Genomic DNA, 72,089 nt, shown 5'->3' on the forward strand with positions numbered 1-72,089 from the left:
TGCACAAACCATTTTGTGACTATTGCTGAACCTTAAAATATAGGGGAGGTTCTCAGATCTAGGTGCACCCAATGCCCTAAAAATTCTAGCCGTTGAAATGCAAATTCTACTGCCAGCCCTTTCTTCCTCTAGGTGATGTGGGAGGGAGAAACACAGTAAAGCAAATTTAGAAATGATAATCCAAAGGATGTGTTAACTAAAAAAAAAACATACAGAGCACATTTGCCTTTGGCCAACTTGTTTGCAATCAGGTCTTTCTCAAGAGCATGCTGTGACAGTGGGCAGAGAAGAGCACCATACAAAGGGCACATGTTGAGTGTCACTGGCCAGAGTCTGCTTAATTACAGTGCATGTAACATGCTCACTAATCATCAAGAGCTTCCACCTCATGCTAAAGGACTGACAACAATGACTGAGTGCTGGCACTTACTGTAAACTTACTCTGTTAACTTATTGGAAAAAGCCTCCAGCACTCAGCACATTTTCATATCTGAGGGTGGCTGGAAACCAGTGTAACTGGTTCACATAGGAGAAACAAAGAATTTTAATATCTTGAATTCCTTGGTGTGAGCTATGTTTGTCCTTCTCAAAGCCAAACAGAAAAATCCTGAGAATTAAAATTTGCTTCTTAGGTCTGATATCAAAAGCCATTGCCTGTAGTCTTCATCATTTCAAAACTCTTGCATGAAACAAATAGCGTAGAACTATTTCACATGAACGTAGTCCAAATACCATTGCAGAGGAACATGGCCCATTTTTTAAAAAAGATTTTCACTGTATTTTTATTTCATAACTTTGTGGACTGGTATGCATGTCACAACAGTTTCTTACAAAAGATCCAATGCAGCTTTATACATCCTGCTAATGAGATACAGCAATGACCATGCCCAGTGCTGACTTGCAAACTTTTTTTTATTAATTACTTTTGGCCTTGACCTAAGAAAGTACTTCAAACCTGTAATTGCTGTGAAGACTAGATGTTTGTTTTCCCAACTCTAAGACAATAATATTTAGGGAATTATTCTAGATATAGATATGTACATAAGGAATACTTTCTCTGGCAGAATATTTCCCAAGAGTTGTGGTGCATTTGAATCTTGTCTTGTGCACAGTGACCCATTATCCAGGAAATGTACATGATTATTTCATACAGACCTCTTTACAGAGGTTCTCATTCTGCAGAGAAATAGCTGGTCCTTCATTCAGCACTCCTGAGAGGTAAAGTTCATGAGAAAAATATGAAACTTATATTTGTAATAAAATGAAATGATTGTTTGTGTAAACAGAGACCAGTAAGCCACTTAGCATGCATTAGCACCTTCTTAACATCAGAAAATGCGTTAAGAAATTCTAGAGAGGAGATTATGGAGCTGAACATAGACAAAGATATTGTCAACAGAGTGTGTGGGTGGGATGTAAACATACAGGCTGTGCATAAATGTAGGCCTCTGTTCCTGGTTCTCTTAATTCTTTAAATACCAGGGATTTGAAATTCCTGTGTTTTTTCCCTTCCAGTTGGAAAAGGGAAGGAAGTTGTATGAAGCCCATCGCACCTTGCAGATGGCTAAGCCAAACCATAGGCTGGTTGACAGAACCGCAGGTCAGCACAAAAGGGACAGTGACTTTACTTTTCCTTTGCCACAGAAAGTTGCCCAAAGGACTTCATGCAGTTTGGCTTGGATAGCAAAAAATTCTAGTGAGTTTTTGGGCAATGATACCAACCTAGGCAGTCAGTGACAGCCCTCTGCCACCCTTGGCTGTGCTTGTATGAGCATCAGTGTGCAGTGGACTGGGTGGGAGAACTGCAGTGCCAGGAAATAGCTTTTTCCCCCTCTGTTTCCCTCTGTGTTTGTCTACTTAAAACTTTCTGCTGCTGAACAGCAAACCACCTGTGGCCTCAGCATGGAAAAGCTTCCTTGGGGCTTATGTAAGCCAGGTGACCTGGGGAAAGTCATTCCCTGGCACGTAGCAGAGGGGACGTGAGGTAGGAGGGGAGGCAGCCTCAGCAGGGGTGATGTCCCTGTGTGCTGCACAGCTCACTCACTCACTGCTCACTCAGCTGTGCTGCAGGATTGAGGGACTTAGTTCAAGGTAACCTTGTGTTGTGAAGGTGTTGGACAACTGCCTACTGCCCATTGTGGCCCACTATACTAAATTCATTCTGTAGCCACCAAGCTTCCAAAAATTTATGAGAAAAGAAAGAAGAGACAATTTAGGAAGCCTGCCTTTTCCCTGAAAGTCTCCAAAGCTCTTGTTTGTGGAGATGGAAGTTTGGAGAAGCTATTCCAGAATACAGCTTGAGGAGAGTGGCTAAAGTCATTAGAGCTGGCTACAGTTTCACCACTGTGTTCCAGGAGTTGTCCTAAGTGACCTTTCTCAGCCTGGACCTGTTTTAATAATTAAATTATAGCTCAAGAAGGAGGATTTGAGGAAGGCTCTTTGTCCTGTAGCTCTGCTCTAAGAGGAATAGAGATCTTTTTCTCTTTCTTTGTAGAGGAAGGATGTTGTACAAGTCCAATGAGGAAGACATGTAAGCTATGCATCTCTCACTGGGTCAAAGTAAACATCTGTTCTCCTCATCCTCCTGTGGCTGCAGGTAAGCAGCCACCTGTGCAAGGCCCTGGCTGCTGTAAATTTTGAAGAATTCACCATTGTACCCAAATGTTGCATAGGAAATTTAGACACAACCTTAAAAATAGGTAAACTTTATGCCAAGGGATCAAGCATTTCAAGAGAGCTGATGAAATGGTGAAGGCAACAATACTCAACTTCTTTGGTTGGTCTAATTTTCACCTGGATTGATTGGTTTCATTTTCATGTAAATATGATCCAATTTTTTACTAGGCAAACAATCAGTACAGCAGAAACCAATAACCTGTTCAACTCCCCACTTAACCAGGAATCCTAAGAAGTTTAAGGAGAATATGAGGACTCTGCAGAGAGATCTGGACAGGCTGGATCCATGGGCCCAGGCCAGTGGTATGAGGGTCAACAAGGCCAGGTCCTGGGTGCTGCCCTTGGCTCACACCAACCCCTGCAGCTCCAGGCTGGGGCAGAGGGGCTGGAAAGCTGGGAAAGGCCCTGGGGGTGCTGGGGACAGCGGCTGGACAGGAGCCCAGGGGGGCAAGAGGCCAAAGGCACCTGGGCTGTGCCAGCTGTGGTGTGGCAGCAGGGCCAGGGCAGTGACTGTCCCTGTGCTGGGCACTGCTGGGGCCACACCTCAGATCCTGGGGCAGCTTGGGAACCTCAGGACAAGATGGACATTGAGGGGCTGGAGCGTGTCCAGAGAAAGGAATGGAGCTGGGGAAGTGTTTGGAGCACCAGGAGGGGCTGAGGGAGCTGGGGAGGCTCAGCCTGGAGAAGAGGAGGCTCAGGGGGAACCTTCTGGCTCTGCACAACTCCCTGACAGGAGGGGACAGCTGGGGCTCTGCTCCCAGAGAACAAGGGACAAGACAAGATGAAATGTCCTCAAGCTGTGCCAGGGGAGGTTCAGGTTGGACATCAGGAGGAATTTCTTCATGGCAAGGGTGGTCAGGCATTGGAAGGAGATGCTCAGGGAGGTGGTTGAGTCCCCATCCAAGAAAAGACTGGACATGCCAGTCAGTGGTCTGGGCTGGGTCACAAAGTGGGAATTGGTTACAGGTTGGACTCAATGACCTTGGAGGTCTTTTCCAACCTCAATGATTCAGTCATTTACAATCAGCAAGAAAGCTCCTGGGGACTCCCAGTATCACCAGTTGTTGAAATGCCAACAACTCCCTATCTACTGGTATTAGGATTTAAAAATAATTTCCAGGTCCAGATTTTCAACTGCTGTGAATCATTGCATTCACTTTTCAAATGTCCTGGTGAATTGGTTTACAACACTGTTCTGCTTGAATAATACTTTTATTTGGAGGGGTTCCCTTTTACTTCAGCGATGTTTTCCAGTAAGAAAAACAGTATAAAATTTGTACAAGAGTCCTGACATCCTTCCCAGCTCTGCTCTGCTCTGCTGGAAGACCAAGGACTTTTCACTTCCTATTACTTTATATTTCATCTCTTTTGTCCTTTGTCCTGCTCTCAATTGCTCTGCTCCTTCCTCCTCTGCTTCCATGTTTGTATGATCCCTGTCTTCCTTTCCTTCTCCTTCCACTTCTCTGATTTTAGGCTTATCCAACACTATTAGCTAACTTCAGAAAGATAAAAGTGAACAGGTAGCTGGGTTAGAAAGCTGAATTGGAGAGGGTAAGCAGGTACCAGAGGGAGGGTCTGCCTCCTTGGCATGAGCCAGCATAGTGGCTTGGTTCTGTCTGTAGCCTTACAGCGGGGTAAGCACAGGCTGTGGGTGCTGAAGCACATTTTCAAACATTTTGTGACTTGCGGGCAGCCCCTGCTTCCCTCTCCTGGGTGTGCAAGAGAGAGAGCACAACAGCGTGCCAGCTAAAGCTGCTTAGTGGGTCAGGGAGCTGGTTCTGACGTGGAGAGGGACTGACCTCCACCTCTGTCCTCTGCCACTCCCCAGAAATGGCCATGGGAACCAGGCTGCTGCTGCGCCTGTTCTTTCAGAAGTCCAGAGCCTTTTGCAGTTTCTGGCTGTGCTGTGACAAGAGTGACCAAGGGACAGGGGCTTTTTGCCCTGGCCATTCTTACCCACCCAGTCTGTTCTCTGTATATCCCAGAGAGATGCCCCTGATGTCTGTACATCTGCCTTCTGAGAAATGCTGTTGAAGGCCATGCTGGTTATACTTTTAACCATCTTAAATTATGTACAAAACAGTAATTGTCATCTCCTCAGGCCTTAAGTTCTTGTTCATGCACTGGAAAGGCACAAAATAACTTTCCTTCCCTAGCCCCTTCTAATTTAGGAATCTAGGCCACCATTCCCCCCACTTCTTTCCCAGCTGCTGAATGTTGGCTTGCTGTTGGGAATTTGGTTGTGGCATGATGTCAGTTATGTTGTGAAACAGCCAGACTCTGATCTTAATTCCTAGCTGGTAAAGGCAGAGAAACTCTTAACTTCACATTTACCCATAGTGATATGTCTGTCCTGACTTGACCCCTGTGGAATGAATAATACTCCAAAAATAGGAGTAAATACCATTTTAGAATTGATATACTTTCCCTAACTAAATACTGGCTTTGGTCAGCTGAAGAAACAAGGTTATTTGCTTCAGTCCATTTCAAAAGCAAAGCATGAAGTTTGATCTCACTGAACAAGTTCTGAAAAAGAAAACTTCCTAATTTGATTCACTCCTTTTCCAGAGAACACTGTCACTGCCTGCCTGCTGCCCAGTGATTTCCACTGAGACCTCCTAAATGTGCACACACCCAAAGAGCAGTCCCTGTTACATTTAACTGAACTGTGCTCCTGCTTTCAGCAAAAGATGATGTTCTGACTGCCAGCAGATCAACCCCTTCTTTGCCATCTCAGAAAGGGGATAATATATATCCTGCTGCACAATAGACAAGGCTAACACTGATTATTTCCAAGATTCACAGCAACGTGACAGGAAGCTCATGAAGACTGCAGTATGTGCAGGCAGAGGATTCATTCCCCTTCGCAAGTTCTTAGCTTTTATTCTCCAGTCTCAAGAAAAAGGCATTTTCCTAGCACAGCTAAAGTGTTCTGTCATCTCTGGATGCTCTGTGGAAGGGAGGAGATAATGTACACTAGTTCAGAAGAAACACGACTGCTTTACTGCCCTCCCCCCTCAATGCTAGGCATCCAGAGTATAAGTGAAGATTAACTGGGAGACTAGAAGGAAGAAAGAATATAGGTAGTTGAGATAAGCAATCTTATCTTTAGATGACCTCTTTTAATCTTATCTGTTGCCAAGAGCAGCATAAGCCCAAGTTCTGCAAATTCAGAAAACAAAAAAGCAACACACTTAGTAGTGTTAATCTTTATTTTGCATTAAATTTGCCAAGCAGAACTAGAAGCTTGGCATGATTTCCTAGGGGCATTTCAAAATTCAGCTAAATAATCATGCCTTATAGACAGAACTTTCAGTGTATCATCAGGATAAACTGTTTCTCTAGCATAATTAAAATCACATATTTTGTTATTTCTTACAGACTCACAGACTCACAGATGTTCAAGGGGCTTTGGCTACATCTACTATACCACAAAAAATGATACACAGATATCTACACACACACACACACACACACACACACACACACACACACATATATATATATATACATTGGTACTCAGAGAAAGGCCGAAAAATATAAGCAGACACCAAGGTTAGAAAAGTGTAATGCATAATGTAAAGCATAAATGTGCCTATGTGGGTAAACCGTTGATGCTAAGTTTGTGATAAAATAAAGCCTCAATTTATAAACACCTATGATGAAGTGACAAACCTAAAACTGTATTTTGGTGCTTAGGTTAGTTTTTCTGTATATATATGTTCATGTTTGCATTTCATGTCTCATAGTTACAGAGGTTGAAGCATGTTTAGTAACATAATTGAGATTACAATAGGGAGCAAATGAACTAAAGTTTCCCGTTTCTATTTGCTAACCAGACATGAGGAGAGGTTACTTCTTCAGGAGGTCCTTGACAGCTGTGTGCTGTGATGTCCTTGAATACCCCCCTTTTCCTTGCCTTTCCTTGAAAGCTTTGGCCTTTTCCTTTGCTCTTAGCAGACTCCTTGTCCTGTTGTTTGAACACCAGGCAGCCCTCCAGCCTTCCTCCAGCACATATTGCAACCCTGATCAGGTTAATCTGGCCAAAAGAGCTTTCAAAGTGGAAACACTGATAATCATGGGGCTTTCTCCTGTTGTCAGGGGCAAGAATCTATTATCTTCATGGAAAACATCTGTTAGCAATGGCTAAGTTGTGAAAGCAACAATAGCCAAAGGCTGTCTGACCCATGGAAAATTAAAAATCCAGAAAAATACTTTACGTAGATGTCTTCTTAAAGAGGCATTAAGAGATTTGTCGAGTTTACAGCTAAAAGTATTTTCATGTAGGTAACCATTGATGGGTCAAAAAGATTAATTCTATAATTCTTTTAAGGAGTATGTAAAGGCAAATCACTGCTCCTGGATCAGTTTCTAACTTGGTGGGGGTAGCAGTGTAATTAGTTTTAAAGCATCTTTCGATAAGTCTGAAGTTATCAGTAACTTTGTAAAACACAATTTCATATAATCTACATTTAAATCCAATGCCCCACAGAAAGAGCATGTAGTTTTATGGAAAAATCCAGCTGTTAATCACTCATTGATGAATCCTAGAAGTATAAGAGGTCTTGTGTCAGATGGTGGCCTATTGTATAAACCCTTCACACCACACATTCACAAACACTTTATTCATCCTGAGTTTTAGATCCTTTATCCTCAATTTCCTCTCACAACCCAATTTCCTCTCAAAAAGCCTTTCAAAAATGCAACTAAATCTGATAAAACATTCCTTCAACTCCCTGTCCTATGAATTGGCTGTGATGTCCCCTGCTGAGAGAATGAATCCATTCCCTTTCTTGTTATCTATTGTATTCATGGCTTTAGTGAATTCAAAGCTTCAGCCTCTTCTGCTTAAATATACAATATAATTCCTTTTCCCTTCCTGAGAAATCACATCAGATCAAAGCTGTCCTTAAAATTTACCAGATCTCTTGACTGAATCCACAGCATGCCACTCCCTAATGAATCTAGGGGATTTGTTCAGTATTCTCATCCTGGTCACCATGTACTACTAATTAAGTATTAGATTATAAAATCCTTTTACTTTCCCCAAATAGAATGGACATGAAATTATCTCCAAGAAAACCAGATTTCTGTGTGTTTCCCTGTTCTATGGCCTATCAGTAGTGCACAGAGCCTAGGTCAAAGAAACAGTGCCCTGTAGTTCCAACAGGGACCACCAGTTCTATGAGAGGATGTTCCTAATACAGATATTTTTCTGCTTTTCTTAAACCTTGGTCTGTATAAATTCTGTATTTTATCCACTGATATTCTGCCTATCAGAGCCCTTGCTGTCAACACCTTTTGTTTCCTCCTCCCAGTAAAACCTCTGATCTGACAGGAGACTGCAGCTTTTCCTCTGTCATTGTGGTCTGTTTTGTGACATGGATGAGGAGCCACAGAAGCAGCCAAAACAACACAACTGAGAAGCTGGTACAGAAGCAAATTAGCAAGAATGAACAACTGAGTTTGGGGAAAAGGAGGAGATGGGGAGATAACTGACCAAGAGAAAGTATGGTGGAACAGCCATCTGAGACTACTCTTCAGCTTTTTTGGGGGATCTGGGATATATGCTGTCACTGCTTCAGAACAGAAATGGTTAAAACTTAATGTACACAAAATATCTGTTTTAATTCAGATGGAGACAGTCCTAATTCTGTTGAATTTTTTTTTCAAAAAGGATTCCTGATGTCAAGTAAGTTTGATTAATTTGTAGTTTCCTGAAATGATAACGTAAGCTACATCTTCAAAGGAATGCTGCAAAGCAGCAACCAATGCAACCAAGCTTGTCAAATGTACATTTCACAATTAGAAAAGGGTACAATATAGAGAAAGACTGTATAAAATTACCTTTAAATCTTGAAACAACTCTTAAAAATACCAGAATACAGGCTATAGGGCAGAACATTGCATTCAATAATGTAATTTTCATGAGTTCTTTGAGCCATGTATCTCAAGCATATTTGAACCTGCAAGTACAATCTACGTACTAATTAAAAAATCCTTGCTGCAGCTCATAAGATCCAGTTAAAATCTCAGAACATTGTTTGACTCATAGTCCATTTTCTGCACTTCAGTAGTTTGATTTTTCTATGTAACAGCAGATACAGAGGACCACAGAATGTTGCCTCTCTATTCATTATTATTAGTGTATCAAAATATGGCTTCTATTTTCCTCATTCTCTTTTGCCTTCCTCTACAGAGAAGGAACAAAAATCAGACTAAGACCTAACTGCTCCCTCAGTTTGTGCAAACCACAAGAAATTAAACAAATTAATCTTTTTTGCTTGAGGCTTTGCACTTAAAACTAAGTTTTCTCATGATCTAATGGGCAATAACTCACTAGACATTTACAGGAGGAAAAACATAATGCTCAAATATTTAGCTGACATAAATTGTCATAGAGCAAGAAGTGGATGGTGTTATAGTATTTACAATTAAAATGTGACAAGTAGTCCAGTAAATATTGTTTTCCTTTTCCCTATCTTTTTTTTCTTTGTGAAGCCAACAGCAGCATCAATCTGGAAAGCAGATTTAGAACAGATTAACACAGTCCTATTCCCAACAGAGAATTTACATTCAGAGTAGCTGGAAGGCACATGCACAGGCAGTGTGGGTGCTGGTTTCTCAATTCCAAAGCCAGAACTATTAAGCTAAATTGTCCTAGCTTATGAATATTTTTCCAGCTTCATTTACATGTAGCAGCATGGAATGTAATGCTGCTATAAACCAAGTGAAATCAAAGCCAAATGTAAGAGAACTAGAAACGGACTTATTTTGTTGGGCAAGAAGAAACACTCCCTTTCAAGTCAAATTTTCAAAATCTGGCAGGCTGAATTTCTTGCTAAATTCCTATAACCCCATTTGACACGTGCCTGGCTTTTGTAAATGCAACAGTCTAACTAAAGGATAGTTTAAGCAAGAGTTATGAAAGTTGGACCATGCAGCGCCTGGAAGACTGGCTTCTGGCTTACTTCATGTTGATTTCTCAAAAGCATCCAAAGAAATCTCCTTTGCTAGCCATCTCAAAGTATTGGCAAAGATTCAGTAAGAGCTGAATCTTTCATGATTTCTGTATGTTATTTTTCTTAATAGAACATCTTCAGTTATTTTTACCAGACCTTCAGTTGTAGCCTGAGCTGTATTTGTTATGACTACTCAGGGCAATTCAAGACAGTTTGAGAAACTCTCTACAGTGTTTATTTTAAGAACAAATAGGAAAATGAAAACCACAAATTTAATAAAAAAGCATTACCTGCAGGGCCCTAGAGCTGGATGCTAAACCCCAGGCTGATCACAACCATAACACTAAGCCAGCCAATGACCCCAGAACTCTGTGTAGCACCAGGGGGAAGAAGCCTAAGACTCCTGAGCTGCACCTCTGAATTTTCCCTACTGCAGGCGCCAAAATTTTCTAACACATAGCTTCCACAGGAAGCATGGGTGGGCTTCATTCTCACCCAAGACCACCACTAAACCACATCCATAAGCACATCTACATGTTTTTTTAAAAAGACTCCGAGACACTAAGATATTCACTACATTTTATAAGTACAGAAAGAGAAGGTCTAAGAACTTGAATGGAAACATCAAGTAAATTAGAGCAAAACTGGGATTAGAAACTAAGACATCTACTTCCCATTGCCATGCTTAAACTTCAGAACAATTCTCTCCCTGCTGGAATACCTCTGATTTGTGCTGGTCCTCCTTTTAGGGACTAACCTTCCATCCCTCATTCCCACGATCAGTCCCATGGAAATGAATGAGAAAAGACTCAGGACTGAACATTTAAATTGCAGTCTTAATGTTTTGTAACCTTTTTTTTTTGTTAACCCAGCACCTGTGCTCTCTTAATACTCAGTACTTAAACTGTGATTATAAAAGTAATTAGAAATAATCACAGGTACCTATATTCCAAAGGCTCCAAATTATATTTGACAAACTGAAGTTACAATGTATGGTGTAAGAAAAACACACATAATTTGCCAGCCTAATTAATGAGTCTGAGTAAGATAAGTCATGTTACACCTGAACATATTACATATCCTTGAAAGACTGTGACCTCTCTTCTCAGTATGGGTCCACTCACAGGAGGTGACTGCAGCCTTTAGCAGAAGGCATGCTACATCTGAACCATTTCTGAGCACTTTCAGCTGATAATGTATCCAGAAAAGTCATGATACTACCACATGCCAGCAGGTACTGTACCAGAGTCCTCGTGACTGATTGTCTGAAGAACTATATTCTTAGCTGTAAGTATCAGGATTAGAGTAGAGCTGGAGGTGGTCTGGAACCAAGAATGGTCTTAACTTAGTAATAGTCAACTTGTAGATTTGGCAGCTGAAGGATGAACTGCCTAATTCCCAAACACAGCAAGGGCAAGTTGCAAAAAGGTAAGAAGGCAAAAAGCCTTCTTTTCCACTTATGCATCACTTCAGAACTTGCAGGGCAGAGTAGTCTTGAAGCCTGGCATGCAGAAATGTGCAGTAGAATGTGGTTGTTAACCTCTTACAGATTCCTGGGCACAGTGAAGACACAGTGAAGTAACACTGCTGCTCTTACGGAACCAGTTGTGGTGCTTTACACACAGGGAAGGTTCAGTGAGGTTTTTTTAGTAGCCACTCCTGGGCTACTGTTGTTCCTCCCATGCCTTATGCAATCCTTATGCAGGTGATGCTGTAGGCATTACTCACATCTCTTCCTGCTCCTTACTGAACAGACTTTTTGTGGTAATGTCATGGTTCAACCCCAGCTAGACCCAAGGCCCTGGCAGCTGCTCGCTCGCTCCCCCACCAGTGGGATTGTGGAGCAAATCAGAAGGGTAAAAGCTGAAAAATGTGGGTTGAGGTAAAGACATCTTAATAGGAAAAGCTAGGGCTTCACACACAAGCAAAGCAAAAAAAGGAATTAATTCCCTGCTTCTCATGGGCAGGCAGGTGTTCAGCACCTCCAGGAGAGCAGGACCCAGTCCTTGCTCTGTGGAATAGTGACTTGGGAAGACAAACACCATCACACCGAATGTCCCCACTCCTTCCTCCTGCCCCTTTACACACTGAGCATGATGTCACAGGGTCTGGAGCACCCCTTGGGTCAGTCAGGATCACCTGTCCTAGCTGTGTCCCCTCCCAACCTCCCAGGCAGCCCCAGCCCCTCCCCAGTGCAGGCTCTGAGGGCCAGGAAAGGCCTTGGCTCTGTGCAATCCCTGATCAGCAATGACAACATCTCTGTGTTACCAGCTCTGTGTGCAGCACAGCTCCAAACCACAGCCCCATTCCAGCCCCTGGGAAGCAAACTCCACTCCAGCCCAAAGCAGCACAGGCAAGAGGAGAGGACAAGCCTGCCTTCTCCCTTCCTATGCCACACAAGACTCCAGGGAGTGCACTTTGCACAAGGAACAACAGGCATGGTCAAAAAGAAGACACGTCCTGAAAATGCTACAGTGGCTGCCACCAAAAAGCCGCAGCAAAACATGGGAAAAATCTAGGCTGCTATTTCTCAAGTGCTAACAGCTATCCTGTATGCAATCCACCTACATAATCAGAAATGTTACTCAAACTCATGACAACATTAGGTATTTGTGTTACTTCTAAACCAGCTTGCTTTGAGGTAGGTAAATTCAGAACGAAAAATAACTCTCAGCCCACAAGGCTAAAGCAGCCACATCCAGTTCAGCTCCTATCTGTTCCTGTGGTGCTGCAATCATAACAACCACAAAACTCCCATAGAACTGGTTTGGTTTTGGTTTTTTGTGTGGTACTGAATCATTACTGCTCACATCAGGTACCTCAAAAATAAATTAGCTCCACATGAGATAGCTCCACAACCTTTATTATGCAGCAAGAAAGAAATTAGCATGTCCAAAAGCCACTCAATCATCTGCCTTTCCTAGTGCACTAAATACTTACAGTTATGCACATTATGAATATTTCCAATCAGAACTAGAGAAGATTGAGTTGGAAGTTTTCTTTCCTTATGGCTTAGTCCCTGCCATAAACAGTTATGCAACAAAAAATATCCCAAATTAAAAATGTGCCTGTTTTCTGAAAAAATTAATTACAATATTAAAAATAGCCAAAAGTTCAACACCACAGGAGTATGGAATGGAGACAGAAATGTGCAGCTAGCTAAAGCCCAGTGGAGAAAATAATTTCAGCTATGCAATATTAAGGTATGCAAGGTATCCCATATCATCTTGTCTAGTGGAATTACCATTGCACAGTTTGTGCTGGGGGTCTACAAAAACTGCAATTTTGAACTTTCAGAAAATCAAAGCAGTGCTGACTTATTCACTGCTCATCTTCCTCTCACGTGATCCTTGCTTTGAGGCACTGAAAATATCAATACCTCCCATTCTTCAAGTGTTTTTCCCTTGAAGAAATCAACTTGCTGTATATTTTCATTGCTGATATATTTGTCTTCCTGCCCTCATTTCTTGCACAATGTACATGATGCAAAGGGATTACGTGGTTTTTAAACTCTGTTGAAGCTGGTCGTACAGCAAGCTCATCCTGTCTGGGAGTCTCTGCCTGGACTGTTGGGAAAGGTAGTGTTATGATGTTTACATTTAGTCATGATCTGAGTCTGCTGAACCTGAAATGATCTAGGGTATAATTTTAGGAACTTTGTAAATTTGTGAAAGATATTCTCTGATAAGGATCTGCCTCAGAGCTCCACAGCGAATCATTTGCATTGCTCCTGAATGTCACACTGAGTAACACTGAGTGTAACACTCGCACAGCCTGGGGCACTCAGCAACTGGTTCTGTCAAGTACCAGACAAGAACATTTCAGAGAGAAATATAACCCCTAGAATCCTGATCACATTGATCAGAATCACATCAAAGAAATCATGATTGGCATTGATCTCGTCTCCTAGAAAGGCCATGTGTCTTGTGATTAGGTAATGGGAGGCAAGAGATTTGTCTTCAGACAGCTTCCTGAGGTGGATTACAATCCTTGCACCATTTTGACAGGTGGAAGTAAAAGCCAAGGAAGACTGAGTTATTTAAGGTTACACAGAAATCAGAAAGACAGCAGGAAAGGGATCATATTCCTTAACATCCTTGCTATATGGCCAGAGCACTCATTCCTGGTTACAGGTACAAGAAACAGAAAAAAAAGATGGTGAGTGCTGATTAACAGCTTGATTCTCAGCCTCACTGACAGCAGAATTAAATGCTGTGCTAAGATCATGTGCCCAAACCTCCCATGATTGTGGCTCATATTTGGTGTGAGTCACTGAGAAACATTCCTGAAAGTTCATGTGTCCTCACTGAACAAATGACAGCGGCCAGCAGGCAGCAGCATTTTGCAAACACCAACCTGGTGCATTAATAGAACATCACGTGCTGTTACTAGGGCAACACTACATTAGCTTCATGTAATACCTACAGAAGCCTTCAAGAGATGTCATGTCTAAAGATGAACTGCAGTTAGCTTTTACCTTCCTGTGCAGTTTATCTTTCTGTGAACATACCCATCCAGCCTTGATGCAAATTTCTATTACTGTGCTTTAATACAAAGGTAAGACAAAATATTGCCAGGTTTAGCTTTGTTCATCAGATGTATTTCAAAAGCTGAAACTCTGTGTGAGCATGTGTGCACACACCTCAAGACAGGGACATTCTTTACAGTATCTTCAGCTTTAGGCACATCTGGCAGCAGCAGCAGGGAGACGCTCCTGACTTTTCAGGAGTACAAAGGTGTAGGAACGCTCTGTGTAGTGACAGACCACAGAAACACAGACATAGAAAAGCTGCAGAGGAACAGACAGGATTTTTTTTCCAGGGTTAAATTCTACTTTTGCAGGTCTGAAAATGACAGTATTTTCCCAAGGCTGATGTCTCATTCTTCCTCTAAGATTTACTCCGTAGTTTCCTCTTAGCCAAGTTTCATATGAAGATGGGTCTACTGAGGTTGGTCCCAGTTTACATCACTGTGAATCTGAAGTATTTTCACCTCCATCACTTTGCAAGCTACATATTCTGATTCACTCTATGAGTCCTGCCTTGTCTGAGGGTAAGTGAACATTCCAGGATGGTTATCTGCTACAGCACATTTGATTTTTATTTTGCTTTAACACTGGGTCATCCTCAGGTTGTTTGCATAAACTCTTGGGTACCTGAATGAGGGTCTGCCAGCTTCACCCTGTTTGTGAATGATGAATCTATTGACAACAGTCTGTTTCAACAGGGAGCTCCTGAACAGCTTCCATGCACTTTGTGCATGCATGGTTCAGTTGTCTTAGAATACCCAGCAGATCTGATGTGTCTCAGGTATGTCAGATCTGAGTAAGCACCAGGTCAGTGATCTGCACACACAGGCATTAAGCCCTTATGTTTAATATCCACATGCATACATCAGCTCTGCAATTTGTGCACTACAGCTCCAACATCCTCACTTACTGCAAATGCAACACAGAGACAGTCATCCCAAGTGCAGTTAATCCAGGGGACTTGGATTCTTAGCCACATTCCAATTGCTCTTTCATTTAAAACATTTTATTGTTGGGTTTTGGGGGTGTTTTGTTGTTGTTGTTACTTTTTCTCCTGACACATCCCTGCAAAGCATTTCCAGTCAATGGAATAATATTTTTGAGGTTAGATTTGGACGTACTTTTCCTACCTGCCCTAACTGCAGCTTTAATATCTGCAGTTTATTTTTAGTATGAACAGATATAAGTAAACTACAGTAAAAACACTTATTTATGCATGCTGGTGGGTAGGTCTACAAAGCCTGAAAGCAGTTTCTGCTCAGCCATTTGAGCTGCTACTTTTCCCGAGGTTGCTTCTGTAGCAGACAAAATTTGACAGGACACACAAATTCCACAATTTAGAAAACTCAATTGAAGTTAGCTGTTGTAATTTACTCTCTAGTACTTAGACATGTATTTTCCAAGCAACTGAACCTTCTTCCCTTACTTTGCTGCTCCTTTATATGCTTATTTTATTTCTTTCAAATGAAAGAGATCTGCTACAGATGGTTTGAAGCTTTTAAAGAAATTCTGTTAGTTATGGTAGTGCCATCACAGAAATTAAAAAATAAAGCAGCTGTTATAAGTAAGAGTAAACAAAATGAAAGATCTTCACTGATGCTTCCAGAATTAAGGGAAATCTTAATTCTGTTGAAATACTGCTGGCTTTTCATTCATGCGAGATCAGGCAGCCACACCAGCCTTTCTTTTGGTAGCACAAACACATTTTAAGGGAGGTTATATGTGTTGGGTACCACTGAGTGCTGGGGCTTGAGCCCCACCTGAAAGATGCCCCAGGCTGTAATGAAAGCTGTTACCCCACTGGATACACAGAGGTGGCATCCAAGAGATCGGGATAAAGAGCATCCTGTATGGAAAGTAGGTGCAGGCTTAAACAGGAGTAGTGCAAGGAACAAATAATCTGTATTGTTGATAAAGCAGATGTGCTCCCCTTTCTCTCTGTCTTACATGCCCCTGTCATAGATCGTGCCTAGTCTCGGTGCAAGGTTGGGGAGGAGCCCCTAGTGCACTTGGCGGCTCATCCCTCTTCCCTGCACTCCGCAGCCTCCCACCTGCCCTCTCCAAGGCCTTGGCACTGCCACAGCACCTGCACTGCCGTAGGCTGGTTGGAAATGGGGATGGCGGCAATCCTCTCTCCACCCCCGCTGCCTCTGCCGTGACTGGAGGAGAGTGGGGAGGTGCGGCCAGCAGGGCACCATCCATCCATCCCTGCATCCATCCCTGCATCCATCCCTGCATCCATCCCTGCATCCATCCCTGCATCCCTGCATCCATCCATCCATCCATCCATCCATCCATCCATCCATCCATCCATCCATCCATCCATCCATCCATCCATCCATCCATCCATCCATCCATCCATCCATCCATCCATCCCTCCCTCCCTCCCCTCCCCTGCCAGCCCGGCCGCGGCTGCGGCTGCCCCGCAATGACATCACCGTGCGCGGAGCCCCCGCCCGCCGTGCGCGGGGCTGGGCCGGGGGCCGAGGCTGCCGCGCCCTCCGCTCGCCCGCCCCTTCCCTCCCCTCCCCTTCCCTTCCTCCCTCCCCACCTCCATCCATCCATCCATCCAACCCTCCCTCCCTCCTCCCTCCCTCCCTGCCGCCGGAGCGCCCGCGGCCCGCGCACCTCGGCCTCCCCCGCGGCCCACAGGGAAGAGGATGGCGGAGAGCGAGGCCGAGACCCCCAGCACTCCCTGCGAGTTCGAGAGCAAGTACTTCGAGTACAATGGGGTGCGGCTGCCGCCCTTCTGCCGCGGGAAGATGGAGGAGATCGCCAATTTCCCGGTGAGGGACAGCGACGTCTGGATTGTCACCTATCCCAAATCAGGTAGGCGGGCGGGCCGGGGCTGCCGCGGCTGGTGGGGCGGCTCCTCCTCCTCGTCGTCGTCGTCCTCCTCCTCTCCCCCGCTCGCAGGGCAGCCGGGGCAGGGAGCGGGGGCTGGAGGTGCCCCGGCCGCCCCTCGGGATGTGGGGGCAAGGCCTGAGCCCGTTCTCCGCCACGGGTGTGCCCAGGCATGGTGCCTGTATCAAAGAATGGTACCCTGTGTCCAGGGATGGAGCGCCGGGGCCGGGGATGGTGCAGTGCCCTGTGTCCAAGGATAGTACCCTGTATCCGGGGATGGAGCCCTGGGGCCGGGTGTGGTGCTCTGCGCCCGGCAGCTCCCGCAGCTCTGCAGAGTTGAGAGCCTGTCCCGGGCACGAAGGGGTTCGGGGGTGCTGTGGGGGACCCACGGAAGGTGGGTACACGCCGGCGCCCAGCGCTGCCCCGGTGACTCCGACTGGGTGATCCCGAACCGCTGGAGTACGACGATGCTGCTCCGGGCAGGGGAAATCTCGCTCAGCAGAGATGTCGAACAGGGAAGGTCTCTGGCATCAATGCGAATGTCTGCTGTGGTGCACAGGTTTGGTGTTTGCTCCACAGCCTTCTCTCCGTGCTGCACTCCCGAGGCGGCTGCCCAGATCGCTCTGGCAGAACATGTGCTCCTAGTACGTTCTCTCTGCACTGTCTGAATCACCAGAAAGGCCTCCTGTTTGCAGTACAAGTGAATGTTTTGTCCAGTAAATGCATCCTTTGGCTGTTGCACACCGTTTGTGTGTCTGCTTGCAATGCCGTATATATTGATTTCTTATCCTCTCTGTTTCCAAGCAAAAATATTTAAAGAGAATTATCATGGATATAGTGCTGCCTGCAAAGAGAAGAGATAGACAATATGGGAGCGTTATAGCCCACCTGATAAAATCAGATAAACTCTTTTGTAAGTTCATTCTTGAGTGACTTTTTTCTTCACAATGAGATGATCTCTTTCTAGGAAATCCAAAGTCCACTGGAGATAACAGATGTCAGCTCTGTACCTGTCCTTGTAAAACGATGTTTTGGTATTGTAGGCTTCTGACTTACTTCATTGTTTGTTGTGTGAATGGCTAATGCTTTTCAGTTTCCTGGTGTGCTGTTTCAAGCTTGCATATTTCTACCATGTAGCATCTATTATGCTTTTATCATTTCTCAAGCAGTTTCAAGCATTTGTCTTTATATTTTTTGATATTTTGTTACTAACTATGCTCTTAAAGTTTGGCAAGAGCTTGACAGATAACACATTAGATAAGGGAAAATATGTAGATGGATGGCTCTCAAAATACTAGGATTAGGAGTAGACAGCTACATTTAAATTGGTCTTTTTAACTATCTTCTTCAAGATTTATAGCATGCAACACCAGCACCATTAAATTCTTTATGGTTTAGGATTTCAGTTTTGAGAATCTGAGGCTACAATGTTTCTGTGTTAGAATTGCACCCCAGTTTTGTAGGGCATCCTGTTAAGCCAATCTCAGCCAGCTAGCCACAGTATCATTAATAGCTGGCTATAGCTTAATTTTGATGGCTAGACAGTTGGCTGTGGAAAGCCAGCTTGCATAATCATATTTAATTTGCTGTTTTGTGCAAATAGCAACATAATATTAGATCTTTGGGGGCCCCAGTGGCAGGGAACTGCCCTCTCCAAAAATGGAGATGATACAAGAGGATTTACTGGCAGTCACTGGGAGAAGGATAAGATGGGTGAGAAATGAGGCACTGAAACTGAAGGTGCAGTATTGTGTGGATTAACTGGAGGAGCAGCCTTGAGATCAAAATAGGATTTTATTGGCCAGGAAAGAGAGTGCTTGGGTGGTGAGTAATCTGATGTCCTTGTTTAAGGAACAGGCTCTGGACAATAATAGCATCTTCAAGCTCCACCTTCTTGTAGCCCAAACTCTACCAAAACCCTTGGAAGCTTGTTTTTTCAGCTGCTCCTCTGTGACTTATGGCTTATTTAGGACTTCAGAGGGGCTGCTGGCTAGGGACAGGCATGGCAGCAGAAACTGGGCTTCCCTAGGACGGTTCCCTCTGATATAGCCAAGGTCATGCAGAAAGTCTACAGCAGAGCCAGGGATTAAATCCAGAAGCCCGTTACCCTAACTAGAACTTCATCTTTCTGCCTCTCTATAGTGTTGACAAAGATTTTGCTGTTTACTGGACCCAAACAGAATTTTCATTATGAAAATGAAATATAATGTAAAAACACAGGCTCACAAAACAGATTTCATGCACAAAATGGAATTATTTGGGGTGAAAAGGTTCAGCTTGTTCTGGTAATATTTAGAGGTAGAACACAGCTGGGACCACTTACCTAGTGAATATCGTGTTTGAACAATACTTCAAGAAAGAAAAATGCACCAATATCAAAGAGGTCCCACAGAAAACTTTTTTCTTGTTCCTAAGAAAATCAGCTTTGTTCAGTGTAGCAGCAGCTCTCCACCTGCTCAAACTGCGGAAATACCCAAACAAGTCTGTGTGCTGGATGTGTGAGAGGCCAGAGCCTATGGCTACAAGCAGAAAGCTCCAGCAGTAGCTGTTGACCATGTGGTGGCTTACCTGGCAAGGAAAATCCACAAGTGGCTCATAGGGCCAGGACTGCTTCAGCTGTCCCAGGGACTGGTGAAGTGGTCTGGAAGCCATTTGGAAGACACTGTACACTGCAGGAATAGACAATGCAGCTCCAAACGTGAAATGGAGGTGGTGCTTTACAGTTATTGGTAAATTGGGAGTGACCCAGGAAGAAACTGTTCCAATAATGGTAGAAAATGAAATGTACCAGTGGGCTTACTGGCAGTAATGTAATAAGCCTAATGGAAAGTGACTCTGCTTTAATGTGATTTCCACTGACGGATGGCTGAATAATGGTATCCCTTATATCTTTAATTATTCTTAACACCTGTGCCCAATCAATGGTAACAGCTTTCAGGAGCTTTTGGACTATGAGAAACTTTATGCCTAAAACCCAGAGACTCAGATATATGAATGTGTGTCTATGTTTGCAGATATGGGAATACTGTAATTATAGAAAACCTTTCTTGTTGTGACACATAATTTAAAATCAGGTGTGCTACTGAAGAAATGAAGTCAAAAGTTTCATCTCCCATGTAACTTTGTAGTGTAGAGTGAGCAGGCTGAGTGGGACACATATTAGCAGGAGAAAACGTGATCCAGAATGCCATTGATACAGATGCACTATTTATAGGGAGCACTGTGCGTCTGTCACAACTTGCATTGAACCCTCTCATCCTGTGGATTTCCTGTACCCTACCTGAAAATTGAAATTTTCATCTTTGAACTTAAGCTACAGAATTAATGGAGAAGCAAATTTTTTTCATGGTATTCCCTCGGTCACCGTGCTAAGAACCACGTTAGCTGTTTGTTAATATCAATGATTTCAGTGGAATTAGATCAGTCCCTGAAGTGTAGTGTTTAGTTCAGGTTCACCCAGTGTTTTATTGTGTCTTACAGTGTCATCCTGACTGGGCATGATCTGTCCATGTGTTTACTCAGAAGTGGTGCACAGCCGCTCCCTTAATATCATCTTGTGTGTGTTCTACATGAATGTGTACTTTGCATTCTTCAGTCAAAACCCACAAATTCCTGCATTTTGCAAAACTGGTAATTTGAGAAAGCGAGCTGTTTACATTAAAATGAAGCTCTCTCTCCCATGGTGATTATTTTGCCAAATAATTTTTTTGGGGTTCTGTGTGGAAAGGTGTCAATTGTTGAGGAAATACTGGCTTCAAGTCCAGGCAGTTCATGAGAACTTGCATTTGGTGCCAGACAATGGGTCAAAAGAGCAAGTGCTGTTGGCCTTACTGTATGGCCATACCTGTCTGGGCGTGTCCTTTTATAGATTCTCAATTTCCCTTGTAGCACTGGATTTTTGTAACTATGCTTTGGCTGTTAAGAAGTATGATGGCTCTAGACCTTTGCCTTAATGAAGTGCCAGTAGTGAGCTTGTGGGTCATTCCAAGAACAGCTTTCATGTGTGTATATTTACTGAGTTCTCCTCTTTGGAATTCTTTCACACTCACATCTGGTGTTAGGTGAATCGAACCAGGGAAAGTCAGTCTGAGTTGTCTATTTCATCATTTGTTTGAGAGGTTCTGTGTGTACAGGTCATGCCTCTGGCTGTGTTCTCCATTCTCCTTCTGTTCTGAGTGCCTCTCCCACTGTGTGCACGCCTCTTTTATCCTCTTATTTCTAGCACTCCTGAATCCAACACTTCCTCTTGCTGGGTCACCAGGTTGTGCCAGTCCCTTCCCTGGCTCATGGAAGAGCTCTGTCCTTGCTCTTTCTTACAGTCTCTCTGCATTCTTCCATGGCTCATTTCCCTCATCCCATAATCCCTGTGGGGAGGGACTCTGTGTGCTTTGGGGTTTCCTTCTGTTATGGTGAAAGAGTTGTTTGATTTATTGACCATTCTGTAATGGTCAATGCATTGAACAACTGTCAAACAACTATGACAGGGACAACTGTTAAACTGTGGGATACAGAGGGTACAATATAAACAGTAGTTTTCCTGTTTGTCTGATTCCCCAGTAAAAGTAATAGACTTCAGCTCATCAACATCTAAAAGATTCTTTGATTAGACTCAGCACTCAAAAGTTGCTACACTTAAGGCAAAGAGAGGCTCGAGCCATTGGAGGTGTAGACATACACGCTATTTGTTTGGCTATGAAGTTGGTTTAAAAATTTCTTGTCTTTGGCATCTTGCTTCTTTCCCTTCCAATGAACCTAAGCTGTTTGTGGGACCATGTTCTAAAACAGATTGGCAAAACCTTGAGTAAAGAAATACATTACAAAGAAAATGTATCAAGTAAGCATATCAAAATCTTGCTTTGTTTATCTTGTTCAATCCCATTTTTCATGTATTCCACAGACTGTAAAAATCTCCTTGCAATGAGGTTATATTTACAGGTGAGATTGGTATTACTGTACTTCACAGTAACAGTCTTATTATTCAATATACAGAGTATTATTGCTTGACTAAGTTCACCTGGCTGCAGATACCCAGATGTGCACAGGTCAAACACTGCTGACAGTCAGTCCTGATTTGCACAGTCGTAACTGAGAGGAAAATCAGGTTGAAAAGTTGCCCAAAGATGTTCCTGAGCCGTGGAAGATTTGTTTGGGAGCTGGCAGAGGGACGTGTGGCAGCTGTGGTGAATTGCAGAGGTTTCCCTCCTAGTGGAAGGTCTGAGTGGCCTTTGTAGCAAAGACTCCTCAGGGGACAAAAGCATCCATGTGTGTTAAATTAGTTGACTTGCCTTAATTTCCAGTGTTCTCATATGGAACTCCTCCCAGCAGTTTTGTTGACATTATTTTATAACAACAGCTTTGCAGTGGCAAAAGAGCCAGATTCTGCCGTGCTGGATTTATAGTGCTATAACCTCTGCAGAATTTTGTTGCCTTGGGCTTTAACCACTTTCATTTAAAGAATTAATGCAAATGTAACTGGCCCAGAAGCACGCCTCGAGAAATCATGAAGTTGGCTTAAAAATCAAATTTTTACACAAAATACATTTGGGATTCTTTTCCTTTCACCTCTGTTTTTTGAAGCAATATTATGCTCTGTGACATGGAATGATGAGAAACCTCTGTTAGCTTCATGAATCTGGATGAATGAGTTGATATCTTTAAAATCAGAATAGAGCATGTAACCTTTTCTCTCGACAGTAACATCACAGTTACTTGGTTTCTTTAAGTAATGTATAAAGCACAGATATTTTTTTGTTTCAATGACAGAGGAATGTGCATCAATTCCCATACCAGCTGGCCAGAATGAATGGAATTCTTTTTCAAGCAGGAAGGGAACAGCAAAATGCATTGTGTGATAGAGATATGCTTTGTGAGCTGTCTCTTTAGGGACTGGTGGACAGGATCTATATTTGAATCTGATTACATGCTCTTGATGACTGAAATCATGTTCCTTCCACTACTGAGAAGAGTAAATACTCCGCAGCGTAAACTCACTCCATTGAGGACCATTCAGGTGCAGAAAGTGACTCCTGTAGATTAATATTTCTGGGGGTTAGAGCCACTGGGTTCCTGTGCTTTGTGAGTCCTGAAATGGGTCTATCTTTTTATTTATATATACCTCAAAATACCTTCAGATATTGACTCACTCTTAAATGCTGCTAGGCAAAGAAATTATAAATAAAACTATAAAAAAAAAAAGTAATTGAAAACAATGTTAAGTTTGCCACTGATGCATTTGACTTGATTTCAATGTGAATAGAATTGAATAGGACCTTGTATGCCTCAAACTTGAAATAAAAGATCTGTGGTTAAGGGAAACTCCTTTTATTAGCTAGGTATCAGTGCTTCTGTCATGACCCTTTTATCAAACCAGTGAAGGGATGTTACTAGAGGCAGAACAAATGGTTCAGAAGAGAAAGAATTCTCCAGTTATCTAATAGGTTTTGCTGGGTCTTTTGCAAATGTAGCATAATTGCTTCCCCGCCGTTAAGTAGCACAAAAATCAACTTGTTTTTTCCTCTGTAAACAGGCATAGGAAAAAAAACCAAAACCAAAACGGTTTTACCCTGGGTAAAAAGTGTATTCTGAGCATATGAGATCATTATTGACTGTATTAAATTACAATGACCTCAAGGACTAAAGAATTAGAATATTATGTTTATCAGCCAAACCCACCAGCCAGTCATTCTCATTTCATGTTAATGTTCATTTGTCACAGTGAAGATATTAATGAAAGGAAGGAGAACGCTTCATTTTTTATTCTTATTATGCCGTCTTATTAAATGAGGGCTTTTCTCTTGTTGTGTACATTAGGGACTCATACACCCCATGCTGAGGGGAAGGAACTAGACCCTGTTTTGTCCCAGAAATACTGCTTTAGAAGTGATGCAAGCTTCAGGACACTGGGCATGAAATGTGACTTTGGTGTTGCAGATTCTGTGACCTGGGATAAATCATACGATCTTTTTGTCTATATTTTCCACTGGATGTGTTTCTTCTCTACCAGAATTTTTCATATATGAGCATAAACAGTTTTTATGGGCAAACACCTACCATATATATTTTTGCAGAGAAACTAGTAAATTGCAGGTCTGAAATTGAATGAAGCATTTCCTCTCATTCTTTTGCTTGAACCATGGCAGAAGAGCCTAACCTCCCTGGCTGTCGCCTCCTGTCAGGGAGTTGTGCAGAGCCAGAAGGTTCCCCCTGAGCCTCCTTTGCTCCCAGCTGAGCCTCCCCACCTCCCTCAGCCCCTCCTGGTGCTCCAAACACTTCCCCAGCTCTGGACACGCTCCAGCCCCTCAAAGTCCATCTTGTCCTGAGGTTCCCAAGCTGTCCCAGGATCTAAGGTGTGGCCCCACTCACTGCCCTGGCCCTGCTGCCACACCACGGCTGGCACAGCCCAGGGTGCCTTTGGCCTCTTGCCCACCTGCTGATGCAAGGCAATGAGAAACACAGATTAACCATTCAGTTAAAAGCCTGTTTACTGCTGATCAGGGTTGCCAAAGTAGCACAGAACAGCTGTAGGCACTGCTGAAGCTGGATTGTTCCCTACATGCAGAGCTGAAATGCACATTAGTAACGATCAGTGTCAGTGCTTCTATGGGATTACCAGTGCTTTCTGTCAGAAAAAGTGTCTTCTCTTCAACCATTTTGCTGCAATACTGTAAACCTTTTGCCTGATATCAAAAGGAAAAACCTTGTTGCACTATTAAAATGGTAAGATAAAAAAGCAGGTCTTTATATGGTTCCCCCGTGTTTACGGGCACACCCAGTATCAGATTTCTACAATTTTTCTAAGTTTCAAAAATGATCATATTGAACAAATATTGTCCAATTAGAAGAGCAGTTGGCTAGGAGAAGTTGATTAAGTTGTTTAAAAGAGAGTTAGTTAGAAGAGTAGTTGGTTAATTTCCCCCCAGGTTGTTCCACATTAGAGCTGGTCCAGGGGCTTCTGTGCCCCATTTCTTGTTGCGTCTTCTCAGATTCTGGTTGGAAAACAAAATGTCCTTGCACTGTGTCTTCTTGAAAACCAGTCTTTCACGAATGTGTTAGAAGATTAGGTTATTACTCTAAAATCTAAAAGAAAGGATAGGAAAAATACCAGGAGCTATATAACCATGTATTATTGGTCCACAAAGCTACAAATATACGAAAAATGTATAAAAAGATAAAATCTTTAGGCATCAAACCCATGGTGATATTGATTGACTGATCCCCTTTTATACTCCCAAACAGATCTCTTTCCATTTTTGACTCTGAAAAGCAGCAATGGAAAGGCCTGTAGCTGGCTTAAAACTGCAGTCCAGTTAAATGAGTGGGGACATAGGTACCTTGAGAAGAATGGTTTTACTTAGTGAGTGGGATTCTGTGTGGGACAAAATGCTTTACTCCCTGACCTTAGACAAGCAATAGCTGACTGGACAAGTTGTGTTGGGGTTTTTTTTATTGTATAACCTGTACCTGTAGCTGTTTCACATTTTATTATTGGTTTGCTTGAAACTTGACCACCTGATATGTGCAAATGCTAATGTGCAGGCAGGTTTTGCCTAACAATTTCCCTGGAAGGGCTTGAAACTGAGGCAGAGAATTGCATTTTGTGTAGTGACAGGCATCTTCTGACATTATTATTTGGGGAGAGGAGTATGCTCACAGCCAAGGCTATGAGATGTACCTCAACAAAAGTGCCTAATAGAGGTGCCCTGTTGTTTCCTGATTTCTGATCCTACCTCAGTCAGCAGAGCTTGCTGTGAAGCTCTGCGTTTACTCACAGACCATATTATGACTGTAGACCAGAACAGAGAGTGATAGAGTTGTCCTAGAAATCAATGGAGCTGAGGGTAACTGTGCAGTTCTTTTCGATGTAATGAAGTCCTTGAGCATGATTTTAAAACCCAATGACTTGTCATTGCAGCAAAGTTCTTTCCTGAATTGTTGTCCTTGGTACACTGTGTGAAAACTAAGGGAAATTAGGCACAGTGGGAAGACTTTCAGCTGGAGTTTGTGAGCTCCTGCTGGGGTAATGTATTATGCAATTTTGGCATGTTTTTTGATATGGGCTCTAAAACGATGGGAGAATGGAACTGCCAGAGGATGCAGGAGGGCAGGCTCCAACTGAGGTAACAATTTAATGTGCTGGGTTGGCTTTAGACCTGCTCAGCCTTGACTAGGTATGGGAAGGGTGAAAAGAAATGTCATTCTGTCATAGTAAGCAGGTTTATCTGTTATTTCTATGTTCCTGCATGTTCTATGTTACGGTTTTTTGTTTTAGTCTAATGGATGTCATGCTCACTTTTACCATGGTGTTTGGTTGGTGAGTAGAAACTGGAAGAAAAATGAACCTAAGGATATGGGCAGATGTCTGCTTTTACAGGTATCTGTGCTAGTGCAGGAATATTAGTGCCCTTAGCCTGCTGTTCATCATTCCTGCTAGAAAAGCAACCCGCAGAGTAGTATTTTGGGTGGATGATTCTGGTTTGTCCTATGCAAAATTTGCTACATAAGTTGATGACAAAAGTAGAAACTCCTTCAGCTCATTTGGCCAATCTAATTTTAAGTGGATTGGAGCAGTTTGTGTGAAGTTACTCCATTAGGGATGATACCTGGTGCAAGACAGGATGAGCATCCACAGATATGGACAGCCCAGCTAAAGCTTCAAGAGAACAGTAAAACAATTTCCCTTTGAATATCTTGTACCAAGAGATGTCTGTAACCAACCAGTAGAAGCTGTCTGTGAAGGACCTGTGACAAAATCCAGGACACCTGGATATAATGAAGTCATGGATGTCAGGACAAGCTTGAAGACAGATCATGACTCTTCAACCAGAAGGCAAATGAAAGCAAACTTGTGGCCTGATGATGTTTTTAACAGTAGATCTGAGGACCTGACTCAAAGTTCTTAGAGCTGTTACCCAGCCCTTGCTGCAGAGCACTTGAGGATGTTGTGGATTATTGACAAGGACAGAAAAGAGAGGCTATTTGCCAGCTCTCCTCAGCAAGAGACCTCTGCTAGCAAGTGACAGATGAATCTCTCTTGTTCCCCTGAATCAATCTCTCTGGGTGTGGGTTTGGCTGTGCCAGAAATCTCCCAGAGAACAGGCCCTGGTGTGTTTTATTTACTAGTGTTGCTCCAGTTTTAGGACCCAGCATGCTCCAAAGGAAGTGTTTTTCTCCAAGCTGGTGTTTGGTGTGGTCAATAGTGGCTGCCTGCCTCACTGTGTGGGAGTGGGGCTGCCCCAGCTGTCAGGGCCAAGTCCCAGACTCTTTCTGGTCGATGTGCACTTCTCCTCCTGTCCTCTATTGAGTACTTAGCGTGCTAATGTAAGGGAGAATCACGACTCAGGCAGCTTTTTAAAAAAATAGCACTAATGCATTAGCCAAAAATAACCCTGCTTTGTAACCAGTTCATTAAAGCAGGGCTTTAGGATACTGTATTGGACATAACAGCAATAATTCTGTGGATAATACGTGTGTGTAAACAGTTCAGTGACAGCATTTTTACCATACAGAAAGTAGGTTTTCCTCCTAAATAGAATAAGGTTTTCATAGTGTGCTGTTTATAGCCTCTGGCAAAACATACTCAAAACACAACTCAGAATTCATGGACCCATATCTGCAGAATTTAGCCTGTTGGTTTTGGTTTAAAAGCTGGTAGCTGCAAGCAGAAAAATAAATGGATTAGGAAGTCTAAAAATCGAATTGATCTAAAATCATTCTGTGCTTACTCAATGTTGCTGGAAATTGTGTATTTAACACTTCTTTTAAATGCAGTCTTACTTAAGTTGTCCCCTTTACTTTCAGAAAATCTGAATTCAGGCTCCTTGTGTCCCACAGATTCCCTTGACCGATCAGTATTGACTGTGTGGCATTTAGGCCACAGAAGAGGGGCATTAGTCTTAGAGGACGAGTATTCAGACCTTTCTGAACCTTGGGCCCTCTAATAAATATTTAATTGGTCAGTCCAAAAAAAAATAAAAATAGTGTGGCAATATAACATCACAATTTCAGTCTTTTTTCTGAATCCCCAGTCTCATTTAGGAAGATAGAAGAATTAGAAACTATCAAGGTATATACGTTATTTTTATATTTAAAACCCTAGTTGTTAATAAAAACCTCTATTCTTAAGCCAGGTGGAATTTGAATGTGTAGGAGAACTTCAGTATTAGAAGCCTCAAGAGGAGATAATTTAATGTTTTGGAAATTTGTGGTTTTTTCTTCTAATGGAAAAATCTAATTTTCCCTCCAGTATTTTAGGGTGGGGAAGAATCTGTCATACTGACCTGCAGATTTGCATTGAAATTAGCCAAGGGGGAACGAGCTAGCAGGCAATTAGAACAACGGTGTGAGGCTCAGCTGTACAGCACTTACAGACCAGTCTGGCAGTTTTAGCAGCCCTCACTTTTAATGAGCACTTGCATCTACCAATGCTATAAAAAAGTTATGAATCATAATGGATCTGCTGCATTGGATTATCCAAAATTTGGTCAAGCACTGGCAGATCAACCAAAATACAGTTAATTGGGATTGCTAGATTACTAGTGCTAGTATTTCTTTATTTTAATTTTCCATGTGGTTTCCATACAAGGGGCAAATAAAGGCAATACACCAAAGGCCTTTGCATCCTTGGGCTGCAGGTTTGTCCTGTCTTAGCTGATAAGAGAGAAGAAACTGAAAGAAACTGCCTTAGAAGCAATATAGAGAAACGAAATTTCACCAGAAATCTTACAGCGTTACATCTGCCACTTCACTTTGAACACATCTATGATGTCTGATGACTTCATAGGAGTGCCAGTAGCCAGAAAGAATTGAGGGAAGCCAGAGAATATCTGCACTAGAGAATATTTCTCCCTTCTACAGTGACTAAATTTGACACTGGAAGACATCTAACACACAGAAGCCAGAAGGAGTAGCTGTGGTGTTCCCAAGTCGTGTCTGTCTCTCTGATGCCTGGATGCTGCTGCAGCAGCTCCTGATGAGCAGAGGCAGAGTGGCCCTGGTCTGACTTTATTCTTGCTGAGCAGTGCCATGGCATTGGCCATGGAAAGGACACAGAGTTCCTGTCCTCACAGGGGCTGCTGCGATGTGGTGGGATTTTTAATGAGTCCTGATTTCTGTGTGTCAATTGGTAGCACAGGAAAGCACAGTGCATCCCCACCAGCACACTCACAGATAATTTAAAAAGGTCTCCTAAAGACCTGCAGATTCTGGCAGGCAGTAGCTTCTCACAGCTGTTTCTCACCCCCTCTCTTTCCAGATATTGTGTGATAAACTGGAACACTGTGTTCTCCTGGGGCGTTGTATTGACAGAGCAGAGGAGCTTGTCAGGAAGAGCATTTCTCGGGAACTTTGCACTGAAGTTCTTCAGATGCTGACTGCCCTCATTTTAGCTGAAATTGGAAAAGTTCATGAATTCCATGTCTGTTTCAGCAATATGACCTTAGAGGTAGTAGGGTGAGCAGTCTTCCTCTCGAATGAAATGCTCTAGATAAAAGAAGACAGGGTAAAATTGCTGGGAACTTATTAATGTGGCGTTTTGTGCCCCATGTCCAAAGGCTGGCAGCTAATCCTGTTTTTCAGTGTGTTATCCTGTTGTGTTTATCCTTCTGTACCATCCCAAGTGAGGTGTGCACTTACATGTACATGTGTTCAGCAGCACAGGGAGGAAGCAGTGAAGATACCAGAGATGCACAACAACCATTGCCTCAGCAGGGCCAGAAATCTAGGAAGTACAGAGAGAAGCTCTGCACACTTCTATTTTCTTTCTTTTTTTCTTTAGCTTGCCTCACCTTTTTCTTATGTCCAACAGGTATCATAATTTCCCTTTTACTAAAAAAGTCTCTGAGACATTTAGATCTGGCCAGGTTTTGGGATAGACTGGGATTGCTGGCGTTATTCACATAATCTCCTTTGATAATCTCAGTTTCAGGAATTTACTCTACCTTCCATCCATAGAATGATGGTTCTTGCAAATCTCCACTGAGATCACTAAGTCAGCTGGGTCAAATGGCAAATTTCTGTATGTTTTACACACAGATGCGGCTGCAGCAGAAAACTCACATCCCATCATACTAAGGCATTTTAATAAATTCTGCTTGCCCAGGTCTAGGCTTGGGCTTTCCATCTTGTGGATCCCAGTATCCCACTTTATTTGGCTTTTCAGCCAGCTGGTGTTCCTGGGATTGAAGATGTTGCCCTAGCAGCCAGGTCTGGAATTTGGGCTGCCTGTTGCTAGGTTAAGTCATCCTTTCTAAACCAAACATTTAGCTCTGATACATTTAATTTGAGTTGGCTTTAGTCCTAGTAGAGATGTGAGGAGGTCATACAATATCTAATAATACATATAAAAGCTTTTTGTGTTTTTTTTCTTTTTAAAGAAATAAGCATATGATGCTTTAATTTGTTCTCTTAAACAGGAAACCAGGTCAATGATAAATTTTTTACCTGGAGCTTTTGGAATGTGTGTGTGTGTGGTAAATAATAATTAATTAATGGTTACAAGTTAAAAAAAAAATAAAAAAATCACTGTTCCCTCAAAACTTAATCCCCTAGTTTTCATTTTGATTAAAATCCTGAATTTCCAAAGTACAGTAGCTTGAGTGCTAATGTGGGAGAAAATCAGGCTAATACAGTGACTGACAAAAGAGAAAACTAGCACAGATTTCATGGGTGAGGGAAGTTGAAATCAGTGATACTGCTGCAGGTGTAGGGAGGAGAAATTCCAGCCTACTGGATAGTCCTACCATTCCTCTTTCAGTGTGTCACTGGTTTTGGTGGAAACACTTTTAGATGGAGACTTTTGAGCTTCCAAAACCCCCACTTTGAATGGGAAATATGTCATTTCCCACTTCCACAGTTCTCAGCGGATTTGACGGCAGTCAAGCCAAGCCTGGTGCACAGCCACAGGTTTGAGAAGAACCAGGTAAGGCCATGGGGACTGTGCTCCCTGTCTGTCACTTTTAACTTTTCTGGTGGGCCTTGTGAAGAGCTGGTAGGGAACATGCTGCTCTCTTGAAGTTTCAGTGTGGTTCTGCCTCAACCCTGTGGCCTCTTCTGTATTCAGAGGCACAACAGTGATGGCAGCTTTTTGCCTAGAGAGCAGCTGAGCAATGAAAAAATAGTTTATTGTGTATCCCCACAGAGTGATTTCCTTTCCTTTCATGGAAATAGGGCTGCTGTAATGGGATTTCTCTTTGCAGGTGGAATTGTAAATACAGAAATAAATTATGGAGAACCAGGGTGTTTCCGGTCAGAATAAATATTTAATGAGAACAAGGGTTGTGCTCATTCAGACTCACAAGGACTGATACTAAAGTACTGTATGAATGTTAATTTTAATGCATACAATATATGCTTGAACTTAAAAATGTAGAGTGAACAGCCATGGGGACAAGTGCGTATTAAGTGTGTGACAGCTGTCTCTGTGGGTGATGATAATGTAAAAGTGTCTTTTTTTTTTTTTTTTTTTCCCTGTCTCAAACCTTTTAAATTTACCCATCAATCAGTAGGGGAACAGTGGAATCTTAAAGTGCTTGCTATCCAAAACAATTCTGTGTGTGTTCTTTCACACTGTATCCAGGCTGTGTTCGCTCCAACCATTGGCCTCACTTAACTGTTTGTGTCTCAGATTAAGAAAATAACCAGAATAATGATACAATAGGGGTTTCTTTTGGTGTTGGAACAACAGACAGACAGAATTGGTATAAAGGTGCCTGTGTATATTATCTTTTTAGTTAAAATGAATTAACTAGTGACTGTTACAAGTGACTTGCAACTCTCAAATTATTTTCAAGTTCTAATGGTCATGATGTCAGAGTCTACAGCTCATCATTCCAAGGACTGGGATGCAGGAGCAGGCTTGGGCTTTGTAACCAGTTCTGGAACCATTACTTGTTCGTTTAGGCAACACAAGAGAGTGAATAAATCCTGGTCTCATTTCCCTTTCTGCTCACAACTCTTAAATAGTAGGTCTGTCTTTTGCAGTTTCCAGGCTGTCCCACATCCTTGGGACTTCTCATCCAAAATGTGGGGTCCCTCCACCGGCTCACTGTGATATCTCCCCATTCAGTTCCTATCACACTGTATTAGGAATGGCAAAGCAGTACGACGTGACTCTCTTAGCTGCATTGTCCAAGAGAGCAAAGTTTATTATTCTTAATCTTCTTTTATACACATGTTCTAGAAGGTCCAAGAGGTAAAACTCTCATTGATTATTACACATCCACCATCATTGGTTAAGTGGAACACAACTCCTTGATTGTTTCCTAAATAACATCTGTAAAGATTGTTGTCTTTTACCAAGAACTGTTTGCATTCTTTCTTATGCTTTCTTAGGCCAGAATGAGAATGAGTTTCACACAGGCTCTGTTCCCTGCTTGCTTTTGCATTTAGCATCCACATGTTCCTCCATCTCACCAAGAGCCTTTATCTTCGTAACTCTCTGTCAAATATCTCTGTTTTGAGGGTTCCCTACCTGCCTGAAGGTAAAGTCACTTTGAAATAATTTCCCTGTCCAAAGGTGTAATTGAAGTACCTATTAATTTTTCAAAGTGCCCTGATATCTAATGGTTGCATTGTAAATGTCCTCAGAGTGGGGAGAGGTACATAATCGAGGCTTCTAAAGCTTGTGACTGACTCACTGTGCGTGGATGTGTTAGGGCTTAATCCACTCCATAACCTGGAGGCATAAATAGACTCTCAAATCACATGTAAAAAGGGCCTTGCCTGAGATTTAGAATAAAGGTCTCTCAGCACAGCCACTAGTGCATTTTGTGAACTTGGATGACCTGTGTTCACCTTTTTTTTTAGTTTCTAAAATGGAAATAGTAGTGTTTTGCCAAGGTAACATTTACAGAGGTAAAACCTTTTGTTAAATGCATTGCAATTCACATGTTAAGTGATTTGGAGACAGACGTGTATTTAAATTGTTAGTGAAGGAAAAAATCTCAGGTCTTTTGCATGAAAGACCTACATGTATTTAAAATAAAACTGAGAGCTGACATACTACATTAAAACAGTAGTAATAGATTTAGCTCACAGCAGATTGTTGAGGACAAATGTTTAGGTCTCCCTTCATATGGCTGTGTTTAGATAAGAACTGTAATACAATCTGTTCTCTTTCATTGTTTGGTTCATGCAGGCACAGGCTTGCTGCAGGAAGTGGTGTATCTAGTGAGTCAGGGAGCTGATCCAGATGAGATTGGACTAATGAATATAGATGAGCAACTCCCGGTCCTAGAGTACCCTCAGCCCGGTCTGGACATCATCAAGGTACAATTTACTGCAAAGAAAGTCTTCCAGCATTTGGGTGTTTTTTTCCTTGGTTCCATGTTTATCACTTAATTTCATCCTGTGTCTTTCTCCTTTTCGTCACTGGACTTGTTCAGAATGTTGCAATGATTCAGAGTGTTATTAGGTTATTTTAAATTGCTTTTATTAAATTTCATTGTGTTCTATTTAATACTTTAAATGTGTCTCCATGTCCTAAATATCTTGGCAGTGGGTTTTCTGAATCAAAGTTCTAGGCCTCTCTTGCTTATGTAGACAGGAACTGGCCAAATGAGGCAAATTTGCTGTGATTCCTTCCCTGAATTTGTTAAAGAGTAACTAAAAATGCAGATATCCATGCATCTGTATTCCCACTGCTCTGAATTTAGACATCTTGATCTTTAGATCCACAGATCCTGGCTCTCTACAGGCACTGTGGGTGTAGTCTGAAGGGTCTGGAATATCCTGCATGAAATTCCATGCTATTAAGAATCCCTTAAAGTCCAGCTGCATGGCACATTAAGTGTGATCCTGGCCTTGCTGCAACCACTTCTGACAGAAAAACATCTTGGAATTATTAGGAAAACTATACAGGACCATCCTGTAACAGCTGCAGTGCTGCTTGGACTGAGCAAGCTGAAGCTGGCAGGGATAGAATTAAGCTGCTTGTGGTCAATGACAACTGCAGCCTCAGCCTACTTCAAGCTGAGAGTATTCAGAGGTCAGAGATTGCTCTTCTTTTTCATCTGTGATGCCTAATCCAGCGAGACCTCAGTGCTATCCTGCTGCAAAAAACTGGTGGCAACAGTAAGAGGTTTAGTTTGAGATTACACATTCTTAGCTATGCCATGTGGTAGCAGCTTGATTCAATATGGATTTATTCCATTTTTAATAGCAGAGCATGATGTGTGTAATGAGAATTTTGTATCAAATTACAGAAAAAATATTATTTGAAAAATGTTTGCACACTCAGATAAACCTTTGGGCCAAATTCTAAGTATAAAATAAAATGCAAAGGTAAAACTTGGAAGAAGTTAGGGGTTATGTTTTCAGAGCTTCTAATATTTTTCAAGGATTTTTAGTGGAGGCATCACTGGAAATAAAGTGAGTTTGATAAGAATCTTCAACTGTTACGTTCTCTTTCTGAGAAGGTCCTGCAAATGGAAGTACTTTGAAAACAAAAGGGATAAAAACCCAGAATTACAAAACCCCAAAAACATTATCTAGCCTTTTGATATTTAAAAGCCAGATGTAACTCCCTGACCCGATTTTGAGTCCCCAAACTTCTGTTAATTTTAGGAAGTGAATTTGTGAATGGAAGTCACTGCAGTAGAGGGCCTCAAGTGTGACAGTTCAGGACACCTCAGGATGTGCCCTGAAGCAGTGCTCAATAGGAAACTATTCTCTCTGCTTTATTTTAGGAACTGACCTCCCCTCGACTCATCAAAAGCCACCTCCCCTATCGGTTTTTGCCTTCAGACCTCCACAACGGCAACTCAAAGGTGAAAATGAGCTCGTGTTTGTTTTAACTCTGCTGGCAGCAGTTGTGTGAGTGCTTTGGGATGAGGAAAAAGCTTTCAATAAGATGATTTTCCCCCCATCACAGGTAATATACATGGCTCGAAACCCCAAAGACCTGGTGGTGTCTTATTACCAGTTCCACCGCTCCCTAAGGACCATGAGCTACAGAGGAACGTTTCAGGAGTTCTGCAGAAGGTTTATGAATGACAAGTGTAAGGAGATGTTCTCTCTGCACACATTTATTTTCATCTCTACGTTCCTTCTGCAAGTACAGAAGTGAACTGGATAAAGGTGCATTTGTTTTGCATATACAGCAACGAAGTTGCTACAGATAGCACTGCGGGGATTGAGATTTGTCCATGCAAACTATGAGCTGTGCTTTTTGTAAATATTTGCCTTACAGTATTTGACCCCCTGGGTTCAGCAGTTTTCCACCTGAACTAGAGCAAAACTCTGGTCTACTCTTCTAAAATTCAGTTTGCAAACTGCCAGGTACTGCCCAAAAAGTGGTGAATACTCACAGCATCATTCGATTTCAGTTATTCCTCACTATCAGCTACTTCTCAGGAGTGTTTCTGCTCCTCAGGTTTGGGGTTATTTTCCTGGTAATTCCTTTAATGTTTAAATTTCAGAATTTCAAAAACTCAAAGTTCATACCTTGCAAGTTAACACAAAATTCTCTAGTTTGCATGGGCCTGATCTGGAGTTCACCACTGAGCTCGAGTGAGACCCCATGAGAAGGCAGCTGCAGGCTGCTGTGGCCTGAAAAATGTAGCTCTGTGAGGAGAATGAAATACCAAGGGGTTGCCCACGCTCTTCAGCGAAAGAAGCAAAAAAATTCTTGCTTCCTTTTATTTCTTTGCAATATCTCCTCTGATACCTTAATGTTATACTAAGAATTCACCAGGTACCCTGAGCTCTGAGAGCAGGATCTCCTCTAGATCCCAAGCAGCAAACCTGGAATTTAGGGGAGCTGATGCTGAAGGAGCTGTGTAATACCAAAGGGAAGAAAAAAGTAAAGCCTACCAATGGAGGTTATTTAACAGGCCTTAAAAAAACCTTTGCTGCTCCTTATCCTGCAAGCTTGAGCAGGATTAATGCTCTCCTCCCATTCCAGCCCAGCTTCAGTTTTCCATTTGCATTCCCTGAGAATGGAATGTTTGCCTGTAGCCCCTGATCAGGAACTTCTAGACCAGAGACATAAGAAAGACACGTTAGAAGGTCTTCTAAGATAGAAAGGTTGGGCGCTCTTTTCCATGTAAGTATCCCAGAAGTTATTTGTCTCTTTATCTTGTGGCAGCCACCTGACTTTATCACAACCTCCCAGAGCCAATAAAACATCACAGCATATTCTATGGCCATCATTGTGCAAATGGGATGTTCATAATACAGTAAATTTAGCATTTAGCTGAATGTTTATGTTTCAGCAGAATACTGGTAATTCAAAATTGATCTCTTTGTCCACTCGTCCAGTCAACGAAGAGATCAGTTTCATAGGAAAACAGTTTTATTCAGCTTGGCCAATTGGCCAATTTTCAATTCTTATAAAGGCACTAAGACTCCATTTTTGTTATTCCCATTCCATAAGAAAGGGATGTGTGAAGGTAATACATCAGTATTCCAGCTACCAGAACGAAACAATTGTTTTTCAAAGAGAAAAGGTGGCCTCAAAATACAAACCTAAAAAAATTGTTTTTTTAATTTAATTATAGCTGCTTTGCTGAAAAGATATAATTGACTAAAAAAATATTTGGAAAGAATTGAAAAACTCCTTATTTACTTAACTCCTACATTGATTATGTGAAGTACTTTGTGGGAATTAGTCACTGGTAACAGAGAAAAATGCAGAATGCATTTCTCGTGGGATTGTCTTCCAATATTGGCAACAAAAGAGATTCTTGAGATTGTAAGTACCAAGTACCAGTCTGAACTGTAGAGACACATAAATTGACTGATATCAGTGCAAATGTGGACTTAGTCAGAGAACTGGAAAACAAATGAGTAAAGATTTGGGGGGAGAGTTAGGTCCCCCATTACATGGGTAAAAATGAGACACTGCTTTCCTGGGGCTATGAACCACTCCAGTTATTTCATTTTTCCTTTTTTATTTTTTTTTCCTTTTTGAATAACTTTTTTTTCCTTTTCAGTAACCAAAGTGCTCATTTTCCTCATGCCAATCATAATGTTTCTGTAGTAGGATATGGTTCGTGGTTTGAACATGTGCAAGAGTTTTGGGAACACCACATGGATGCCAATGTACTTTTTCTCAAGTATGAAGACATGCATAAGGTAGGTTAGATGTAGCAAAATGGTGTTTTAATCACATTTAGCATCCTAGTTTTAAAAATACATAAAGCACAAAATTACATTCTTATGTCCACATTTGGGCTTCCTAATGACTCATGCCATTTTTAAAGCTCTGGCTTTAAAAATTCCATAGCTTCAATGGACTTTAGGCACTTTCATATCCATATTAATTTACTGGGGAATCTGCCTGCATCCATAGGCACTGAACTACTTGCAGAGAAGGCAGTGATGTGAAATTGTTCAGTACCTGCTACACTCAGCCCTGGGCATTCATTTAAAAGAAATGTCTTGCTGTATGTACTGTATTAATGAGGGAAAAAATACATTATCACTATTTTGTCCTATATATTTGGCATTTGTTGTGATTATTTGGTTGTTCTTAGTGCTTTCTGCTAAACAAATCTGAAAACAATGAGGATATAATCATGTAGCGTAATGTGGATATAATTATTGAGTCCTTACAGTATGCTGGCTAATAAATCCACTTAAATCAGAAATCTAGTGGAAATAATGCATATTTCTTATGGCAGTAATATCTTTTTGAGAGCTAGTGAAAATACTTCAGAATGTTTATTTAACTGGAAAACTAATGCAAACATAGAAAAAACCCAGCTCCTGTTTCTAAATATGTAAAAAGAAAAAATCAGGACAAGATCCAATGAAGCTGGGTAAATTATAATTGCAGCTTCACTGTGCCTTCTGATGGAGTGGGATTCTAAAAGAAGGTGTGATATAATCAGAGTAAGTAAAGTTTAGTCAAAATTATTTCAATCCCACAGTTTTGAATAATTAATGTATTCCTAGCTGTGCTCACCAGCTGGTGGCATCACAGCATCCTTCTGCTTCCTGATATTTTGTCATTGCAACTCATACTGAGGAGCCCTGGAATTCTGGAGATGTAAATTCATGGTTGTTTTCAGAGGCCACCTCCCCAGATCCTTCCATCTACATGAATGCAGTCCCAGAAGCTGACAAAGGAAGAAGGCCTCTCCTAACATTTCTGGTCATTTAGTTGACTAAGGTCAAAATCAAAGTAACTTTTAAGTCCTCTGAAATGCACTGGTATTCCAAAGGGATCAGTCAAGGGTGGGGTATTCTCTGTAGTGGGAAGCAACAAAATTACTTTTCAGTTGTTTCGTGTTCCAACATCTGAAGGTTACATGGCCATGCTTGCTGCCAACCTGTGTTACCCCAATTAATCAGAACGTGTTTCTTTTTTTTTTTTTCAGCAAATTGGAAATGGTGTTTCTACAACTTCTGAACTTGTATTTTTCACACTCACCAGGATATAATTACTTTGAAATATTGAAACTCATTAAAAATGTGATTTTAAATATTGTGAAATAACCTGGGTTTTAAATGCTTTCTTACAGGACCTAGCAACAATGGTTGAGCAGCTGGTGAGGTTCTTAGGAGTTTCTTATGACAAAGCCCAGCTGGAATCCATGGTGGAACACTGCCATCAACTCATTGATCAGTGCTGTAATGCAGAGGCTCTTCCTGTTGGCAGGGGTATGTTTAAAACTCACAGCAAAATGCTTCTTGGAGAAGTTTGCAAGAAGCAACTTAGTAACCCCCAGTGTGTGTTAGATGTTGGCAAAATGTTGCCATTTAAAGGATGGGAGGGAACTGACTGTCGGCGCAAGCTGGGGGCTGTGTTGTTTTGAAGTCAGGTTAGGTGGAAGTGACTGAAAAGGGTGGAAGAATCCAAGATTAACAGTGTAATTTCAAACCACTCTGTCAGGGAGTCTTTGTCTTGCTTCGATGGATTCAGCTCTTCGTGCTGAAAACTCTGCTCTGCTCCTTCTGACCTTTGGCTTGCCAAAGCCCACACCATCTCATATGGTTTATCCTGGCCTGAGCCCTGGGGTTTAAGCAGATCAGGTTTTCTAGAATAGCAGACATTTCTCATCTGGAAGAAATAAAATTACAAGGAATCACAGCTTCCCTTATAAGCTTTTTATTTTTGTTTCCTACCTCAGCTGTTTAAAATGTGTTTATCTTCCAGATGTTTATTCTGGTGAGATTCTTTCTCTAGGAACCAGAAGGTGCCACGTGATCTGTTGATACATTTGTCCTAAATCAAGTCCTTTCAGTTGCTTTCGAGAAGCATAAGAGTGAACCTAAGCTCCCTCAAATTATCTTCTGTGTGCTGCTCTACATCACTTTTAAAAGTGGGGGAACCTGGTCAAGATGGTCAGTTCCTATGTTATCCCTTATCCAAACATAAAATTACTTCATACACTAATTTAATCCAGTTCTATTTGGAACTTTCCCTTGTTTTCCACCCATAGCTGTGGTAGCACTTTATGATACAGCATCACACATGAAGCACATGTTTATCATGACTACAAAGTTTCTCAGAGGAATTGATTTGCATGTTATTATCCCTTACTCAGGGATTATGACAGGAATACTTTGATCTAAGATTTCTGTGTGTAGGAGCCCTTTCCATAGTACCGCTTTCAGCCAGTCTTCATGTGATCTGCGAATTATACCAGCTGTAATTTTTATAATGATTTTCATATCTCTGATGAAAATGCCAAATATTACCAGTCCCTCTTGACTACTAATTCTGTGCTAGCTGGTTATTTATTCAGTTATCACACATTTTGTTGGGACCTCCCAAGGTCCTTGGATAAGGTGCTCATGTGGGAGCAAAGCTTTACAAACAGTGGGGCTGTGTTCTTGTTGGCCCACATATAGCCTCTTGCATCTACTGTCTACAAATGTTTCAGAAAGAAGCATTAATGTTGTAATAGAGAAGGAAGGGAGCTACATGCACTTAATGTGATACTTCGTCATTTGTTCGCTGTGTGCTTTTTAGTATAAATATCCTTATTTTCTTTTCTTTGCTGTCTTTGGCTTTTACAATATTTTGTTACTCCAGAATGTAGCTTCATTAGAAGTGCTTTGTTCCTTCTCTGTTTGTTTCTGTGACAAAGAATGGTGGCAAATGACATGACAGCTGATTGTAATTTGTTTCAAAATTTTTAATTTGTCATTAGTTACATTTACTTTATTATTTTGCTTTATTTTAGTTCTTCATTTTTTTTTTCTTTTAGCACATTGATCTTTACTCTGAAGATAACCCTGAACTGCTGTGAAAGCAGAACAATGATTAGATTTGTTACTTGTATTTGACTCTTATCACATCATAATTTACGCAGTTGCATGATTCAAATCATAAACCAGGTGGGTGACTTTTTGACAAGCTATCAAGTCATATGGTAAAAAAAAAAAATTGTGACAAATAATCCACAGTGTATGTATGTAATTTGTAAAACTTGTCATTTGTCCATACATGTTTTTAGGAAGACTCAGAAATAGAAGAATTTTTTTTTTTTTTTACCAAGCAGAGGAAGAACATATTTTATTATCATTATTGTATGGAAAATACAGGGTTTCATGAACAGGTTTCATGCTGTAGATTTTACAGTTTTTGCAGTTATAGTTGCCAGAGCAAAATTTAAATTAGTATCAGATGTTTATGATTGTAACATTTCCTTAATTTATTTTTTTTTAAAAATACATGAGAAATTTGGTGAAAATAATAAACAGCATTTTCAGTGTCAGGTTATTCTGGTCTTCGGATCCTGAAAAGAAACCAGGACACTTTCACACCTGCAGGAGTTATAGAAAAGCCACAATTTCATGAAATGGTCTTTGCCACACATGCTATACCATCACATTAATAAATAATATGTAGATGTTTCAGACAGTTTTGTGTTTGGTCTCAACTACAAAGTTGCTTCATAAAAGCAATGGTAATTGAATTAAATGGATATTCTTCTTATGCATCAAATGCATAATTAAGCTCCCTGCATGTAGCTTTGTTCTTGCTGTTATGATTAAACTCTGGTAGCAGAGGTCCAATTCTCCTTTCATTTATTTCAGTTGAAGAAGTCTGGATTTTATCTCCAGCATAAATGAGAAGCTAATTGAGCCTCTCAGTCTAGTTATTCCTTTGGGCTTATTCAGCCACAAGTAACCCTGGGTGACTTTGAGTTAAATATTTTGTGCTGCATCAAAACAGTTGTTAAGGAATTGCTGCCTTTGGCTGGTAGGGTTCAGCAGGGTCACAGATTATGTTATTGGTTGGGTTCCATAGATTAATTCATATGAGGAAGGTGTTCACTGTCCATATTGCATTCCCCAAAAGTTTCCTATTCCTTGTGTTCAAAATTAAAATGTCGGAGGCACAACTTGAGTGCATGGCACTTGTTCTCTTTCATATATAGAAACTTGTATTTAGCAAACAAAGCTCTCCATGTTGAGAAATGGAAATTCATCTGTTGGACTTATCTCTAGACATAAAATAATAGAAATTAGCAGTGAAAATATTACAATCCAACAGTCAGTTTTGTACCCCACATTCCCTTTACCTTTTGGATAGTTCTCTAAGCAGTGGGTGCCAGAGGCACTGTGATTTTGAAATGTGTTGTTAGCTGTTGGAGTTATTAACCAGCCAGTGCTTGCACTGAAAGCAGAAATCCACATTTAAGTGAACACCCAACCCAAAATCTGTGTTCATTTCTGAGTAAGGCCAGAGTAAAGTCTCAGAAAAATCTGAATTCTTCCTGTGTAACACTGGGCTGGTGCAGCTGAAGATATGTATGGTTTTATTTAAAGGCTTTGCAAGGGTAGTGCCAGAATAATTGTGCGAGACAATGAACAGCCTTAGGTCTCATTAAGCTTTCAGAGAAAACCCAGACTGATCTGAATCTCACAGCTGATACTTGGTGCCCTGCACAATTAGGCTGTGGGTATTTGGCATCCTGTTACATCCACTCTGACTTGTGTTCTTTCTGTGTTTCAGGACGAGTTGGGCTATGGAAAGACATCTTCACTGTTTCAATGAATGAGAAATTTGATTTAGTTTATAAACAGAAGATGGGAAAATGTGACCTCACATTTGATTTTTATTTATAAAAAATGCATGCATATGATATCCAGATATAGCTAAAAGTGCTTTATGCATTCATTTATTACTTGCTGGACAAACTATTGTAGCTATTATGTGTAATAAAATTTAAAGAAAGAAAAACAATCTAAGTAAACCATATCAGATGCAATTATCTTTGATCCTGAACAGCTGTTTATCTTCTAGTATTTAAGTCCTTTGTCCACATGCAAGAACTTCCCAGACAATACTAGAACATTCAGCTGCTATGGAATGTATTATATAAGTATAAGGTATGTATCATATATGCAACTAGAATGTACACCTTTTCAGCCCCACATTGATTATTTAATGTGTTTTATAAAATCTTGTCACTAGAACCTAAATAAACATCTGTAAACCAAATAAAAATTTATTTCTGAGGGAAACAAGTAACAGGCCAAAATGGTATGCTAGAATGATCTCAGGGGTTAATTGTCATATTTATTTTTATAGCAGGTATAACCAAGTATAAATAAATCCCATTCCAAAATAGGAACCGATCCAAGTGGGTTTCACATTAGGTTCTGCACACCCTTATCTGTGTGATTTGAGTAGGTTCTAGGCACTGACACACTCTGCAAGACAGGGCTTGTTCTGATTTACAGCTGTGACTGTCAGCCTGATCCCAAATCCCACCCATGCCTTTATGGAGACAGCTCAGAGCTGGCTTCCTAATGCAGGCAGTTCAGCTCCATGCACAGGGACAGCAGATAGATGATTCTTAAGCCCTTAGTTCTAGGTCACTCCCTCAAAATGGGGCTTAAAAGCCAGGAATCTGGTGCAGGGACTTTCCTGAAGAACCAGTCTTCAACCCATGTCACTTTGCTGTGTGAATTTCTCCCTTTAGGGGCAACCCCAGAAATTAAAGTGCTGGATAAGCTCTAGTTCCACTAAAAGGTGAGGGAACCTAGAAATGTTTATGGGTTGTTCTCCTGGACTCCACCAGACCTAAGGGGAAGATCTGTACCAGTGTAAAGCAGGCAAGGGGAACTACAGCATCCGAGGAGGAGAGTGGATGGATATGCCAGCAGGTGGGAGTATTGCACAAATATCCATGCACAGTAAGTTCCAGGAATTGTTAGCCATGACTGATCTGGATTATAATCAGGATTCAAGTTTATTTCTCTTATCTTTTTTTCATCTCTACACAAACAGCCTGAAGCAGGCTACTATCGCTACAGAACTCTCCCAAATTATTTTATTGTTCTATTATGTAATGACATTCATGCTTTTTAGGTTTTCAGCTGCAGGAGGCCCATTTTTGCTAGTCAAATGTTCAGGCTCACCAAAAACTGTAAGGAAAGACTAGTTTTTAGTGTTTCAGTTCTGTTGGGAAACTGTCAGTTCAGCACTGGCAAGTGGTGTAGCATGATGTGGCTTGACAGCACTTTTCCCTGTATATTTGTGAGTGAAAATGCTTTCAGTGAAATTTTATTTCTATTTTTATATTTTTAGTACTGTATGAATATTAAGCACTACACATTATACTTCTGTGCTTGCTTGCTTACTGAATAAAAGATGTGTTCTGTGCATTGTGGCTGCTCATTTTCTAGGCCTCCCACTCAGGCCAGGTGGTCTTTGCAGACAAACTAAAACAAACTGCAGGAACACAGGAGAAGGAGAATTCCCTCTTGCTACAGAGGAAGACAAAACTCCCCCTCAGTTCCTGCAGATTAGAGTCAGAAGAAAATTTCATTAGCACAAAAAATCTACTTAAATCGCTTAATCCCAAGGATGTATGGGCAATACAACCTAACATTTCTGAAGACACCAGGGAATCCTGCTCTGGTTCTCAGAGCCACTTTCCTTTGCTGCAGCTGATGCCCAAAAGCCAGGACTGTCCCACAGGCACATTTCTAACAGCCAGGTCCATCCATATGCCACTGCCTGTGCAGAGGGCCACCAGCTGCCAGGCCACATTAGCTGTGCTGAAATTCTACCTTTGTATCTCTGGTACTTGAAAGGATTTGAGTTTTTCTATAAAAATCCAGAGGTAGTTAAGCTCCATCTTCTTTTCAACAACTTGAACTTTCAGGACTCAGCCCAATGTTACCAAGACTCTGCACAAACACAGACACCCCTTGGCCCAAATTTTGTGTGGAGAGAATGCCTCATTGGTACCAAAGCACTGCAAAAGAAGAACAAAAATACTTGAAAACCAAGAGAGTTTCTTTTTTCTCCCCTCAATATTCCAATTTGGTGAGCTGCTGAAGGAAAAGCTTTACCAGCAAAGGTTTAAAGAGAGAATTAATTTGTTGCTTCAGAAAAAAAAAAAAAAAAAAAAAAAAAAAGTTAAACCAAGATTCAACTGAATCAAATAATAATAACAAAAAAAAAAAAAAAAAAAAAAAAAAAAAAATCCCAAACCCAGTGACCACACCTGTGGGAAGGGCACAGTATAGAAATGATGATGTGTAACCTCACTATGGTTATGATACATAATTATTATGATACAAATGATACATAATCCATTTGATTTCTTAACTGCAGGATCTGCAGACTGGTGTCATCTAGTGTTTGAATCATAAAACATGTGCAGATGAGTATTTTCTCTACCTGTCATAGTGTGTGCCATGCAGAACAGAAATGCACCCAGTAATCGGCTTCATTCTGGCAATGGAGAGAGAATCAGCAAAAATGAGCATTTTTTTAAAAAATAGAACATACCTAGGTTTCAGCTGAATGAGGTTTAGACCTTGAGTGCCAAGTCGTACTCCAGTATAAACTGCTGGTTTAGCCTCAGAGAGTGGCAAGGAAATCAAGAAAACTGATGCCACTGTGCTCTGGTCTATCAGCTTAAAATCACCCCTCCTGAAGATGAGAGAGTGATGGCAAATTCTACAGGCAGACTGGAACAACTCATTCTTCTAGCTCCCAGGCTTGAATCACACTTGGGTGCATGTAACATCCAATGTCCTGGCAGCATCTGAGCTCTTTGCTCTGTAAAAATGAATGTGTGAAAAATTTACAAAAATGCAGGGCAAGTCTTTGTGCTTTAGAACCCTGGCATGCCAGAATAACTATTATCAATGCAGGATTCCTGACCATAAGGTGGTTTTAAAAAGGATGAAGAGCTAATGCAGGAACATTAGGTTCTTCTAGTGTGAGCTGTACTGTGCCAGCATATTTTTTCTGGATTTTGCCACTTCATCCATGGGCAAAATTGTAAAGCCACGCAACAACTTTTGCTGGAGTTCTCTCTGTGCAGAGATGATAAGCTCTGGCAGTGCAAGCTCGAATAGTTTGAGAAACTGCCACCTCCAGCTGTCCACGCTGTCTCTCTGCCAGGAATGGCCACCACGGAGCAGAGACAGCAGAAGCAAATGTGTGCTGGTTCCTCAGCTGCTGTAATTTACAGGCTGACATTAACTTGAACCGAGGTGGATGGTGGTGTCAGATAATAGGCTGTGCCAAGAGCCAAAGCATGTCCTCAGGTGCTGCCCCGGGTTGGAGGTGTCCTCCCAGATCCTTATCTGAGCTCCTCTGCACCAGCCCTGCAATTGGCTGGATGTCTCTGCTTGGGAACAATCTGCTTCACACACAGGCTGAATTTCACCTGTGAAATATTATCTGGTGTGAAGGTTGAGCTGTGTCCTTGAGCAAGAAGGAGAGACAGATCCACACTGACACATGGCATGTATTAACTAAAACTTGCTTTTGAGAGGAATGCTGTTTTGGAGGATGGAGTGCTGCAATGTGCACACAAGATGAAGAAAGAAAGACAACATCATGGCTGCTCAGACTGATCCCAGTCACAGGCACTAATGTGCTGACTGGCTTGATGTGTGTGGTGCGAGTGATATTCAAAGTAACTGCCACCCAGACATTAAATCCGCTGTCACCATCTCTGTCACATACTCAGCTTTTGCCAGCACTGAACATAAGATGACAATTTAATTCTCGCAGCTGGTGTTACAGTGTGTTAAGACTGCAGCCCTTGCAGGCCTTACATCTGCTTCCTTTTGGCTTTGGAGGAGAGTCACCCATAAAATATGGGAGAGCTCTAAGGACTCAGAGAAAGTGAACCAATTTGAACAAAACAAGACCTAAGGAAAATGTTTAGATTTCAAGCTCCACTGGGAATAGAGCTCTATTGTTTAAAAAGAAAAAAACCCGTAATTTTTCCCAGGTACCGCTCTTGTTTTCCTCTGCACCAACTCTGCACCTTCCCTCCTCCAAAAGGCAGTTCTAACCCTACAGAAACAGATAATCCTGGAAATGCTACAGGAGACTTTCCGTCGCTGGGATTTCTATCACTCCATAGCTGGTAGAATTTAAACTCACAAAGAAAGACCCACAGTGGATCTCCAGTTTCAGATTTTTAACCACCCTGCTCCAGCCATGCATGTTGAGGAGTTGGTCTCTTTTAGCAGCCAGACCCTTTCAGACATGTTCCTTGTTCCCTCAGCCAGTGAGATTACAGGCTAAAATAGTTCTGATTTGGTTTTAGTATTAAAGATCTGTATAAGCCTGTGTACTCTAAACAGGATGAAAAAGGAATATAAACAAAAATATGGCATGGGTCAATTCAAGCTGTAAACATTTAGGTTTTAACCATGCAAGTATGGATCATTTGGTCACTCTTTTACTGAGTAATCTGCAGCAATTTACATGAAGTCTTTGAAACAAAGAAGTAATTTCAAAACTTTTTTTTCTAGCAATAACTATGTTGCTATGTACAGCCATAACATTTGTGTGATCCTACACGCTTCTGCTCAAGTTATTGTCTCTAAATGAGACCTATCGCTGAATTCAAAGGGATTACATGGAAGGTAGGCTACATACACAACTGTTTGTGGGAAACAAAGTTTTAACGTGGCCTGTTGGACATTAGTCTGTATCAAGAACTACTGAAATACTGAATTTGTTCATGGATTATCATTTGTTCAGCATTTTCATTTGGTTGCTGATGCATGGTCAGTGTGTCTGGATCCTGTAAAACACTGCATTTTTTTCCAGAAAGTAGCTACAGTATGATTTTCAAGTAATCTCCCTCAATCTAATAAGAAAAAATACACCAAAGTTTAGGGACAGACATAGAATAAGGCCTTTTTTATCTTTTTTCATGTTGGACTGCATGAGTTATGTAGTCCTCTAGAATGACCAGCAGGTCATCCCTGGCCCCTGATGATGAAGAAGAATCTGGTTTATGCATGGTTTAATCCACAGTTCTGCTTGACAGGACTTCTTCTGCCTTTCCACTGAAGTACCTGAAACAGATGTTTCATAGCTCAGGACTTTACAGGCCAGTAGTCTGTCCCTGCAGCCCAGTTTAGAGCATGTCCTGATAATCAGAACAACCTGCTGCACACCAAGGAAGAGGTGCCAGAAGCAGCAGGGCAGACCAGGAGGCAGAACCTCCTTATGTGATGTGTTGTAAGTGGGCTTTCACTTTGTGAGTATTTTCTGCCTTTGGGACACAAAATTACTTAGCCACTATATACAAAAATCTGTTTTTCGTTAAAAAAAAATGCACCTTCTGTAGGTTATTTCTGCTGCATAATCAGGCAGGTCTCTTGGAGGTGGTTTGTCCAAATCAATAAAGTGCTGGAATCCAGGAAACTGTCACACAGGGACAGGTGAGGTGACATGTGAGAGAGGATATGGTATCTACAGGATTGTTCATTCTTTCTAGAGACTGCTGTCATGTTTATTTGCTTCCATTATGTATGTTCCATAAAGCAAGTGCTACTGCTGTTTTCCCTGCATTTTATGATGTGAGGAGGAAACTTCTTTGGTCATCCTCTGAGTAGGGCAAAGGCTGGCTGTAAATAGTTGATATTTCTAGAATGATCCTTTTCCCCTCAAGCCATGGAAACAGGGAAAAGTAGCAATCGCAGACTCAGAACACATCAATTAAAGATTTCATAATTGGAATTAGTGAGGTGCTAAAAGGAAAGCAGCGAGGAGACACCATCTATACTGTGAATAGTCTGATTTACACGTCAGAATTTTTCCTCTGGCTGATGAACACTGGAAAAGATGCTGCATGCTTCCAATACACAGCTCCAGGAAGTGTTGGGAGGTGTGAATAGTTTTGCAGGAAACTCCTGCTTCACCCACTATTTGGATTTCAGGGTGATTTGCCCTGTGTGTCTGGGATACGTGTAGGTGTACACAGCTGTGATGAGAGAGAGAAAGGACTGAGGGGAAAGAAAGCAGTTGTGAGAAACCACCTTACAGATCCCAAAGTCAGAGAGGAGGAGGAGGACGAGGCGGTGCCCTGGGCATTGAAGCAGCAATTCCCCTGCAGACCTATGGGGATGTAGGGATTTCACTGCAGCCATGGAGAGGAACATCCTGGGGGAGACACCACTCTGGACCCACATTTTGCTAACCTCCATGTAGGAATGGCCTGAAGGAAGCTGCTCTGTGCTGGAGAAGATTCCTGGTGGGAGCTGTAGCCCTTGGAGAGAGCCCGTGCAGCAGCTCTCTGTGAAGGACTCTAGCCAGTGGGAAGGATACATACTGGAGCAGGGGGAAAGTGTGAGGGGGAAGGAGGGGCAGAGAGGCCTTCTACATTTCTATCAAAGCTGACCAGAAATACAACATTTGCAAGATTCATCCATCTTGTAGCTATAGTGAAACATGGCTTGGCTGCAGGAGCTACCCATACAGACACTTGTGAAACTCTTATCAATTAAAATATTGAAATGAGAACCAAATCTCTTAGTGGCTATAAATGTTGTAATTCTTCTTAAGATAGGAAAGCAAGCAGAACTGTTCTGATTTATGATAACTGGGGATCTTGCTCTCACACTTGTAGGAATGTACTTTAAAATGTAAGCAGTGGATCTGATTTATGACTTTTTATGCAATGCTTTGAATTCCAAGTAATGCATAAATCCAGAGCTATTCAGTGCAAGTAAGTTATTCTCGATTCATGCACTGATATTTTGCAGGTATAAAGGCAATGTAAGTGAGAAGAGAAGCAGGCTCTGTATTTGATGAAACTTCAAATCTGTTTGCTATGCATCAGTAACTTTGACTTTTTGTGGACCATGTGCTGTTTCTGAAGGGTCTGTGAGAAAGACAAGTTTAGACCTGATGCAGATATACTTCAACCAGAAAATGTTTTAGGTCCAGAAAAATGCAAGCTGACTTGAGAGGAGTGTTTTAGAGCTCCATCTTGATTTTCTGGAATCAAAGAAAAGTTTGCTAACGACTTCAGCAGCATCAGGATGTGCTACTACCTACCATATTCCTGTTGTAGTCTAGTTACTGAGCCACAGAGCTGCTGCTGCATCTGCTTTTTGGGCAGTCCATTTGCTAAGAAATTGATTGAATATATCTGTTGATGCTGTAAAAGGAGCTGAGTAGTATTGAACTGTGAATTTTCCTCTGGCAGGTCTCTCTGGGCTGGTACAAGTATTTGAGGAGGCAACAGCAGAATCATCGTGTGTGTTTGTCTGAAACATGCTTATTGTCTGAAGCATAGGTAACCATCCATATTTATGATGGGATAGGTCTTGCAATCAGAACTGGTTCAACTGAGTTCTTAGTGTCTAAGAAATGGACCCTCCCTGTTTCATGGTTTTTGAGGAGCAAAACCTGCACAGGTCCCAGTGCCAGTGTATCGGCCACTGTGGTGGGTATGTTTGTTTATTCATTTTCGGTGACTTTTTTCAGGGTGGGAGGCAGAAGGGCTTTAATACCAATGCAAAATGCTGCACAGTGCTGCGTTTTCACTGGGTGACTAATAAGTCTTGTCCTCCCATTTTTCACTTGGCTGTGCAATATCTTTCTTCATATCTCCCTTTACCAAGTTGTAATTGACCGATTGACCGAGTGGTGAGTTGATCTTGACTGGATGACACCAATCCTTTCTATCTCTCACCCTTCTCAGCTGGACAGGGGAGACAAAGGATGGAAAACAAGTCAAAGGCTGCAGAATTCCCTGTGCTAACAGTTGCTTTCTATACTGTGAATGGCAGGCGCACAGTGCAGTTGATTGGCATGTATCAGAGAGAGGAGGAAATATGTTGTCCTCTCTGACTGTCACTCAGCTTGGAGAGAAACCAAATTTCTGATTTTGAATTACATTTGTAATAGAGAAAACAAGGTCCTGAAATATTTCCTTTGAAGTCTGATTGGGTTAACCTTGTAAGTATCACTAGAACTGCACTGTGATCCAGAACATAAGAATGTCAATATTCAAAAGTGGTTTTCTGACTAATGACTATAAAACTCAGTATGGAAAAGTTAGGATGATAGCACCATCACCTGGGTCACCCTTGTTTGTCAGCACTTAAAACCTCTTACGCAGGAGAAAAAACAAGTGCCTCATCATACCTGAATAAGCTTTGGAGCAGCCTATTGCCTAAAATCAGAAGAAAAATTTTAGGCATGAGTCCTCTGCTAAGGTTTTGGTCCCTAGATTTCCCTGGGCTCTTGCATTCCTCCCTGGAGCTGAGAGCATTATTTGCAGGAGTAATTGGAGCTGAGCAGTTGCACGGAGCAGATGCAGACCCCTCAGCTTTGCCCAGCAGGCCCTCATGGAGACACATTGACACCACTCTGGAAATGCCATGCCTGATTGCTGTTTCCCCACTTAACTCTTCTGTTTGTACTTGCAGCATAGTTTGCTGCAGATTTCCTGGAAAATTAACACTATCTCTTCATGAAACAAAGTAATTATTATAATGAGCTGGTATCTGGTGTATGCAATTGTTCTCCCCCAAAACCCTGGAACTCAATATCAACATTTAAAGCAGCTGTGTTGCTTAATAAAATGGCAGGCTTTCTTGACTAAAAGGTGGTGGTTTTAAATATTTTCAGACTACTTTAACATGCACAGACCTCAAGATAATGGCAGAAAACATTTCCAGGTATAATTCTGTGGTAAAGGAGTTAGTCTACCACTGCAGCCTCCTACTCTAAACTGCATAGTTGAAAGTGCTGACATAGGAGATAGTATCCAGCACAACCACAGAAATTGTGAACTCATTTGGTCACTGCTGTCAGCAAGATGTATCTCAGTCTATTTTATTAGCAAATTAGATCTCATGTCAAGAAATCAGTTTTGTCTCTTTCGTTGCTGTGCCAGCCACACTGCTTTTTTTGGTGTCCTATACTCTGTTGTGTTCTCATAAGCCAGGGGAGACCATGGCCAAAGTGCAGTCTGCAGGAGAGCTCAGTGTGTCGCATACCCCTGCCAAAATGTCACACTCTAGGCAGGACCCCATTTTACACACAACACAAAATTTGTGTGGCAGCAAGTGACATTAAATTAAATCAGCTGCAGGTTGTGTCCACAGCCCTGGAACTTTAGGTCAGAATTCCTGTTTAGGGTCTGGGACACGTTTTCTTCACTGCCTGGGGAGAAGTCATCTGTCAGGCACACTGTGGTTGCTGGATCCTGTGGAATTAACCAAACCAATCTTGTTCTGCAGATGGGAAGAATGGAAGAGTGGAAGAGGGAGCTGTGGCCCTGCTCACACAGCTCTTGTTCCTCCTGCTTGTATGTGAGGAAACAGGGTTTTTATTTCCTTCCCTGCTCTGGAGTCCACTGAAACTTGGGAGAGGTACCTCCTTTGGACTCAATTCTGTTCTGAAGTCACTACAAGACCACTGGTTCCAATTATAATAGATGTGGTACACATCCTTTGACAACTTCTTTGGAATCACAATACACTTACCAAAGAAAGCTCATCTCCTGAACAAGTAAGATTTATAGTTTGTTCCAATTAAGTATGAAATTGCTGGAAATCCCAACCTGGACATTTCTCTTGCAAGTAATTTTTAACTATTATCATATGAGGCTCCCTCCATCACATTGATGTGTCACATTTCCTCCTCTCCTTGCCATGCAGTTTTAGATTTAGGGTCAGATTCATTGTAGGAGTAAGCTGTGACACTTCTGTTGATTTCACTGGAGCTGTATCCAGCTGTGAATTTGAATGCTTTCTTTTGTCAGAATGGCTTGAAGTTGAAATGAAATGTGCATGTTTTCCATGATTGTGCACCTTCATGTAAGGAAGGGATGAGCATAAGAAAAAGATTGGCTCTTGTAAAACTGCAGCAAAGCCATAAATAACAAAAAGCTGCATTTTGCCATCTTGGTTTTTGCAAATAAAGCTCCTTCTAAAGGCAGTTATATTTGTTTAAGAGCAGATCCTAAGCTTGGAAAAAAGCATATAGACATGTGAACTAGCTCTAGAGTTCCAATTTGTGCTCAAAACCTCCTTTGATTCAAATAGAAGGTAAACAAATGCTGATAGCTATGGCTGAATTTGGCTCATCATGAATCATCATCATGAAAAATAAATATCAGGCCAAATCCCTGAGAGCCAGAGGTCCCTTAAGTAAAATAAATCATCCCTGTATACTCTATTGCACTGCTAGGTACATCACTCTGCATTGCTGGTTGTGCTTGTCGTGGGGAAGGAGCTGAAATACATACCAGACACAGACCCCTGACGCAGACAATGAATGCTACACGGCATCCCTACCCCAGAGCTCAATAACTGAATAAAGTCTCTAAATTGTACAGGTCAATGATCTTCTCTTTGTTGTTTGAAGCGTGAGTACTGCTGTCATGGAACACAGTTGGGCACTCAAAATTTTTTTAACTTTTAAAATTTAAGTGTGTATTCCAACTTACTGTTACTGCCTGTAGTATCAGAAAAAGAAACCCTGGAATCTTTAATTACTTACAGTTGTGTTTGGCTATTTATTGCTTTCAAAGTGTGGACCTATCAATAAGTGATTTATATATACATTCACAGGAAGTTACATTTTATATTAATACTTTTATAGAAATTAACTGATTTGTATTGAGCTTTCAAAAAAAAGAAAAAAAAATATTTTGCCAAAATTAGGAGGATCTGGATGACTGCCTAGTATGTTTTACAGCTACTGTGAGCTCTGTCCCAGATCCCAAATTTTTCTCCTGGGACATTAGACAGATCTTACTTCAAAATATAGTTGGCAAAGAAGATGAACTGGAAAAAGAAAGCATTTCAGATGCTTGATGTTGGTCAGGCTTGACAGTTTCAAAGGGTGAGTTCAGGAGGTGTGGAAACCTTTCTCTTCTGTATAGGAGAAGCAAAATGTGATGTTATGCTGGCAGGGCCACACTGTGCCATTGCTGTTGATACCTGTTTAGAGGCTGTCCCTGCTTATGTCAAGAGCAAAATTTCAACTGGGAGCAGGTTTCCAAACTAGTAACATCAGAAAGGAGCAAAACACAGTCAAAACATATTCAAGTGAAAGTTTTGGAAATCTTGCAGAAGTAATGTGACCTAAATTTGAGAGCTGGAATGTTTGCATGAGATTTTGTCTGCTGAATGTGTCTCTCTATGTGAAAGAGCTGCAGTTTGCCAGTGGATTTTTTTTTTTTAATCTAAGAGAAGATCTCACAGCTTAAATTCATATACATGCAGTATTATGTATATGCATAGATTAGGTTGTGAACTCTGAGTCAGAGACCAGCTGGTTTTTGTCTGCATGGAGAGCTTCTCTTCTCACTTTTGGAATTTGTCACCTTATAAACCACCATCAGATTGGACTTGAAGGAGCACTGGGTGTTCATATGATATCATAACTGAGGCCTATCAAAATCAGAGGAGGATTCTGATGCACAGTCTGCACCAGCATTATTGTACACTTCAATTTCTGTCCTGAATGTGGAGGTGAAAGAGTTTTATTTATTTTTTTTCCTGAAGTGCTTGGCTCTTTTTTGTTTGTTCAATTTAGGTAAACTGATCTGTTACATCTGCATTTTAAACTAATCAGTCTGTAATGGGTTATGCCCATTTCAGCTGAGGTTGGTGTTGATTTCTTTGCTAATACAAAATGATCATTAGGAGGACGCATATCCTCCTGAAACACTTCAAGAGTGTTTTGGTAGAAGAGAAAGATATATCAGTGAGATTCATGAGAATGAGCATGTTTTCATATAAACATATGAAAGTCCATAGAGCTAAAGCTTAGAAAAAATTTATCTTACATGATGGACAGTGTAGCCTTTCAAGCAAGGCAGACACCCTGGTTCAAGGAACAGCATGGTGGCCCCCCCTTGGCCACTCGGACCATTACCCACAAGACATCAATATGATGGATGGCGAAAAATGGCGTTTATTGCTGGAGAATTTGACATTTTATAACCTAGGGTTACTATGTTACTCCCATCTGCTTTCATCACAGCTAGGTGCTATTGGCTAATTGCAGAAGTCATTACCATACACCAAAGAGAAGGGGGGTTACTAACTTTCTGTTACATCCCGAAATCTTCCGTGCCGCCAGGCCCTACTGCTACATATTCCCCCTCTCTATGAATAACTAATTTGCTAGAATATAAGGTGTATTAGGCTTAGAAAGTTCTAACATTATTTTCTATATATATATCTCTAAACACTTTGTCTAACTTATCTATTTTATAAAGTTTTAAAAGTAGATATTATAAACTTGAGTAAAATATAGGATACACTATACTTAACTAAAAGGCTAAAAACTTATAAAATAGATACTGCAGTTTTTCATTAGCAAACATAAGGCACGTGCGGTGACTAAGTGTATTCTTAGAGCATCTACTGTCTTTCTACAAACAGGATGTTGACTCTTTCTAGTTGGCTCTTAACAAAAGGTACAAGCTTATTTAAAATACTCATTTAAATACTTATTTATACTTATTTAAAAACTCTCTGTCCCCCCCCAGACACCCAGACTGGGAATACTAGTGCATCTGGGGGAACCCAGGTGGCACATTCTGCTCTTATATGACCCCAGTCTGTGAGAGGGGTATCCTCTCTCAGTTCTTTTTTAATGTGGAGGGGGATATTCTTGTTTATCTTTACTGTTTCCTCTTCTGAGGACTCGGCCTCTGACTATTCGTCGCTAGTATATTGATTGGAGTCAGAGCATGACTGGCTAGCTACTTCCTGTTTCCCGTACCTTTTTGTTGGGCTCCGACCTCGCCTACCACCCCTGTGGGCAGGCTGTTCCCTCCCTCCTGGCTCTCCCCGCCCTTCAGTCCACCTTCCACTCTGCCTTTCACCCCACCTTTCACTCCGCCCTTCACCCCACCTTCTGTTCCTCCCTCTGCTCCCCCCTCCTCCCCCTTTCTCTATATTCTTTTCTCTCTGTATACCTCCCCCGCATCTTTCTTCACATTCCTTATCTCTCTCAACCTCCCGACTGTTTTCATCTTTCAATGCCAGCGTTTGTTCTTTGTTTTCACTAAGGACATTTCTTTTTCGCTGCACGTCTTTTTGCTCAGCACCATTTTTAAGCCCCTGGGGGAATGCTTCCCCCCCTTACTGTCTCTGCAACACCTCTGGCTTCTTCTGTTAACTTTCTCCAAAAATCTCCTGCTCTCTGTTGTTTCTCTGAGAGCAGATAAGGATTTGGGGATTGAGGGGACGCATCGCCCTCTTGTGTCCCATTTGGCTCAGCCGAGCCGCTGTCGTCTGGGGGCTGTAAAGCCTGGATGGCCGTTCTGACCCCAAATTTCGGGGTGGCCAGCAGACAGTTCCTTGCCGCCCTCCAGATCTCTTCGGCAAGGGTTTTAGTACATCTGTCCCACACCTTAGGGTGGATAAACTTTACAAGCTGATTTATGACCCCAATAAACAAAAGCCTTGCAATAGCAAGAGTAAAAGAATTAGGTTTACAACTTAATTGCAATCTGACCTTTATCAGTGATTCCATCTTCCTTCTGTGCCCAGGTTCTCTCTTGCCAGGACTAGTCCAGCTATCCTGACCACCGTCCCTGTATTCCAGGTAATCCTCGCTTTCTGGGTTTGAATCCCGCTTTTCGAATTTGGCTTCCCGCTTCCTCCTGGGTTTTGGCACCTGATGTGGATAGATAGGGAAAGCTGATCGGAAGATCTCGCGATGTACATGAAGATAGGGCCCCTCTTTCTCCGAAGTTCTATAACCCATAATGTCACGGTGATGACGTCATCATAACTCAGTCATATAAAACCTTGCACGCCGGAAATAAACGCTCTTCACCGTCCACCACATTGGTGTTTGCGCGTGATTAGCCTGACAGGCCTGTAAGTTTAGCCGCTGAATCGCTCATGAACCAGGTCGCTATGCCTCGTTCCGAGGCAACAGGCACCATATGTAGCCTTTCAAGCAAGGCAGACACCCTGGTTCAAGGAAAAGCATGGTGGCCCCCCTTGGCCACTCGGACCATTACCCACAAGACATCAATATGATGGATGGCGAAAAATGGCGTTTATTGCTGGAGAATTTGACATTTTATAACCTAGGGTTACTATGTTACTCCCATCTGCTTTCATCACAGCTAGGTGCTATTGGCTAATTGCAGAAGTCATTACCATACACCAAAGAGAAGGGGGGTTACTAACTTTCTGTTACATCCCGAAATCTTCCGTGCCGCCAGGCCCTACTGCTACAGGACAGGCTTATAGGTTGTAAGTTTTTGAGGGGGATTTACCAGTATTAAATTAATGCCCTGCCTAATTCTGGACAAATCGCTGAGGAGCAGCAATGTATAATGTGCAAAATAAAACCAAAACTATAAGAAAAATTTATTTTTGCTTAATTTGAGGAACTAGTAGTCCAAATGAAGTATTTAAAAAATCTGATATCAATTTAGGCTTTATCCATGTATACTAAAATACAGACCCTAAATATTTTCAAAGTTACTGTGCCATATATTGATTTCCTACCAAACTTCCCAGCACGTTCAAAAGGTAGGCAAGAGTTCCGTAGTTTGCAGTCAAATTTCTCCTAAACTGTAGTTGTGAATCTCTTGTGGGTTGTGGAGCTCTCAGTCCATAATGTAGCTGCTAATGTGAGCCTCTAGTGATACAGAGATATGCTACACTTTTTCCTAAAAATGTCCTATGGACTTTTTCCTAAAATTGCTTTTTCTCTATGTGCAGGCGGCATAGTTGCCATAGTAACGTTACCACGTTGATGAAGGGAGTGGTCTGCTAAGCCACTGATCTGCTCCTGGAAAAATATGAGCCTATGAGGGTAATCAGTCTGTTCTCTAAAGTAACAATGGAAAGTTGTTTTGTAGGGAAGAAATTGTAACTGATTTTAATTGTGATTTGAAAACATGCCACTCAGCTTGGCATGTCTTTAAGTGAAATATGGAAGGTGATGGAAAGGTGATGGAAATTTCACTGATGAAAAGTTATAACTTTTCAGGATTCAATACTTTTGTGATAAATAACTCACATTCATCTTCATTGCATGTAAAGTGATTTTTCATTAATAAAGTTGTGAAGACCCCAGCTGTGTGTGACCTGGGATTAAATCTGGATTCCTTCTTCATTGAAGTAAAACGGAAAGTAAAGTTGTATTTTGCATGAAAATAAAAAACCCAAGCAAATCTATGCTTTCTTAGTGGAACACTAAATATTTTTCACTCCTCCAGTGAAATACAAAGGGTGAAATTCTGAATGAAGATCTGCAGAGAAATTCCTTTTCCTTAATTTTGTCCTCTGGGTTTATATATTCTGGCCTTCAATAAGGTGTCAACTCCAAAAATATTCTGTAAATTCTGGTCCAACTTTGTTCCCAGCAAGTCCAAAACTAAGAAAACTCAGACAAAGAGACAATGAGGGAGTGTAATACTGAGGATACAAAAATGGGATTAGGACTTTGAAAGGAAGCAGAAGGAAGAAGAGGACCAGCAAAAGAAAAGAAGAAAAAGGGAGGCACCTAAGCCACTTTCTCCCAGAGAGACAGGGGAGCTTAACAATTCTAATTAATTAGTTAAAACTAATTAAATAACAAATGACAGAACTTTCCTGGAATAAAAGGTTAATCTTTTCTTTATTACATGCAATATAATAAAAGGCAAAGCTTTTTGTATGCTTGGGGTTGGATTTTCTTCCAGTGTTCAAGGAGAATATAAGTTACTCTTGACTTCCTCTTAAACTCATTAAAACTTGGAGAGTAAGGATCACGCTTAGGCAATCTGTCCTTTGGCCTGCTGGTTTGTTAGTGAACTTCTCTGAGGCTGTCTGCTCTGTACAGAAGCTGAAATACTGGCCAGGGGCTTTGCTCGAGCTGCCAGGCACAGATTGGTGAGATTTCCACGGGAGGGCAGTGCAGGTGCTGTTTTCCAGGAGTGGGGACGGGAGGAATTTTCGGAGATGCTCTGTGCTTAAAGCTCAAGCAATCCTGCTGAATTCAGATGCTGAATTGACAGCAGTGCTTGGCTTCTAGGACTTCACCCCAAAAAGAAGGGATCTGGCTAAAATTGCACAAGGCTTTTCAGAAGAGGTTAGTTAAGGCTGAGAGCAAAGGAGGATGTGCAGAATGGGCAATTTGACACCCTTAGAACCTTGCAAAAGTAAACTTGGCTGAGAGTTGACTCTGAAAATGACCTGCAACCATGCTTGGTGCAAATCAATAGGGTGAGGAAGCAGGAAGCAAAAGCAAGGTGATGTATTTTCATCTCTTAAAAGATTTTAAAACTTTCTGGTGACAAATGGATTGGAGATGCGTGCTGGAGAGAAGAGGAGGAGAAAACAGGTTTGTTCTCTGTAGAACTCTTGAGCAGAGCAGATGGGAGAACATGTACTATAATTTCTTGACCTTGGGACTCACAAGTGCGCTGTCATTCCACAGGTCAGATCAAGTGGCAGATCGTCGTTTGTGTTCTCTATGGCAGCCAAAAATAATCCTTCAAGAGAAATTACTTTACACTAATAGTCATCACACCTGTGGTCGAGGAGTAATGGCCACATTTCCCAGGGATTCAGACTTGTGGTGATTTTCTCCAAGAGCAGAGCAGAGCTGTCAAGAGCAGTCACAAAAAAAAGGCGGAATCAAGCCACTTTCTTCTATTTGTAGCCTTCACATGCTAAAACAAAACTCTCCCACTGATGTTCTTACAGTGGTCAATGGCACTGTGGAGCACTTCCGTTTTATGTCCGTCAATGACTTGTGGTTTATGTTCACCTAGTCAATTTTATTTTATTTATTTTCAGGTTGAGCAGCCACAGCTGCCAAACAATCACATTAAGTCAGCTGGAATTGCTGCTCAAGGAGAAAAGTATGCTGACCAGAGTAATAACAGATACCACATGCAGGGGTAGTAATTAATTTCAGGTAAGTAGATGGTTTTCTTGATGTACTGATATCAATTTAGCAACAAGTTTTAAAGGATGTTGCCCTGTCATTGTATCACAAAGATCTATTCATACTTGTATGGTTAGGGGTTTGTTGTTGTTTGGGCATTTTTTATTCAGCTCAAGGAATAATTTAAAAGCCTCTTTAATCCCCATCGTGAATTCCCTTTTAGCATCAAAACCCTAAGAACTCTCCTCTTTCAAGCAGTCTTGCTACAAATCTCTGGTGTTAGAGTGACATAGTCCCACTGTGATTTTATTTCATTATGTGCTTGTGACTTGGGCAAAGATATTTGACTGTTTTAAGAGACTAGATCTACATGGCAGCACAACTTCTGTAATTGCCCAGCCCTTTGCAAGGCTTGTGTAAAACATACTGTCATATCACAAGAACGGTATTTCAGGCATTTTGTTCTATTTTACACAGAAGTATCCACATACTTAAATCTCAACACGAATTTGAACAGCAGAAACCCTCTCTTATAAACCAAGGATAAAGTGGCTGTGTGACTGTAGAAAGTCTGTATTTTTATTATTTTAGGTTTGCACAAACTGAGCTATGAAAATTTGTTTGTAAACATCATAGTATTTTAGTACATTTGAGCATTTGCAAGTTTACCTAATGTCACATATCACTATCATTAGCAACTAAATAATAGCTATTATTTACCAGGGCACAGAAGAGTATTCCATGCCTTTCACAGCACTGTGTGACAGTCTGTTGGCTCTACCCTAAAACTGCTCATAGAGGAAGAAATACATTAAACATAACCTGATGCAAATTTCTAGGAAAATCCAACCTCCTGCTGTGTTTGGCATGGACTTGGCCTGTAATTTGGGAGAAGGAAATAAAATCTTTCTGATTTCACAGCTGTTATTGCACCTCAGGGCTGCAGTAGTATTTGCAACCCATTTGCTTCTCTTTCACCGAGTAGGACATCTGAATATATCCTCACTCTAGCCTGAATAAAATATTAACATATCACAAGGCTGTTAGGACAGATTGTACCCAAGACAATCTTTTCTCGCTCTAGAAAAGCCTATCAATCATAACTTGGTATAGTTGTTATTAATGCCATAGCTTTTATTCATTTGGCGATATGCACCTAACTGAAGAGCAACGTTTATATTTTCATGCTAAGCATTCCCTATCACAAAAGAAATTGCTTAAATGCTTTTTTTGTTACAGAATTTATGAATTGAAAATATCCTCCAAAGTTCTAATCAGAGCTATATTTATTTTACAAGGTCCAGTGGTATTTTTTTAAACAGCATTGTGAAACAGAGCTGTTACGTGTATTTTAGTACATTAACAGAAAGAATTATTAAATTAAGGCAAGGTTACTGCTACCTATGTGTCTCGAGAACAATTCCATTAAAGTAAATATAAATGCAAGATGTATAGATACATGATGCACACAGACAGTCATTCAAATACACTAAAGAGTTCATTTACTCTTGATTATTGATTTCTGACCTATCACAGTGGTTAGTCTCAAGCCAAACCTTATTCTGCCTCTGTTTGGATGCACGTAACCCATCAAGGATACATTTATATTTGTAACTCTGAGTTTTTAATTTGCATGTGTGTGATAAACAAGCAATCAAACAAACAAGACCCCAAAAACCCTTTCCTGCCAGGAAACCTGCCCCAGCCCAGGCTTCTCACTGGGTTGCAGTATCCTTTGGACATTCCCCTGCTCTGGTGTTGGAGAGTGCCCAGAGAAGGGAAACAGAGCTGGTGAAGGCTCCGGAACATGAGGAGTCCTATGAGGAGCAGCTGAGGGAGCTGGAGTTATTCAGCCTGGAGCAAAAGAGGCTCAGGGGTCACCTCCTCACTCTAAAACTCTGTGACACAAGGGTGCAGCCAGGTGGGGATGAGCCTTTTCTCCCAGACAGACAGTGACAGGAAAAGGGGAAATGGCCTCAAGCTGCACCAGAAGGCTCAGGCTGGATTTTAGAAACAATTTCTCCCCTGAAGATGTGGTTAAACATTGGAACAGGCTGCCTGGGGAAGTGGTGGAATCACCATCCCTGGACAGGTTCGAAAAAAGAGTGGACGTGGTGCTTTGCAGTATGATTTGTGCTCAGTTGAAGGCTGGAATTGAGCATCTTGGAAATATTTTTCCACCTTAATAATTCTATGATTCATTGACCTGGCTGTCAAGACTCCAAAAGCAGGGACAGGGTTTGTTTCCCACTTGTAAAAGAATGTGGGGACATAGAAAGGAGCCCCTGTTTTCATGACATGGTGCTCCTGAATATTAGAAAACTCCCAACTTTGTTCAAAAAGAGCTTGCAACTTGTGACAGTTTAGTTTTTAGTGGCAGGAATAAGACTCACCTGAAGCGAGTCAGTCCCTACAAATTATAATCTCCTTAAGAAAGGAATCTAACCATTGTGAAAAAGGAAGTTTGTCACAGTGCAAAGATGGCTCTGTACTGCATGTGCACATCCATTTTCTGTGGAAGTCCTTCACTCAGAGCTGTCTGGTGGGACTGAGAATATTATATTAGCCAGATTCAGACCCAACTGTTTCTGTTTAAAGATTACTGAAGTACTGTGATTGATTCGCATTTACAATCAGGCTGTTCATGTAAAGAAGAAAGTAAAGAGGAGTGAAAATTCATTTATTTTGCATGCTCATTGCACAGATTTCAAGGTCTCTAAAAATTGTTCATGGATTCTAGAGGACTATCAATATGAAAAAAGCATCAGACCCATATATTCCACTCCCTCCCTCTACTTTTATCTCCCCTCCCCCATTAATTTTTGATTTTATGTTTATGAGTATCTGAAAACAGTCTAATTCTTTTCTATCTGGTTTGGGCCTATCTTTACCAGCTGGTAAATAGGAAATGTTCACTGTAGGAAGCCAATACTCTGCAGAGTGTAAACAGATGGAATCAATATAAAGTGACAAGTTAGACTGTGCTACTGAGAATACAGAGCCAAAACTAAGAGCATAACAGTCACGATACTTATTTTGTTCCAATTCATTTGGTACTGAATAGCACTTCATATATGCACAGCTGTGTCCTTCCATTTTTTACTTTCTTTCTTCTGGTTTGATTATGACAATTTCAAAGAAAAACTTTAATTAAAGATTTTACACAGAATGGCCCAAAGTAGAATATAGAGAAAATGAGCACTGATGTGTTTATAGCACAGAGAAGAATATTTTCCAGGCATTTCTTTCTTTCTTTCTTTTTAACAAAACAAACAAAATCTGATGGATGTATCTCCCTGCATGCAATATGCTGGACTGATAGATCTCGCAGATTGAAATCTCTCATTTGGGAGATACAGACCTCTAAAATCTTCCCCACCATCCCCTTTCTTCCTGCAGTACCTGGTACAGCAGGCTGCCACGAAGGGCAGGAAATCCGAATGTTCATCCCTGTGGATGAACATATGGATGTGCTGGGTGAAGGGAAAGGGACAGTCAGACACAGAGACTTCTGCAAAATTCCTTAGACTGTCCTGAGACAGCAAAGTGAAGCAGAGTGGAAGCAGAGTGGCTGAGATTCTTTCTTCTCCTGCCCCCAGGTGCTCCTCCTACACTCTGAAGAAGGGTATTTTCAAGGCCTCTCAGGGACAGTTTGTGGGCCAGTGAGCTTCTAAGCTGTGCTGTGTCACAGGGTTTTTCTTGAAAGCACATCTGAGCTCCAGTCCTTTTGCTAGAGAGAGTACCAGGTGTTATAGTACAGGTTTTTCTTTACTCATTTATGCATTTTTGACACATTCTCACAAAAAATGCAAGAACACAGCATGTTTTATCATTCTATCCCAAACTTATCCTTTGCAGCATATTTCTTAATGCTGCCATTAAATTTTTTGCTATTTCAGTTTCTCGGCAGAGAAGAACCCTAGATTTCCCATATGTTGTTTATTAGGATGGCTGTATCGTTCTAATGAGGGGCAGCAGCCACAAGTTTGAACACAGATTTTGCTTCTGACCCTCATGTCAAGGCGAGCAGCTTTTGTTTCCTTCCTTCAGAAGAACCACTGTGTCTGTCCCAGCCTCCTCTGTGCACCTTTCGAGGCCAGATCCATGGGGCAGACTCAGCTGCTGAGGAAAATGCCAGGAGATAGAGAGGCTGGCAATACTTGTGTGGGTGACAAAGTAAATTCCAGTGATTTGTGGCAGGAAATCATCTCACAGTCACCCACAGTGTGCAGAAGGGAGTGCCCAGAAGTTCCCCCTTGCAGTGCCTGCAGGGGATCTGTTTTCACTGTATATCCTACATGCTCCTGAAGAATAAGAAAATATTTAAAATATTAATCGTCTTCCCTCTTCCCAAGGGAAGCCTGAATGTTTTACACGCGTAAATGCTGCTGAAATGCAGTCACTGCTGGGGTGGGGAGCAGCAGCCAGCTGGCACGTGGTGGTGACAACAGAGCAGGTTATGCCAAGGATACTGTGGCAAGGCCTTGTGGTTGCTGAAAGTACGTGATATGAGCAACACTGCAGAGAACAAACAGGAGCAGAGCTTCCAGTGGCTCTGCTGAAAGATTCTCATAGTACTAACTGGTGTGTTTGTGGCCCTTCTAACCTGTAAGGACAAATGGTCGCATCAAGCTGGCAGAAAAACATGCCACTGGTGCCAGGCACCACAGCATCCAAACCTGTGCTTCACTCATTAATACATTTTGGTTATTCCTTTGTTGTTTTACCTCTATAGGAACTATAGATATAAATTCCTATGGAATTATAAGAAAATACTTTTTAGTGAGTAAAATCAATTTTTCTGTTTTCAGTCTTTAGCCAGACAAGCTTTGTCTTCTTCCACCCTGCTTTGGCAGGCAGAGTTGCCAAGGAGTAGTCAAATGTGCCTGACTCACAGCTTCTTACTTTGGGCAAACTTTGCTTATCTCAGGGGCTGGTTATAGCCACAAAAAGGCCTATTCCCTCTGCAAAAATGTTCTGCAGCAGGAGGACTGGGCTTGAAATGTTGATTTGGCTTAGACTGTTGACTCTTTTGGTAAAAAACCCCAAAATATTAAACCTTGGCTCCACTGAAGTCACGTCTCTGTGATTAGGATTCCCTAGAAGGACTCTCCTCTTCCTCCTTACTCCTAGAAGTAGCACTGCAAAGCAGATACAGCTGAGCTGAGTTTGTCTCAGGCAGCCACACTCCAACAAGTGAGTAAGGAGCAGTGGCAGTATCTTTATTATTACTGCTGTTATGTGAGCCAGAGAGAGCACAGCCTGCCTCAATTCCCCAGTTGCTTCTGCAGAAAAAAACAGTTAAAAAGAGTGATATTTTTAAACAAGGCTCTGTTCTTGCAAGCTGAACAATTCCACACAGAACAGAGTAAGCGTGGAAGACTTACAATACTACTTTTATTGTCAGTTCTCAGTTTTTAAGTTTACTCTAAGGTCCAGGCTGCTGAGATGTTCAACGGACTGGGAGAAGGCAGTTACAAGTGCTAGAATGTTAACATATCTGTCCTTTTCCCCCATGTACTCATTTTCTTTCAACCTATTCTTGATTTGGGTAATTTTTGCAGAAGTGAAAAAAAAATAAAATATTTTGGTGTATGTAAAAAAAAAAAAAAATCACTGTTATTCTGGACTTTGTTGATACTTTGGAAATGTATACCTGCATTGATCTTTTGTTTTCAGGTTTTAGTATTGAAGGAAAAGCATCCTCTGCCTACCATTTAATATATATGAATCTGAAATTCATTTCTTTGCCTAAAATAGTCTTGAAGTTTACTAGTGGCATTTGAAGAGAAATTTGTCTTAAAACACTGAATAAATGAAAAATAGTCATTTCTCATGGGGTGCTATTGCAACATTTCCTACTGTGCCAGGAAAGGTTGTACTGTATTCCTGTTCATTGGAATCACCTGTAATTTGTAGATTGCAGAGAATGTGGAAAACATTATCAGGTGCTGCAGACCTTTTGGCTGCAGCCAGGCAGGATGGATAGAGAGGAAGACAGCTCGAGATGACCTGGTTTAGGATGAAGGGCTTGGATTTTGAAAGTAAGTAAAGAAACAGCCATGATTTTTCTGAGAGTAAAAATAGCAATAAATGATGAGGTCTTTGTGATCTTCTGAGTGACAGTGGCTGCAGGCTGTAGCAGCAGGGTAATTTGACAGTTTATCTTCTATATGCAAGTTGCAGCCTTCAGCCTTTCTCTGACTAATGGATGCAACAGTATGCAAGGATAAATGCTGGTAATTCATTCCAAAGGCATGCATCTGAATTAATCCCAATCACCTTGAGTTTCAGGATGGAGGTTAAGATAGCGGAGAGGTGAAGTGCGGCTGCCCTTGCCTGTAGTCCCACTGAGTGGCTTTGGGGGTGGATGTTCCTGGCCTCAAACCCAGGACGAGGCTGGGGAGTTTGCATGGCGATGTTTGTGTCTACTCCACTCTGAAAGCTGCACAGAAGAGATAGTGAGAACCCCAGAGGCTCTTCCAGAGGAAGAAGTAGTGAAAAGAAGAAAGAGTTTTCCTTACTCTGCTTATAAGAGATGCTAGGACAGCCTTTTTCTTCACTCCTGTTTCTTGGTCTGACACTGGATATATGAATTTTTAAATTTTTTTTAAAAAAATATTATTCAGCAGAATCAACGTATCAGGAGGACAGAGTATGTGTGCAGGACACACCTACAGGAGTTAAGACACCATCCCTTTTGCAGTTGATTTGAAGTTGTTGGTTTCTGAATGAGAAATTGGTTCCCCCTCCTGCTGATATCAGTAAGTGGAGAGAGCCAAGAGCTACTGCCTCTCACAGAGAAAAAGATCCTGATAACCAGGTGAGAAGCAAAACCATGCCTTTGGAAAAGAAAACATCTCTTATCACCTTCATGTTCATGCCTTTGCTAAATTCCTGCAAGAGGCTTGAATATGACTGAGTTTTTTCCTTGGGGTGGAGGAATGGTGTTATTAAACACTGTGGTACCATTGCACATTTTCCCATCCTGTGCATCTTGAGACAGTGAACAGGAAAATGTCATATCACAGATACTGGGGTGTTCTTCCTCTCACTTGAGCATGGTTCTCATGTGAACTGATCTGGTGAAATGAAAACTTAAAGAGTTTTGAATCATTGAATCTCATGAGGTTTAATAAGACCAGGTGCTGGTGCTGCCCCTGTGTTGGGCACATCCCTGTGTGTGATGGATCCAGGTGGGGATGGGCAGAGGGAGCAGCCCTGGCAGAAGGACCTGGGAGTGCTGTGGGTGAGAGCAGGACATGCCCCAACTCAGAATGCCCCTATGCTGGGCAGCACCCAGAGCCCCAGGGTGGCAGGGGAGGGGGATTCTGCCCCTCTGCCCTGCTCTGCTGAGCACCTCCTGCAGAGCTGCATCCAGCCCTGAGCCCAGCACAGGAGGGACAGGGAGCTGCTGCAGCCAGGCCAGAGCAGGGACATCAAGGCAATCAGAGGGATGGAGCAGCTCTGCTGGGAGGAAAGGCTGAGGGAACAATTGGGATTGTTCAGCCTGGGGAAGAGAAGGCTTTGGGGTGACCTCATTTGGGGTGACTGGCCTTGCAGTGCCTGCGGGGATGGAAACAATCTTCAAGGGCCTGGAGTGACAGGACAAGGGGAATGGCTTCACACTGACAGAGAGCAGGGTTAGATTGGATATGAGGAAGAAATTGTTCCCTGTGAGGGTGCTGAGGCCCTGGCACAGGTTGCCCAGAGCAGCTGTGGCTGCCCCATCCCTGGAAGTGTTCAAGGCCAGGTTGGATGTGAGCAACCTGGGCTAGTGGAAGGTGCCCCTGCCCATGGCAGAGGCTGTGGAATGGGATGGGCTTCAAGGTCCTCTTCCAACCCAAACCCTTCCACGCTTCTTTGATGTCTTGGAGTGGGTCCAGAGGGGGCACCAAGTAGACCTGGGGCACTTCTGCCACGGAGAGATGCTGGGAGAATTGGAGTTGGTCAGCCAGGAGAAAAGAAAGTTCTAGGGAAGTCCTTATTTTAGCATTTCAGTACTTAAAGGGGCCTATAAGAAAGATGGGAACAGACTCTTTAGCAGGATTGGTTGCAATAGAACAAATGGTTTTAAACTAAAAAAGAGGAGAATCAGACTTGATTTAAGGAAGAAATTTTTCAAAGTGAGGATGGTGAAACACTGGCACAGGTTGACCAGAACAGTGGTGGATTCCCATCCTTGGAAACATTCAATGTCAGGTTGGATGGGCTCTGGGCAACTTGCTTTAGTCAAAGATGTCGCTGTTCATTACAAGGGCATTGGACTGGAAGAGTTTTAAAAGTTATGCCCAACCCAAACTATTCTGTGACTCCATGATCCTGCAGGCTCTGTTTCCAAAGAATGTTTAGTGTCTTATGATTTCAATTTACTTTCTGTGGATTTTGGAGTCTGTGATATTCATCAGGAAATACCACTGGAGGTAATCTTTGGTGGATAGGGACCTAAAAGAAAACAAAGCAAATTAGGATGGTGTTTTATTGTTTGAGGATTTACTCAGGTTTGGGTTTTTTTAATATTTGTGTATTAATTTCATTGTGAGAGACTTCCAAAGTATTTTTTCTCATTTCATATTGCCTGGTTACACTATTTCACTTTGTGTATTTTTTTCTGGTTGGGATATTTTCCATAATTAGTTATCAACAAAACCAGTTAAATTATTTGGTAGAGGCAATTATAGAGCAGAAGCAATACTATTCTAAAACAGGCAATCAAAAAACAAAAATGATGCTTTATTTGACAATAAACCTTATGTTTGGCAATCCAACCTGAAAGTTAATAAATTGATAAAAATGTTGCCACATCCCAAAAGTGATGAATGATAAAAAAGAACACACATTTTCATTTTGGGGATTTAAATCTCTAAAATGAAATTTTATTAGAAAAACTTCTGAAGCTTAACAGATGAAAATAATGGTCCTGAGTCACTTTTGTATGAAACAGCAGGATACCAGACACAATACAGAGATAAAATGTAACCTTTATTTAATTTTCTTACTGATGGAAAATCACACAAGCAAGTTCAGAAGTCTATTAAATTTTTGTGTTTAAATATACCTGAATTATATCTGAATTTCTTCTTATGGATGAACCATAAAGCAAATGAAGTGTATTTTCTTCTTGAAGTACAAATTAATAGTTAATAGTATGTTTAAAGGAGGATATTACTGCCCAAGTCAAAGGAATAAAGTGTCCTCAAAATCGTGGATCAAATTCACTTCTGTGCTGAAGGTTTTGCTCGGGTCCAGTTAAATCTCAAGGGCAGGATAAAACAGATGAGTGTACTCTGCTCCCCTGTCTGCATATTTGTTAATGCAAAAAGCTGAATTCTCTGTAATCATCATGCCTAAAAAGAACTCTGTTGAGTTATTTTGTCTGTATTATAGTTGGGGAGATGTGGGCAAGTCAAGAACTTCAGATCTAAATGGCCTCTGCTATTTCAAATATATCCATGTGTCCCCATGAATTCCTGTTATATTGAGCAAGGACAATACTTTTTTGTTTTCTGGGAACTTATATTGAGACTTTTGACTGCACCAAAAATCTGTACTGCTGACAGTAGCAGTAATGGCTGTAAAACTAGGGAAATTCAATATGAACAGCAAAAAATCTGGATATTCTGACGAAATATCTGGGTTCTCCAAATTTTAATCTCTGGAATTCCTTGACAAAAATCAGTAGCCCTTAGACTTCTGAGGAGTTTGTTTTGCACATCCAGAGCAGATAAGCAGGGAGACCAAGGAAACGCTAATGGTCTTTGCTTCCCACTCAGCTCCCATCCTCAATCAAAAGGTTGGAGTGCCATATTCCAAAGCCAGCAGGGCAAATGTCTAGGATTCCTCTACTTTTGAGGCTGTTGTTGATGTTTCTGTGAATGTAAAGAGCCTCTGCTTCAATGCTGTGTGCCCAGGGACATTCCAGGATGTCCCATGCTCAGCTGGCTGCCAGGCTGTGTTTGATGTGATTGTCTGCCACATTCCTCAGGACAATGCACCTCTCACAGCACGGACCTGTGGCTGTGACTTTTAGAGAAAATGCATCTTATTTGATAGGGCCTGTGCTCCTGCTGTTCTTCAGGTTTCTAGTTTTGAGTTATAGTATAATATAATCCATTTAAAATTCTTCTTGCTGCATTGATGTGTTATAAAAAAACCCAAACAGACAAAACCAAACCTAGTCTTTGGGCCAAGTTCTGCCACCAACTTTCTTCCTGCTGTCCCTTCACAGTGTGGTCTTCTGAATTGATTTCTGCTTTTTGGACTCTGATGCTCTTTCTCATTCAAGCCAGATTCTGCCAAATATTTGCCTTGGATCGATTAACAACTGGTTTTTCCCATAATCCTGTTATGGTTGCTCTGGGCTATGGTGTTGAGTCTCTTAATTAACTTTAATGGACTTTGCACGAGTCCTGTAATTATTAAGAGGGTTTTTCTGTCAAGATCCTGACCTGAGGCACAGCTCATCCATGTCTTTTGGGCTGAGGAAATATACTATGTAGTATAGGGGAAATATTCATTTTTAGAGATGTGTTTTGGATCCACAGACGCAGCCAGAGAGCCCTGTTTGCACTCATAGCAGATTTCTTTCAGATAAGTCAGACCAATGCTAGAGAGACAGAGCAATTGTTTTGTCTTACCAAAAGGTTATTAAAAACTTTCTGAAAAAAAACCCAGAAGTCTGAGAGTTCTGAAACCCAGATTTGTCTAGGATGCAGTGAACCCTTTTTAAATGGACCTCCCATCTAAGGATTTACTTGACTATGTGGAAAATATAACTCCTCCTAAGACCAAATAAACTTTTAGGGTTTCAGAGTTGGGCTTGGTCAATTAGTCTTAATGGTCAGCAGAATTATTCAGGTTTCACATTAGGGCCTCGCCTTATTCTCCAGTTTTCTGGGGAAAAGCCACCATGAAATATTCATATCTACATATATACACACTTACCTATTTCCTGAACATTCCAGTGATAGCCTCAATTTATGGTGATACAAACCTTCATTTATTAGAGAAATGGCCAGAACTATAGAAACAAAAACCACCCAAATTCTTCCTATATGTGAAAACTGGGTTTAATTTAAAGATCAGAGGAAGAAAAAGAATATGGCAGCGATTTTTAAATATTGAACTTAAAAGCTTTTTCTTAAAAGTCACATGCTCAAGATGAAGCTGTCCCTAGGCACCTTTAATGTTCTCATGTGGCAGTTATGCAGCAAATAACTCAAGGTTATTTTCTTTGGCAGCAATTTCAGAGCAAATCTTTGTATAAAGAATGATTTCTTTTCCTTGAACAATGGACTGGATTCATAAAAAGTATAATGGGTACATTTGTTTGTTTTTCAGTTTTAACAATTAGGAGTATCCATATGGGCGTAAAAATAGGAAGTAGGAAAATAATGAATAGTGGTACTTATAATTAGCATATTTTGATACTTAGAAAACCAGGAGCCATTTCTATGCTTATTAAATGTGCAGCTTCAATGTTTTTGAAAATTACTACCTAAAAATATAATTTCAGATGAAGTGTTGCTTAAGGAATATACATTGAAGTTAAAGTAAACCCAGACTTCAAAATGTGTAGAACAGTATTTGTCGAAGTCTTATCAGCACCGAGGTAGATTTTAGGGAAAACTTGTCGAAATTCATGGAGGTATAAAACTTAAACAGGTACTGGATTTTTTTTTTTTTTTTTCAGATTATAACCTGTGAAATGGTTTAGGTTATGTAAATAAAGAAGTTATAGAAATAAACATGGAAATTATTTAATGCCAGGAAGACCAAGGCCACCCAAAAGCTAATTTGAAGTACCCAGGGCTTGTTACCCTTTCTAGTAAGTGAAAAGATAATAGTATATCCAGAGAGCAAGCAGATGAGAACAATAGTTTAGAGTTTCTTGGTTTTCCTCCTTTTCACTGGAGAAGTATGGAAGAGACTGTTGTGCCTAAAGCCACTCTTTGGGAACGCTTTTCTTGGTCGATAAATCTGTGAAAGCAAACCAATCATTGTCATGATTAGAAGCAAGAATTTGGGGGTTTAATTATGTTCTCTGCATACTCCCAGGTGAAGGCAATAAAAATTCTATTGATTCTTATCATGAAAACAAGGCTCTGGCCCAGTTTTAATGGCTGCTGCCAAAACCACCTTAATCTTCATTCATTACAGGTCCAAACTGTACCATGCCCTTCTGCAGGGATTTGTTTTTTGATTTGCATGGTGGTGATCCTGGCCTAGCCATGGGATCCTGTGTAAGAAACAGGAGCATTAAGAACAGAGGGCAAAAGTACAAATTTAAACTAGTCGTTCCTTCTGTATTTCTATTTGTTAATCAAATGGGGTTCTCTTTCCAGCCAAGATATTTATGGGTGCATAATAAGCCATTTGATTCAAAGCAGCAGGAATTGAAGGAATGAACCTGTGGAAAGTTCCTGAGGGAAGGAATGGTACTGTTTTCATGAGACAATCCCCATGGGAAGGGTCAAAAATGGAGGATCTTGACTGAAGAGCATTACTATTTTGTAGTAAGCCACGATAACCGGTGAATGTATCTCTCTATGTTATAGCTTGGGATTATTTTTGTTATTCAAAAAGTAAACTGTGATCAGGAGAGAGTTTCAGACACTCCAAAAATGTGCCAGAATATCATTCCTGATTCTGAGATTTACTCTTTACCTGATCTTTCTCATGGCATTCTCATTGTAAAATCAAAATCCAAAAGTCCATCCCCAAATAATCCAATCACAAATGTTTTTGAAGTATGCTTTTAATTTTGTCTGTAGGCATGAAAAGTTTGTTCAAAGTGGAACTGAATCTCTCCATTTTATTTTATGTTTCCACCATGTTTCACATATGCTAGAGTACTGCCTGTATGTTCAATCTGTATTTCCATATGCACAACTCCCAGCTAACACAATTTTATTCCCTTTAAAATTTCCTTGAAAATTGATTCTCAGATAGTTCTCACAGATACAAACAGAAGTCTTGAGGGGAAATAAGGTGTGGGGGGAATTTCTGGGGAAAAGCAGAAAAGTCCTCTATG

General features: G+C 41.3%; 1 protein-coding gene across 2 annotated transcripts; it reads left to right on the forward strand.

Annotated features, from left to right (window-relative positions):
• Window positions 1-16,750: 16,750 nt before the first annotated feature.
• LOC131572922 (sulfotransferase 4A1) lies at window positions 16,751-42,406 on the forward strand. Of its 2 annotated transcripts, none has more exons than XM_058826368.1 (7): window positions 16,751-16,995; window positions 33,143-33,273; window positions 34,692-34,772; window positions 34,877-35,003; window positions 36,986-37,080; window positions 38,472-38,610; window positions 41,918-42,406. In XM_058826368.1, exons 1-7 carry the CDS (start codon window positions 16,827-16,829, stop codon window positions 42,028-42,030), a joined length of 855 nt encoding a protein of 284 aa, XP_058682351.1. In that variant the 5' UTR covers window positions 16,751-16,826; the 3' UTR covers window positions 42,031-42,406. The 2 variants fall into 2 exon arrangements, with proteins under 2 accessions (XP_058682351.1, XP_058682352.1); XM_058826369.1 differs by lacking the exon at window positions 41,918-42,406 and adding an exon at window positions 40,164-40,294.
• The last annotated feature ends 29,683 nt before the right edge of the window (window positions 42,407-72,089 follow it).

This window comes from Poecile atricapillus, chromosome Z, assembly GCF_030490865.1.
Source record: "Poecile atricapillus isolate bPoeAtr1 chromosome Z, bPoeAtr1.hap1, whole genome shotgun sequence".
Classification (NCBI taxonomy): Eukaryota; Metazoa; Chordata; class Aves; order Passeriformes; family Paridae; genus Poecile; species Poecile atricapillus.

Bases quoted from the DNA above. Each gene is read 5' to 3' on its own strand.
- LOC131572922 (XM_058826368.1), top strand. From the start codon at position 16,827: ATGGCGGAGAGCGAGGCCGAGACCCCCAGCACTCCCTGCGAGTTCGAG. The intron at 33,274-34,691 runs GTACAATTTACT...GCTTTATTTTAG, and splicing joins CCGGTCTGGACATCATCAAG to GAACTGACCTCCCCTCGACT. The intron at 35,004-36,985 runs GTAAGGAGATGT...ATGTTTCTGTAG, and splicing joins AAGGTTTATGAATGACAAGT to TAGGATATGGTTCGTGGTTT.